Source organism: Cricetulus griseus, assembly GCF_003668045.3.
Source record: "Cricetulus griseus strain 17A/GY chromosome 1 unlocalized genomic scaffold, alternate assembly CriGri-PICRH-1.0 chr1_1, whole genome shotgun sequence".
Classification (NCBI taxonomy): Eukaryota; Metazoa; Chordata; class Mammalia; order Rodentia; family Cricetidae; genus Cricetulus; species Cricetulus griseus.
This window is the reverse complement of record NW_023276807.1, coordinates 152,219,852-152,291,940: the sequence shown is the minus strand read 5'-3', so window position 1 is coordinate 152,291,940 and position 72,089 is coordinate 152,219,852. Positions and strand designations below refer to the sequence as shown.

Genomic DNA, 72,089 nt, shown 5'->3' with positions numbered 1-72,089 from the left:
AGGCAGGGTCCACATTTAGCTGGCTGAAGTAGATCATGGAATTCTGTGGCAAATGTGGGACAAGAAAAAGAAGGGCCTTGGCAAGAGAAAGAGGTAGGGCCAGGGGGTTGAGTGTATTTTTGAGCTGGGGAGTGGTCTGTGTGCTATGGTTGCTTGCCATTATCTCAGTATTTATTTTGTAATAAACAGTAAATAAAATTTCTATATCTGGTGCCCACCGAGGACATTATTAAATCATGCAAAGTTGGTGTGATTACACCAAACCACCCTCTGTGGCCAACACTGTGGTTGCAGCAGAGAGCACAGTCCCTCTTTGCCCCTCCTCGACTGCTTTCTTACCTTTTATTGTTTTCCATTGCTGCCTTCCGAGGCCCAAACTTCAAGCTCCTCTCTGTTCATCTCTGTGTGTCCCCCACTACCTTCCCAGCACCATGGCAGCAGCTACTCTCGCTGCCTTGGCCACCTCTGCCCCCTTATCCCAGTGCAGTCCACTGGTCATCACTGTCATGGCTGGAGCACATTCAGTCTTAGCTTGCTGAGTCAGACCTGCTGGCTTCTTCTTTGTTTTTTCCCTCTCTTTTCCACCTGGATTTCTCAGTGTCAGCTCCCCTCCTGCCTTGGCCATGTCTACCTACTACTGGCCAAATATTATCATTACATCTGATTACCTTTGCACAAGCCCACTCTTTGAGCATTGTTGTCAGAGCTGGGAATTTTTAAGCAGCAAATTAGGTTATTAAATAAACAAATAAAATAATAATGTAATTAATTAAATATAAATAAATAAATGAAAATAAGTGGGGAAGGACAATCTCAAAACATTTTCCAAGTTAAAAGCTTGTCACAGACAGAGCCTGACCCCTACTGAGGTGAGTGTACCGTCTGCTCCTGCTTTACTCCTGCCCAAAGTCCATATCACCTCATCCATATCACCCTAGATATCTCTGGGCTCGTGTCTGAATAGAGTGGACCTACCCACACAGGGAGGAGCTCCCTGAACCTGGAAACATCTCATTCTTAATTCCCCCTCTGTTGGCCAGACCCCTACTGAGGAGAGTGTACCTTCTGCTACTGCCCTACTCCTGCCCAATGTCCCCTTCACCTCCAGAACTCTCTGGGCCTGTGCCTGTGCCTGCATAGAATGGACCTGCTCAGACCGGGAGAAACTCCCTGAGTCTAGAAACACCTTACTCTTCCTTCCCTCTCCGCTGGCCTGACCTCTACTGAGTGAGGAGACTACCAGGAGATATAAGAACATCCAGAGATGCAGGCATTGAAGTCTTGGCCCACACACAACACCAGGTGACAACAGGAGATAGAGAGACCCCACCTGCACCCACTGGAAGAAGAGATGGGAAGAAGACAGAAAAAGAACATACTCAAACAGAAAGACCAACATGACACCATCAGAATCTAGGGACTCCACACCAGCAAGATCTGAAAAGCACAACACAGAGAATGAAGAAGAAATGGACCTTAAAATTTTTCTTATGAAGATGATAGAGAACTTTAAAGAGGAAATAAGAAAATCCCTTAAAGAAATAGAAGAAAAAACAAGAAAAAATTACATGAAATGGAGGAAAAGACAAACCAAAAAATCAAGAAATAAACAAATCTCTTAAAGAATCTAAAGAAAGCCAAGAAAAAAACAACCAAACAAGTGAAGGAAGCACTGGAAACAATTCAAGGCATGAAACCTGAAAGAGAAACAATAAAGAAAACACGGAATGAGGGGATGCTGGAAATAGAAAGGCTGGATGAATGATCAGGAACTAAAGATGTGAGTATATCCAATATAACACAAGAGATGGAAGAGAGAATCTCAGTTGTTGAAGACTCTCTAGCCAAAGAAAATCTCAAGTCCAAGAAATCCCTAACACAAAATATCCAGGAAATATGGGACACTATGAAAAGACTAAACCTAAGAATAATAGGTATAGAAGAAGGTGAAGAAATACAGCTCAAAGGTACAGAAAACTTAATCAATAAAATCATAGAAGCAAACTTCCCCAACCTACAGAAGGATATGCCTATGAAAGTATGAGAAGCTTACAGAACACCAAATAGAATGGACCACAAAAGGAAGTATCCGTGCCACATAATTATCAAAACACCAAACTTACATAATAAAGAGAAAATATTAAGAGGAGCAAAGGAAAAAGGTCAAATAACATATAAAGGCAACCTATCAGAATCACACCAGACTTCTTAATGGAAACTGTAAAAGCCAGAAGGTCCTGGATAGATATCCTACAAACACTAAGGGAACATAGATGCCAACCCAGACTACTGTACACAGCAAAGCTTTCAATCACTATAGATGGAGAAAACAAGATATTCCATGACTTAAACAACACATATCCACAAATACAGCACTACAGAAAGTTCTGGAAGGACTCAAACCCAACGAAGATAACTACACTAAAAAAACCATAGGTAATAGATAATCCTACTTTACCAAACACAAAAAGAAACAGGAGGGCAAAAACCACATACAGTGACACCACCAACAATAAATCCAAAACAAACAAGAACCAATAATCAATGGACATTAATATCCCTCAATGTCCATGGTCTTAACCTGCCTATAAAAAGATACAGGCTAACAGAATGGATACGAAGACAGAATCCATCCTTCTGCTGTATATAAGAAACACACTTCAACCTCAAAGACAGGATTTCCCTCAGAGTAAAAGGATGGGAAAAGATTTTCCAATCAAATGGACCCAAGAAACAAGCTGGTGTAGCAATCCTAATATCTAACAAATTAGACTGAAAACTAAAATCAATCAAAAGAGATGAAGAAGGGCATTTCATATTCATCACAGGAAAAGTCCATCAAGTTGAAGTCTCAATCCTGAACATCTATGCCCCAAATATGAAGGCATCCACATTTGTAAAAGAAACATTACTAAAGCTCAAACCACACATAAAACCCCACATACTTATAGTAGGAGAGTTCAAAACCATGCTTTCACCACTAGACAAGACCACCAGACAGAAACTTAACAAAGCATCTAACAGAAGTTATGACCCAACAGGGTTTAACAGATATCTATAGAACATTCCATCCAAACACAAAAGAATATACCTTCTTCTCAGCAGCATATGGAACCTTCTCTAAAATTCACCACATAGTTGGCAACAAAGCAAACATCCACAGATACAAAAAATTGAAATAACCCCTGTATCTTATCAGATCACTATGCTTTAAAGCTAGAATTCAACAGCAGTACAAATTGCAGATAACCTACAAACTCATGGAAATTGAATAACACCCAATTGCACCATTTCTGGGTTGAGGAGGAAATAAAAAAGAAATTAAAGACTTCCTAGAGTTTAATGAGAATATACACACAACATACCCAAACTTATGGAACACTCTGGAAGCAATGCCAAGAGGAAAGTTCACAACACTAAGTGCCCACATGAAGAAACTGGAGAATAGTCACACTAGAGAACCAACAGGACAACTGAAAGCTTTAGAGCAAAAAGATGCAAACTCACCACAGAGGAGTAGGCTCCAGGAAATAATCAAACTGAGGACTGAAAATATTAAAGTAGAAACTAGGAAAATATTACAAAGAAACAATGAAACAAACAGTTGGCTATTTGAGAAGGTCAACAAGATAGTCAAACCTCCATCCAAACTAACAGAAAGGCAAAGATAGAGATATCACACTAATTAACAAAATCAGAAATGAAAAGGGGGACATAACAACAGACACGAAGGAAATCCAGAGAATCATCAGGTCATACTTTGAAAACCTGAACTCCACAAAATTTGAAAACCTAAAGGAAATGGACAATTTTCTGGATAGATATCACTTACCAAAATTAAAACAAGAACAGATAAGCAGTTTAAATCAACCTATAACCCTTAATGAAATAGAATCAGTCATCAAAAGCCTCCCAACCAATAAAAGCCCAGGGTCAGATGGCTTCACTGCAGAATTCTAACAGAAATTCAAACAAGAGATAATGCCAGTACTCCTCAAACTGTTCCACCCAATAGAAGCAGAAGGGACATTGTCAAACTCTTTTTATGAGGCTCCAATTACTTTGATACCCAAGCCACACAAAGATACAAGTAAAAAATAGAACTACAGACCAATATCCTTCATGAATATCGATGCAAAAATACTCAACAAAATATTGGCAAAACAACTTTGGAAATCAGTATGGGGATTCCTCAAGAAAATGGGAATGAGTCTATCACAAGATCCAGCAATTCCACTCTTAGGCATATACCCAAAATAAGCACATTCATACAACAAGGACACCTGTTCAATGGTGTTCATAGCAGCACTATTTGTAATAGCCAGAAACTGGAAGCAGCCTAGATGGCTCTCAACCAAAGAATGGATACAGAAAATGTGGTACATTTACACAATGGAGTACTACTCAGCAGAAAATAAACAATGGAATCTTGAAATTTGCATGAAAATGGATGGAACTAGAAGAAAGGCAACCCAATCACAAAAAGGCAAACATGGTATGTGCTCACTCATATGTGGATTTTACACATAGAGTAAGGATTACCAGCCTAAAATCCAAACTGCCAGAGAAACTAGTAAACAAGGAGGACCCCAAGAGAGACCTACATGGTCCCCTAGAGAAGGGGAGAGGTTCATGATCCCCTGAGCAAATTGGGAGCACAGAAAGATGGGGGAGCAAGCTTGGAAAATAAGAAGGGGTGAAGAGGATGGATGCAGAGGACATGAGAGAGCAGAAAGATTGAATCAGAGGAAGAATAGAAGATAACAAGAATGGAGATACCATAATAGAGGGAGACATTTTCAGGCACAAGGGAAATGTATGGAGAGCTACAAAGATGATACCAGCTAGCAATCTAAGCAACAGAGGAGAGGCTACCTTAAATGCCCTCCCCTGATAATGAAATTGATGACTGACTTATATGCCACCCAATAGCCCTCATCCAGCAGTTGGTGGAAGTAGAAGCAGACACCCACAACTAATCACTGAACTGAACTAGAACCCAGATGCATAGAAGGCCAAGTGAAGAGCAAAGGGGCCCAGATCAGGCTGGTGAAACCTACAGAAACAGCTGATTGAACATTGGGGAACTCTTGCTCCGTAGACTGATCACTGGGATACCAGCATGGGACTGATCCAGACCCCAGGAACATGGGTTTCATTGAGGAAAGCTCGGAAATCTACGGGACCTCCTGTAGTAGTTCAGTACTTATCCCTAGCATAGGTGTGGACTTTGGGAGCCAATTCCACATAGAGAAATACACCCTGAGCCAAGACACAAGGGGATGGAGCTAGACTGTATTCCAAAGGATATGATAGACTCTGAAGACACCGTTTGGAAGGCCTCACCATCCAGGGGGATCAGAAAGGATATATGATAGGTAGGGTTTTAGTTGGGGGGTAAGGGAGGACAGGAGGAAGAAGGGAACTGGGATTGCCATGTAAAACGATCCTGTTTCTACTTCAAATAAAAAAATCAAAAAAATATTGGTAATTTGAATCCAAGAACACATCAGAAAAATCATCCACTGTGATCAAGTAGGCTTCAGCCCTGGCATGCAAGGATGGTTCAACATGCAAAAATCCATTAATGTAATACACCATATAAACAAACTGAAAAAGAAAAACCACATGATCATCTCACTAGATGCTGAAAAAGCCTTTGACAAAATCAAGTATCCTTTCATGACAAAGATCTTGGAGAGCACAGGAATAACAGGAACCTATCTAAACATGATAAAAGCAATATACACCTAACCAACAGCCAACATTAAACTAAATGGACATAAAGTCAATTTATCCCTCTAAAATGAGGAACACAACAAGGCTGTCCATTCTCTCCATATCTCTTTAATAACTTGATGTTCTAGCTAGAGCAATAAGACAAGAAAAGGAGATCAAGGGGATAAAAATTGCAAAGAAAGAAGTCAAACTTTTACCATTTGCAGATGATGTGATAGTCTACAAAAGTGATCCAAAATCTCTACCAGGGAACTCCTATAGCTGAGAAACACCTTCAGCAAAGTGGCAGGATACAAGATTACCCCTACTATAGCCCTACTATATACGGAAGACACATTGGTGGAGAAAGAAATCAGAGAAACATCACCCTTTACAATTGCCACAAACAACATAAAATACCTTGGGGTAACACTAACCAAAAAAGTGAAAGACCTGTACCATAAGAACTTTGAGTCTCTAAAAAAAGAAATTGAAGAAGATACCAGAAAATGGAAAGATCTCCCATGGTCTTGGATAGGTAGGATCAACATAGTAAAAATGGCAATCTTGCCAAAAGCAATCTACAGATTCAATGCAATCCCCATTAAAATCCCAACGCAATTCTTCACTGATCTTGAAAGAACAATTCCCAACTTTATATGGAGAAACAAAAGACCCAGGATAGCCAAAACAACCCTGTACAATAGAGGAACTTCTGGAGGCATCGCAGTCTCTGACTTCAAGCTCTATTACAGAGCTATAGTCCTGAAAACATCTTGGCATTGGCACAAAAATAGACAGGTAGACCAATGGAGTAGAGTTGAAAATCCTGATATTAACCCACAAACCTATGAACACCTGGTTTTTAAAAAACAATCCGAATATATATTGTGGAACAGAAAACGTCTTCAACAAATGGTGCTGGCATAACTGGTTGCAGACATGTAGAAGATTGCAGTTAGACCCAAGCCTATCGCATTGCACAAATCTTAAGTCAAAATGGATCAAAGATCTCAGCATAAATCCAGCTAAACTGAACCTATTAGAAGACAAAGTGGGAAATACACTTGAATTAATTGGTACAGGAGATTGCTTCCTGATCATTACACCAGTAGCACAGACACTGAGGTCAACAATTGATAAATGGGACCTCCTGAAACTGAGAAGCTTCTGTAAAGCAAAGGATACAGTGAGCAACACAAAATGGCACCCGACACTGGGAAAAGATATTCACCAACCTCACATCTGACAGAGGGCTGATCTCCAAAATATACAAAGAACTCAAGAAGCTAGTCCCCGAAATACCAAACAACCCAATTAAATAGTGGGGTACAGAACTAAATAGACAATTCTCAATAGAGGAATCTAAAATGGCTGAAAAACACATAAGAAAGTGTTCAACATCCTTAGCCATCAGGGAAATGCAAATCAAAACAACTTTGAGATACCATCTTACTCCTGTCTGAATGGCTAAAATCAAAAGCGCCAATGACAGTTCATGTTGGAGAGCATGTGGAGAAAGGGGAACACTTCTCCACTGCTGGTGGGAGTGACAACTTGTACAGCCACTTTGGAAAATAGTATGGTGACTCCTAAAAAAAATGGGAATCAGTCTACCACAAGATCCAGCAATTCCACTCTTAGGCATATACCCAAAAGAAGCACATTCATACAACAAGGACATCTGTTCAACGATGTTCATAGCAGCACTCTTTGTAATAGCCAGAAACTGGAAGCAGCCTAGATGCTCCTAAACTGAAGAATGGATAGAGAAAATGTGGTACAATTACACAATAGAGTACTACTCACCGGAAAAAAACAATGGAAACTTGAAATTTGTAGGAAAATGGATGGATCTAGAAGAAACCATTCTGAGGAAGGTAACCCAACCACAAAAAGACAAACATGTTATGTACTCACTCATATGCGGGTTTTAGACATAGAGTAAGGATTACCAGCATACAATCCACATTGCCAAAGAAGCTGATGAACAAGGAGGTACCTAAGAGAGACATACATGGTCCCCTGGAGAAGGGGATAGGTTCAAGATCTGCTGAGCAAATTGGGAGCACGGGAAGAGGGAGGAGGGAGCTAGGAGAATGAGAAGCAGAGAAGAAGAGGGATGCCGAAGACATGAGGGAGTAGAAAGAGTGAGTCAGGGGAAGAATACTGTAAGGTAAAGGGCACAGTTAGTAATACAAAATGATAACCCACAGACTGGGGAAAGTTCTTCACCACCCCACATCTGACAGAGGGCTGATTTCCAAAATATACAATGAACTCAAGAGCTAGACACCAAAATATTAATCAATGAAATTAAAAAGTGGGGTACAGAACTAAATAGAAAATTCTCAATGGAGGAATCTGAAATGGCTGAAAGACACTTAAGAAAGTGCCTAAAATCCTTGGCAATCAGAGAAATGCAACTCAAAACAACTCTGAGATACCATCTTCACTGGCCAGAATGGCTAAAATCAAAAACACCAATGACAATCTATGCTGGAGAGGATGTGGAGAAAAAGGAACACTCCTCCACTGCTGGTAGGAGTGCAAGCTTATAAGACCACTTTGGAAATCAATATGGCAGCTGCTCATAGAAATGTGAATCAGTCTATCACAAGATGCAGAAATTTCTCTCTTGGGCCTGTACCCAAATAATGCATGTCCATACAACAAAGACATATGTTCAACCATGTTCATAGCAGCATTGTTTGTATATCTAGAACCTGGAAGCAATATAGATGCCCCTCAATTGAAGAATGGGTAGAGAAAATATGTTACATTTATACAATGGAGTAGTACTCAATGGAAAAAGCAATAGGATCTTGAAATTCACTGGCAAATGGATGGAACAAAACCATCCTGTGTGAGGTAGCCCAGTCACAAAAAGACAAACATGGTATGCACTCACTCATATATGAATTTTAGACATAGAGCAAAGGATTATCAGCCTACAATCCTCTTCACCAAAGAAACTAGGAAGCCAGAAGGACTCTAAGAGAAAATTGCATGGACCCCGGAGAATGGGAAGGGGCAGCAATTCCTGAGCTAACTGGGAGCATGGAGATAGGGGAGAGGGAGCTGACAGAATGAGGGGAGGAGAGGAAGAGGGTACAGGAGGAATTGGAGGAGCAGAAATGTTGAGTTGGTAGATGAATGGATGGGAGCTGGATGACAGATACCATGACAGAGGGAACCATTATGGGTCGGAGGAGAGATCTGGCACTAGGGAGATTTCCAGAGACCTACAAGCATGGCATGAACTGACAACCTAGGCAATGGTGGAGAGGATAATCTAAGTGCCGTTCCCCTATAATGAGACTGATGACTACTTTTTTTGCCATCCTAGAGCCCTCATCCAGTGTCTGATGGAAGCGGAGGCAGATACCCACTGATACACACTGAATGGAACTCTGGAACCCAGATGCAGAGAGGGAGGAATGAAGATCAAAGCGGTAGGGCCTAGGCTGGTGAATCCCACAGAATCTACCAACTCAACATTTCTGCTCCTCCAATTCCTCCTGTACCCTCTTCCTCTCCTCCCCTCATTCTGCCAGCTCCCTCTCCCCTATCTCCATGCTCCCAGTTAGCTCAGGAACAGCTAGCATGAACAAGATGGAGCATATGGACCCCAGACTGCTGTCTGAGAGGCCAGCAGGGGACTGATGCAGACTCTTGAACATGGATATCAATGAGGAGGCCTTGGCACTCTAGGGGGCCCCTGATACTGGATCAGTATTTTTCCCTGGTGTAAGAAGGGATTTTGAGAGCCCATCCCACGTGAAGGGATGCTTTCTAGGCCTGGACACATGGGGGAGGGCCTAGCTTGGCCCGGCCCAGGATGATGTGGTAGACTTTGGTGAGACCCCATGGAGGGCCTTACCCTCCCTGGGTAGTGGAGGGTCAATGGGGTGTGGGGTAGGTGGAGGATTGGGGGGAGGGGAGGGAGAGGGAGAAGGTATTGACATGTGAAGCAAGCTTGTTCCTAATTTGAACTAACAACCACAAAAAAGCTTGTCACAATACTGGAAATTAGGACCCTGTTTACTGTTACTATGATTGTGATGCAAACAAAAAAGATAAATGAGGAGGTAACCAAGTTCGCGGGGATCAACTTAATGTTGGTTATAATTTTTATCAGTTTGGTAATACATATTTTATTATTAAAAGTGGTTTGATAATTGTGCCAAATATGAGAAATTGATTGGTAAGATACAAACCTTAGAAAAACTTACTATTCATAGATAGAAGCCTTAGAAAAGGTTACTACTAATAAAATACAAGTCTTACACGTACTTACTAATGAAAACAATAAAAATTTGAGTAATAAGATACAAGCCTTGGAAAAGCCTACTAATGAAAATAATAAAAATATTTAGACATAGAGGAAGTTAGAGCAGAACCCACCTCACCATTACATTATGAAACTGAAGAGGAATGGCCCAAGATTATGTAATACGCCATACATGATTTCAGACTTGAGACTGAAATGGGTATTTTGGAATTAAGCCTGTGTATCCTGGGTATATTTAATAGATTATGTGTTCTGCTGCATATGACGTATAAAATGTTCAAGTTTTCTTTAATAAACCCAACAGTGATCTTTGAGGTCTCCAAAAGACAATGGGCCCCACAATGTGCAGCTCTTGCAGAGGTTGGAGTTTGATTCCCAGCACTCACACTGAGCTGTTCATAACTGACTGTAACTCTGGCTTCAGGGTTCCTGATGTCTCTGGCATCTGTGAGCTCCTGTACTCATGCACACTTACAAACCCCAAATACATACTTAAAAATAAAATAAATCTTAAAGGAAAAAAATACCGACTATCATAGTAGGAAGTACTAACTTTCTATCTCACTGTACCTCAATTGCAGTAGCTCTCCACAGTCAGTTAAGTGCCCCGAAATTCTTAGTAAAAAGATTCAAGGGATTGTTACCACCTCAACTCTGGCCCATCTTCATCCCTGATTTACACCCCAACCCCCTTGTTTCTCATTATTTTCTCAGTCACAATCACCCATCATGTTTCATTTAAACTTTTGTGATTCACCATTTTTATGTCTATTTTGATTTTATTATGCCATTACTCTTGCAAAATGCATGTAGTTAGGATTGACTTTTGTCTTATAAATCTCTCTTTTTATACCTATAATTTCTAGTCAATTATTGTCTTTTTATTTCATTGATTCAATCAATTTCTTTGTCAGTTTCTCTAAGCTGTTTTCTCTTCTCTGAAATGGACATTAGCACAAACTGTCCACAAGAGGTCAGTTTAGCTTGTGAACAAATGAAAAGAAAGCATGCATCTTATACTTAAAAGATGGCTAATAACAGGGCCTCTCTTTGCAGCTCTGGCTGGCCAGCAACTCAGTATGTAAGCCAGACTGGACTCAAACGGGGAACCTACCTCTGCCTCCCAAATGCTGGTATTAAAGGCATGTGTCACTATCAGCATGACTTTTTTTTAAAAAAATTAAAGGCTTGTACATATCACCAGTGAAATAAGAGTCCCCAGGTGGCTCAAACCTTTTCTCAACTCCTGGTAGTCAGAAACCAATGTGATACACTTGTTTCTCTAATGTTAATTATTACAACATAATAAAAGTCTTGTATTGAAATTCACAATTTGCCCCTATTTGGTTTTTAAGGGCAACTTGCAAAGGATAATTTGAAACACAATTAGAAGCTAATTGAAACATAGAGGTTGATTGTGTCTTTTTGTAAACGTGTGTACACACATGCCTGATAGCAATATCTTTTTTGGCCAGCATCTTCTTTCTTAGGGAGCTAGAAGTGATGGGTACTTGGGGCCACAAATACCACTCTTCCCATGATGACTGTGAAACAAAGTGGAGTAAGAGGTTCAGTTTGCGCTTGTGACTTGTCCTTTCCTGATGACATGGGTAGTCTCTAAGAACAGCCAGCAAGAAAATAAGGTCTTGGAATCCACAGCCATGGGAGAAACTGAACTTTTGCTGCAGCCAGAATGAACATGGAAAACACAAGCTCTGTTCAGTCTCAGAATCAGCTGGTTTTGGTGGCTCACAAGAGCAACCTCAGGATTTAGGAGATGGTGGCAGTTGAGATTTCAAGGCCAGACATAACTACAAAATAAGTATGAGACCGGCCTGGGCTACATGAGACCCAGTTTTAAAAGAAAAAGAGAAGAAAAAGAAGAAGGAGGAGGAGGAGGAGGAGGGGGGGGAAGAGGAGGAGGAGGAAGGAGGAGGAGGAGGAGGAGGAGGAGGAGGAGGAGGAGGAGGAGGAGGAGAAGAAGAAGAAGAAGAAGAAGAAGAAGAAGAAGAAGAAGAAGAAGAAGAAGAAGAAGAAGAAGAAGAAGAAGAAGAAGAAGGGGGAACTTAGCCTCATTGATTTCAGCCTGTGATAGCCAAAACAAACCTTGTCAGAACCTGTGAGGCAACACATGAGATGTTACATTATATGCCTAACCTCCCATGGTATTTCCATTGGTACAGAATCTGGTTTTGTCTCTAACTTCTTTTCTGTTTTTTGTTTGTTTATTTTGTGATTTTCTGATGATATTATTCCAACAGCTATCACGACTGGCCACTCTTCCCTCTCTCAATAAAGTGCCACAATTATCTCCTGCTTATTTCTGTTTCTTCTTGAAATTTGATGTGTCCTTAGGTCACCTCAGGATCCCTTCCATGCCCTGACAGCCCGCATCACCCAGTGGTGGTGGCTTTCTGGAGCTCTAGCTGCTGGTCTGTGCTTGTTTTAGCCTTAACCCCCACAACAGCCTCTAAGGCTATACAACAAACCACGGTACCTCTCATCTCATCCCTAGGAAACTCTGAACAGCTTTCCCAGAGACCCATTGAGTCAAAGCTCATACCTAGGCAAGTAGTGGGTAGGGGCAGGTGACTGTTTTGTTTTTTTTTCAGAATCTGAGATGGTTTATTTTATCATGGAATGAAGTGCATACAAAAGATCCTGGTGCTAGGAGTACATGGTAGTGATTTCTTACAGCTCCGCAGCTGGGAAATAGAGAAATAAGGGCTGGAAATAGGGCCAAGCTATAACCCATCAATTGGTCTTACCTCTATGGATGTAAATCTGCCAGAGGCATTTCATGTAATAAAGGTGTCACAGTGTGACAGAACAGCACCACCAACTGTGAAACAAATAGTGAGCCAGCAGGGTCATTACACTTCCAAATCCTGACAACGCCCTTTGGCACAAACTCCTGCCTTTCTCTACACTAAATGCTCATTAATAAGAAAACCTCAGTCAGTTTTGTGTTCATAAGAGTTAAGCTCAGTTTATACTGGTCTACCTACACTTGAATGTCTTGCCATAATTTACAAAGATGTGGCTCTGGAGTACATTAGAGAAAAGTACAAAACAATCAGTTCACTTGATTGCATTTTATTCGAATAGATTGTTTTTGAAAATGAACAATAGTCACTTTTGTCTTCTTGAACTTCTCAAACCTCCAAGTTGGTGTTTTAGTAAGTCTAATGTTCAGTAATTAATGATAATGTGACTGTGTCAGTACTATATAAAGTATTTGAGTAAATCTTTAATTAGAACTGCACATTTTTTAATGTTTGACTGTGAGTAAAGTACACAGGTAAATCAGGAATTCAAAGTCTTGTAAAACATGAAGATGGTCTTGATACACCTAGATCATACCACTACATATCAAATGGCTTTACCTCCATTTTTTTCTTCCTTGTCTTCACAATCTTCTGATAAATAAATGGTGTTTTATGGCAAGCAAAGTAATGGTTTCCACAGAGGCCCATGCCACACAGTCACACAGAGACACTGAGAATGAATTTGTGGGCAAACATCTGTAGGTAGCTTTATAGAGGTGCTTCACAGGCTGTTTTTCATGGATTGCAAGGTAATACACATGGAGCTTTGTCTTAATAGCTAAAGGAAACTAGGTATTAACTTATGAAATTAAGGAGAAAGGACAGCTTTATAATTCTCACAAAAATTGCAAAACTGACAATAAATATGGAATAAAATGTTGTTACAGACAACTTTTCAACTCAAGATTTAGAAACACAAAGAAAAGAGTCAGAGTTAGAAACTGTAACTAGTTAGGCACAAAGAATAACATGAAGAACAGAGATTGTCAAGTCCTGGATGTAGGTTGAGTTATTAAGAAAGCAATGTTAAAGGCCATTATGTCCAAAGTTGGCCATAATGCATACAGTTCAAGATAATACCACAACTTTTAGACACAAAAGTATATAGTAATATTGAGGTATATGCTTGCCCAAAGTAGATAAAGATCTGAAATTTACAATAAACTGCTACTCAAAAGCTTTCACATTGATTTGTCATTAAGACTATTCCAGTGACACTCCACCCTTTGTTCTGTGGCAGGCACATGAACCTCAGAGCCTCAGGTGAGTCTGGGTGCTGCTGTGCCCCCCCCAACCTCCCCAATCAGCCCCTGCTCCATTCTGCCTGAATCCCCCCCATAAGAGCAGAACTGCCCAGATCAATTTCACTGACAGGTGATACCTCAGAGTAAAGGGTTGGGAAAAGATTTTCCAATCAAATGGACCCAAGAAACAAGCTGGTGTAGCAATTCTAATATCTAACAAATTAGACTGAAAACTAAAATCAATCAAAAGAGATGAAGAAGGGCCTCTCATATTCATCACAGGAAAAGTCCATATAGATGAAGTCTCAATCCTGAACATCTATGCCCCAAATACCAAAGTACCCACATTTGTAAAAGGAACATTACTAAAGCTCAAACCCTACACACTTATAGTAGGAGACTTCAACACCATGCTTTCACCACTAGACAGGACCACCAGACATAAACTTAATAAAGAAACAAAGGATCTAACAGAAGTTATGACCCAACAGGTTTTAACAGATATCTATAGGACATTCCATCCAAACACAAAAGAATATACCTTCTTTTCAGCACTACATGGAACCTTCTCTAAAATTGACCACTTGGTTGACAACAAAGCAAACCTCCACAGATACAAAAGAATTGAAATAACCCCCTGTATCTTGTCAGATCACCATGCTTTAAAGCTAGAATTCAACAGCAATACAAATTGCAGATAACCTACAAACTCATGGAAATTGAATAACATCCAATTGAACCATTGCTGGGATGAAGAGAAATAAAAAAAGAAATTAAAGACTTCTTAGAATTTAATGAGAATATAGACACAGCATACCCAAACTTATGGTACATTCTGAAAGCAGTGCTAAGAGGAAATGTCATAGCACTAAATGCCTACATGAAGAAAGTGGAGAAAAGTCACACTAGAGAATTGACAGAACAACTGAAAGCTTTAGAGAAAAAAGCTGCAACCTCACCATGGAAGAGTAGATGCCAGGAAATAATCAAACTGAGGGCTGAAATCAATAAAGTAGAAACTAGGAAAACATTAGAAAGAATCAATGAAACAAAGAGTTGGTTTTTTGAGAAGATCAACAAGTTAGACAAACCTCTATCCAAAGTAACCAAAAGGCAGAGAGAGAACATGCTAATTAACAAAATCAGAAACGAAAGGGGGATATAACAAGGAAACTGAGGAAATTCAGAGAATCATCAGGTCATACTTTGGAAACCTGAACTCCACAAAATTTGAAAATCTAAAGGAAATGGACAATTTTCTGGATAGATATCACTTACCAAAATTAAAACAAGAACAGATAAGCAGTATAAATCGACCTATAATCCCTAATGAAATAGAAGCAGCATCAAAAGCCTCCCAACCAAAAAAGCCCAGGGCCAGATGGTTTCACTGCAGAACTCTACCAGAAATTCAAACAAGAGCTAATACTAGTACTCCTCAAATTGTTCCACCCAATAGAAGCAGAATGGATATTGCCAAACTCTTTTTACAAGGCTACAATCACCTTGATACCCAAGCCACACAAAGATACAACTAAAAAAGAGAACTAGACACCAATATCCCTCATGCAATGATACTCAACAAAATACTGGTGAAACGAATCCAAGAACAAAACATCAGAAAAATCATCCACTTTGATCAAGTAGGCTTCACCCCAGGGATGCAAGGATGATTCAACATATAAAAATCCATCAATGTAATCCACCATATAAACAAACTGAAAAAGAAAAACCACACGATCTTCTCACTAGAAGCTGAAAAATCTTTTGACAAAAGCCAACATCCCTTCATGATTTGATCTTGGAGAGAATAGGAATAACAGGAACATATCTAAACATGAAAAAGGCATTATACACCAAACCAACAGCCAACATCGAACTAAATGGTGAGAAACTCAAAGCGATTCCTCTAAAATCAGGAACAATGTCTACTCTCTCCATATCTCTTCAATATCGTACTTGAAGTTCCAGCTAGAGCAATAACACATGAAAAGGAGATCAAAAGGACACAAATTGGAAAGGAAGAAGTCAAACATTCACTATTGGCAGATGATATGATAGTCTACAAAAGTGACCCGAAGAACTCTACCAGGGAACTCCTACAGCTGATAAACCCCTTCAGCAATGTAGCAGGATACAAAATTAACTCAAAAAGTCAGTAGCCCTACTATATACAGATGATAAATGCAATGAGAAAGAAATCAGAAAAACATCATCCTTCACAATATCCACAAGCAACATAAAATATCTTGGGGTAACACTAACCAAAAAAGTGAAAAACCTGTACAGTAAGAACGTTCAGCCTTTAAACAAAGAAATTAAAGAAGATACCAGAAAATGGAAAGATCTCCCAGGCTCTTGCATAGGTAGAATCAACATAGTAAAAATGGCAATTCTGCCAAAAGTAATCTACAGATTCAACGCAATCCCCATCAAAATCCCAATACAGTTCTTCACAGACCTTGAAAGAACAATACTCAACTTTATATGGAAAAAACAAAAAACCAAAGATAGCTAAACATCTCTGTACAATAAAGGATCTTCTGGAGGCATCACCATCCCTGATTTCAAGCTCTACTATAGAGCCATAGTTCTGAAAACAGCTTGGTATTGGCACAAAAATAGACAGATAGACCAATGGAATCGAATTGAAAACCCTGATATTAACCCATTAACCTATAAACACCTTATTTTTGACAAAGGTGCTAAATCTATACAATGGAAGAAAGATAACATCTTCAACAAATGGTGCTGACACAGCTGGATTCGGACATGCAGAAGATTGCAGCTAGATCCATATCTGTCACCATGCACAAAACTTAAGAGCAAATGGATCAAAGATCTCAACATAAATCCAGCCACACTGAATCTTCTAGAAGAGAAAGAGGAAGATACCCTTGAACAAATTGGCACAGGAGACTGCTTCCTGAGCATTACACTAGTAGCACAGACATTGAGATCTGCAATTAATAAATGGGACCTCCTGAAACTGATATGCTTCTGTAAGGCAAAGGACACAGTAAGACAAAACAACAGCCAACAGAATGGGAAAAGAGCTTCACCACCCCACATCTGACAGAGTGCTGATTTCCAAAATATACAGGAGCTCAAGTATATATTCAATATACTTGAACTCAAGAGCTAGCCACCAAAATGTCAATCAATGAAATTAAAAATTGGGGTGCAGAACCAAATAGAGAATTCTCAACAAAGGAATATGAAATGGCTGAAAGACACTTAAGAAAGTGCCTAAAATCCTTAGCAATCAGATAAATGCAACTCAAAACAACTCTTAGATAACCATCTTACATCAGCCAGAATGGCTAAAATCAAAGACACCAATGACAATCTATGCTGGAGAGGACTGTGGACAAAAAGGAACACTCCTCCATTGCTGGTGGGTGTGTAAACTTATAAGACCACCTTGGAAATCAGTCTAGAAGTTGCTCAGAAAAATGGGAATCAGTCTACCACAACATCCAGCAATTCCTCTCTTGGGCTTATACCCAAATAATGCATGCCCATAAAACAAGGACATATGTTCAACCATGTTCATAGCAGCATTGTTTGTAATAGCCAGAACCTGGAAGCAACCTAGATGCCTCTCAACTGAAGAATGGGTAGAGAAAATGTGGTACATTTATACAATGGAGTACTACTCAGCCAAAAAAAAAAAAGCAATGGAATCTTGAAATTCACAGGCAAATGGATGGAACTAGAAGAAACCTTCCCCAGTGAGGTAACCCAGTCACAAACAGACAAACATGGTATGTACTCACTCATATATTAATTTTAGACATAGAGCAAAGGATTATCAGCCTACAATCCTCTTCACCAAAGAAAATGAGAAACAAGACATACTCTAAGGGATAAATGCATGGACCCCAGGAATGGGAAGGGGCAGCAATTCCTGAGCTAATTGGGAGCATGAGGGTCAGGGAGAGGGAGATGCCAGAATGAGAGGATGAGAAGAGGAGAGGAGAGGAGGAAATGGAGGAGCAGAAATATTGAGTTGGGGGAAGAATAGAGGAGTACAGTATGAGAGATACCATATTAGAGGGAGCCCTTATAGGTCCCAGGAGAGATCTGGCACTAGGGAGATTTCCAGAGATCTACAAGGATGGCAAGAACTGACAACCTAGGCAATGGTGGAGAGGATACCCTAAATGTCCTTCCCCTATAATGAGACTGATGACTACTTTTTTGCCATCCTAGAGCCCTCATCCAGTGTCTAATGGAAGCAGAGGCAGATACCCACTGATATGCACTGAATGGAACTCTGGAACCCAGATGCAGAGAGGGAGGTATGAAGATCAAAGCGGTAGGGCCTAGGCTGGTGAATCAGCTGGCTTGTACAAGGGGAGCATATAGACCCCAGACTGCTGTCTGGGAACACAGTACAGGACTGATCCAGACCCATGAACATGGATGTCAATGAGGAGGCCTTGGCACTCTAGGGGGCCCCTGGTACTGGATTAGTATATTTCCCTGGTGTAAGAAGGGACTTTGAGAGCCCATCCCACGTGAAGGGATGCACTCTTGGTCTGGACACATAGGGGCTGTCCTAGGCCCTGCCTAGGATGATGTGGTAGACTTTGGGCAGCCACCTTCGCACATGCCCTACCCTGCCTGGGGAGTGGAGGGTGCATGGGGTGGGGAGTAGGTCAGGGGTAGGGGATTGGGGGAGGGGAGGAAGAGGGAGAAGGGATTGAGATGGGAAGCATGCTTGTTCCTAATTTGAACTAATAAAAAATACAAAAAAGGCTGTTTGAGCGTATTACCTTTGTGAAATGATAGCAGGTCCCTGGAGTTACAGCCTCTGTATTACTATTACTAATATACCCCTGTTACTGTTTGGATTATGGTGTCTCGTGGTCCATGTTTAGAGTTTTTGGCATGCTACTGGTAACCTACTGGAAGCTTTGGGAGCTTTAGGAAATGGTTTAAGGGAGCAGAAATGGATCCACGCCCTGTTTGTTTGTTTGTTTCTGATAGCCTGTATTTTTTCTTGCCTTACTTTATGTATCTTCCTGTACTGACAGAAGAACTGTGGTCTACCAGGCTTTTACCATGGCAATCTGTCACATTGATGAGTCAAAGCTACAAGCAAGCCAAGATTAAACTTTAAAAATTCTGGGTCATGAAAGTGTCAGATACGCACATTTGAGGAAAAGCCAACAATGTCTTCAACAAATCTCAGTAAGATGATTAATTAGAAGTTTTGTAACATAATATGAGTCACAGCAAGGCAGTATTTTCTGCATAAATATTTTTTAAAAGCAAAGACATTCATTCAAATTTCTGTTACTTTATAGCAAGAAGCACCTACAGTCACTAGAAGTAAGTGAAGGCTATGTGGCAAAAGTGTGTGACTTGGAAATAATAACAAATGCCAATTACAAAGAGAGATACCATGTATGTTTGAACTGCTACAACTGTTAATCTTAAAAAAAAGAAAGAAGAAAAGACAACCAACTTAAAAGTTTCAGTCTGAAGTGATGGCTGATTAATGTGTTTGGAGAGACATATAACAACCACAAAGAGTGAATTGTCAGTTCATGAGAAGTTTATATCTTTCAGTAACAATAATTACTGATAATAGAGCAAAGATATTATTTCCCAGTGCATTTAGAGACTTGTACTTTAGAATGTAAATGTAAGGAATGAATTATGGATCAGAGAATTAATTTGGGTAATTAGAGAAGTTTTCAATCACAGCTAAACTTAAATATTGTTTCAATGGATGTGAGGTATAGTAAAAATTCCAAATGGTATAATTAATTTCTCTAAAGGCTGTAAAAATAGGATAAAATTTCATTTTATTTCCAAAACTTCAATGTCAAATGCTCGATTCATATATTGTATTATTATTGAATTATAAGTTTCATTGATTACTACTCATATTTTCATCACTTATTATGTAGAGTCTTACCACAAATGTCCTTTTGGAGCCTTGCATACACATTATGTCTGGTTTTCTGATCTCAAGCTTCCAAAGAACTGCCGGATGTCAAATTATAGTACATTAAAATTCTGTAGAGATTCAGAATTCATAAAATTTATGAAGAAATACAGATAATTAGCTAATGACATAATGAGAACTATTTAAATACCAAACAGTTACAAACTCAGCATCTATAACATCTACAGCACTATTTCAGACCTTCTGAAGTAACCTTTCTTCACTGTCCTCCCATTTCCAAGGAGACTAAATAAGCAGATGCTAGATGACCTGCTCTTCCCCATTCTGTGAAACCTCTCAAGACTTCTAGCCTGTTTTCTTTCCTAAGCATCAGTCCTAATACACAGAATTGCATATTACTTGGAACCTCCATAGGTGACTAAACCGATCATGATCACAGAAAATTTCCAACCAGACAGCACACAGTCATCACACTCTCCTAAAATCCAGAGAAGACACAGAAAACAGAGAACAAATCAGGCACTAAACAAAGACAAAACCAGAATTCAGCACCTAGACTTTATATCCCAGATGATTAGATGCTAGCATAAAAACACAGTAAATAAAAGCAAGGATAATATGTCTCCACTAAATGCCAGCTATTCTACCACAGAGGGCCCTGAGAAGTCTAACATAACTGAAACACAAGAAAAAGACCCTAACATAGTCTGTATTAAAATAGTAGGAGTCATTAAAGAGGATTAAATCCCATAAAGAAATCAAGGAAAACACAAACACACAGTGGAAGGATATAAACAAACTATTTAAGACCTGAAAGTGGAGATAGAATCAATAAAGAAAACCCCAACAGGGGAAATGAAAAATTTAGGAATTTCAGCAAAAACTACAGAGGCAAAGTTCACCAACATATAAAAGAGATGGAAGTGAGAATCTCAGGCATTGAAGATACAATAGATGAAATGAAGGATACATAAGTGAAAGACAATGATAAATATTAAAAAAAACACATGAAATATAAGAATAATACCAATGAAGGAAGGTTTAGAAATGCAGTCCAGAGGCCAGAAAATATTTTCAACAAAACATAGAAGAATACTTCCCTAATCTAAAGAAAGGAATATCTGTCAAAGCACAGGGAACATACACAACACCAAATATCAGATCAGATAGTGAACAATCTCTAAATGCACAGAACAAAGAAAGGCTAGTAAAAGCTGCAAAAGAAAAATACCAAGTAACATATAAAGCAGACCTATCAGAATCACACCTGACTTCTCAATGGAGACTCTAAAAGTCAGAAAGGCTGGGACAGATGTACTGCAGACTCTAAGAGAAGTAGATGCAGTCCAGACTTCTAAATCTACCATTCAATAACATAAAAACAGACACAACATAACAACAGACACCAAGGAAATCCAAAGAATCATAAGGACATACTTCTAAAACAGCTGGAAGGAGCAGAGAGAGGAGAAACTGTGCTTGGGTAAATAAATAAATAAATAAATAAATAAATAAATAAATAAATAAATGGATAAAATACTTGCCCCACCCATACCAAAACAAAACAAAACAAAACAAAACAAGTAATCAGGCAAGAAAGCAAAACCTTATTATTCACCATATTGGAAAACCTGAAAGAAATGGATAATTTTCTTGATAGGGACCACTTACCAAACTTACATCTTAATCAGATAAGCAATTTAAATAGACCTACCATACCTAGTGAAATATAAGCTGTCATTAAAAATGTCCTAGCAAAAAAATTAAATTTGTATGCAAATGGATGAAACTAGAAAAACTGTCCTGAGTTAGAGCTCTGGGAACTCCCAGGGAGAGGAGGAAAGAGTGTAAGAGCCAGCATGGATGGAGGACATCAGGAGAACATGGTTCTCTGAGTCAACAGAGCAAGGTTCATATGAACTTATGGAGACTGAAGCTGCAAATACAGGACCTGAAGATATCTGCACCAATTCCTCTGCATGCATGGATTATAGCTTTCAGATTAGTGTTTTTGTAGGACTCATGGTTGTGTGAAAAAGTAGGCTTTTGATTCTTGTGGTTGTAGACTGAGTTACAGACTATGATGCAGTCCCAAATGTGTAAAATGATTCTAATATGTATTTTTCAGTCTCATTGGTATAATTGAGTGAGATGATCAATATGGATTCCACTCTTTGCCTTTTCTGCGACCATATATACATCCTAAAGAAAAATCAACAATGAACAACACACTCAGCCAACTCTATGAAGAACAGATGATATCTACTGGTTTAGAGAATACTAGAGTATTCCATGATTGTATTCTTTAAAAAGTGGGTTTTGTTTGGAGTCCAAATGATTGGTGGATGTTAAGGGTAGAAGAATAAATGTACTTATTCATACAGTACAGTGGTTTTCTGCTTTCAACAGGGACCAGAAAGAACAAAGCATAATAGCACTTTGGCGTCTTTTTTTCCCCTGATTTTTTTTATTTGAGTTAGAAACAAGATTATTTTACATGACAATCCCAGTTCCATCTCCCTCCCCTGCTCAGCTACCACACCCCCCAACTAAAACACTACCCGTCATATCTTTCTGCTCCCCAGGGAGAGTGAGGCCTACCCTAGGCCTCATCAGTGTCTATCATATCCTTTGGGAACCTGCCTAGGCCCACCCCTGTGTGTCTTGGCTCAGGGAGTATCTCTCTATGTGGATTGGGCTCCCAAAGTCCACACCTATGCTAGGTATAAGTACTGAACTACTACAGGAGACCCTGTAGATTTCTGAGATCTCCTCACTGAAACCCACGTTCCTGGGGTCTGGATCAGTCCCATCCTGGCATCCCAGCTATCAGTCTGGGGACCAGGAGCTCCCGGTTGCTCAAGTCAGCTGTTCCTGTGGGTTTCACCAGCCTGGTCTGTATCCCTTGGCTCATTACTCATCCTTCTCTGCAACTGATTCAAGATCATTTCAGTGATTAGTTGTGCATGTCTGCTTCTACTTCCACCAGCTGCTGGATGAAGGCTATAGGATGGCATACAAGTCAGTCATCAATGTCATCATCAGGGGAGGACATTTATTTGTTGCTTTGATTGTTAGCTGGTGTCATCTTTGTAGATCTCCAGACATTTCCCTGTGCCTGATATCTCTTTAAACCTAAAACATCTCCGCCCCCTATTATGGTATCTCCTTTCTTGTTTTCTTCCATTCCTCCCCCAACTCAGCCTTCTGCTCCCCCATGTTCTCCTCACCCCTCCTCTTCTCCCCTTCTAAATCTCCTTGCTCCATCCCCCCTCCTCCTGTGCTCCCAATTTGCTCAGGATATCTTGTCCCTTCCCCCTTCTCCAGGGGACCATGTATATCTCTCTTAGGGTTCTCCTTGTTTACTAGCTTCACTGGCAGTGAGGATTTTAGGCTGGTAATCCTTTATTCTATGTCTAAAATCCACATATGAGTGAGTACATACCATGTTTGTCTTTTTTGTGATTGGGTTACCTCATTCAGAATGGTTTCTTCTAGTTCCATCCATTTTCCTTCAAATTTCAAGATTCCATTTTCCCTGCTTAGTAGTACTCAATTTTGTAAATGTACCACATTTTCTCTATCCATTCTTCAGTTGAGGGGCATCTAGGTTGCTTCCAGGTTCTGGCTATTACAAATAGTGCATCTTCGAACATTGTGGAACAGATGTCCTTTTTGTGTGAATGTACTTCTTTTGGGTATATGCCTAAGAGTGGAATTGCTGGATCTTGTGGTACATTGATTCCCATTTTCCTGAGGAGTAGGCAGAGTGAACACTCCTCTGCTGCTGGTGGGAGTGCCAACTAGTACACTCACTTTGGAAATCAGTAAGGTGACTAATCAGGAAAATGGGAATCAGTATAGCACTTTGGCTTCTTATGGCCAATAACAATGGAGTAAAAAACAAGTCTCTGTGTACACTCTGTGTGCACTTTGGTGGCCAACTATCAGTTACCTTCACTATGGTATTTATGTTTCTAAATATAAGACTTATGAAAATCTTTCAGAGATTCAAGTAGAATATCTCTGCCTAATGATCTGAATATCATCTTCCAAAGATTATGATACCTTCATGTACTTTTGTTTACATCCTGAACTTATATTCTGTGGGATTTCTTCCATTGGATTTGTTTTATTGAAGTTGGAATTACTTTGTTTTTTCTTCAAGTTGCTGAATCACGATGACACTATTCATAGCCACACTCTGAGAAATAAGGTCAACTGAAGTTTGGTAAATGGATAATAGTTAACCAGAAATACTCGGTTAGATTAGGTGAGACCTGGGAATGATTAACTAATAACAGTGAGCACTGTCTGAAAGCCAGAGGAAACTGGATACATGTGCTACAGACTCTAAGAGATCAAATATGTCAGCCCAGTCTGTGTTACCTACCAACTCTCTCTCTCAATAATATAACAACAGAAACTGAGGGAATCCAGAGAATCATAAGGACATACTTTAAAAATGAAATGGAAGGAGTGGAGGGAGTAGAAAGTGTGCATGGTATTTCTTGTATGAGAGAAGAATAAATCAATACATAAAAAACAAACAAATAAGTGCAATGCTTGCCATACACCCAAAACAAAACCAACCAACCAAAGAAACACACCCCGCCCTGTACTCTACCAAATTGGAAAATGTAAAAAAATTGGCTACTTTTCTTGATAGGTACCACTGACCAAACTTTCATCAAGATCAGATAATATATGATCAGATAATATATATATATATATATATATATATATATATATATATATATATATCCCCTTGTGAAACAGAAACTCTCATTAACAGTCTCCCAGCCTGCCTCCACCCAAATGACTTCATTAAATTTGCAGGCAAAAGAATTCAACTAGAAAAAAATCATCCTGAGTTACATAACCCAGTTTGAGAAAGAGAAATATGATATGTATTTGCTTTTATATAGATATTAGCCATTAAATAAATGGCAACCAACCTACAATCCATAGATACAGAAAGGTGAGGTATTGAATAAGGGATGGGGGGCCCTTGGATCTCTCTGAAATGGGGAAATAGAATAAATGTGTGGGTAGACTGAAGATGGGGGCAGGGGGCAGGGAGGATCAGGTGAGGAGGGGAGGGAAGTTAGGGTTGAGCTAGGGAAGGCAGGGAGTGACAGCTAATATTGAGGGCTATTTGAGGAATGGTATAGAAAACTACCACAGTGGAAATTCCCTAAAATATATGAAGGTAGTCCTAATGAAGTCTCCTAACAATGGAAGTGACTGAGTCCAAACTGGCCATCTCTTTTCACTAAAGGAGGCTTCTAGTGTCTGAACTGGGTTGCATTAAAATTAGTTGTTGTCCATGAGTGTCCTATTGAAATGCCAAGACAACCCAGACCATTGTTTAGATAATGGGTTGTTCTCTACAAACTGACTGCAGGGTTCTAGTGCTGAGGTCAACACCCATGCAGCTCATTGATCTGGAGTACTGGAGCTGGACTAACATGGAGCCTTCATCCCTATGTGCTAATATCTTTGGTGTAATAAATATTGTGCAGCCTACCAGAAGAGAAATATGAATACCAACCTAGTCACAAAACCTAAGACCTACTGCTAACTGTTCTGCCTGCAAGATATGCTAGGGAAATGGTGGTTCAGAACCTATGGGAGTAGCCAATCAAGATCTGATTTAAGGTCCATTCCACAAGGTATAATTTGATTGAAGGTCATTCCTCAAGATAGTTTGGTGATCAAGAGTCAGAGACTTGATAGCCTAGAGACCAAACAGTATTGTCTAAAGAAAAAAAGTATCAATAAAGTGACTCTTAATAATATTGTGCTATACTCATAGGTCAGCGCCTATTTAGTCACTATCAGAGATGCTTCCTTCTGAAGCAGACTGGAACAGATGCAGTGACCCACAGCCAGACATTATGCAGAGAGAAGGGGTGAAGGTGGGAGCAAGGGAGAGTGAGACAGTGAGAAAGAGAACAAGTCTTGAAATAGAGAGTTCTAACTAGGATGTTTTTATTAAATCCTTCTACTTAGAACTCAGAGAACTCCAAGGGAGAGGAGGAGGAAAGAGTGTAAGAGCCAGAGAGGATGGCCACACCTGGAGAACAAGGCCCTCTGAGTCAACTGAGCAAGGTTCATATGAACTCACAGAGGTTGAAGTTCCAGGGTTGGGGCCAACACAGACCTGCACCACTTTCTCTGCATATATATTATAGCTTTCAGGTTAGTATTTTTATAGGACTTGTGGTTGTGTGAACAAATAGGTCTTTTCTTGTGTCTGTAGAATGAGTTACAGACTGAGATACAGTCCCAAAATATGTAAAATGGTTTTCAAAGGCCATGGGCAAAAGGAAAACCACTCAGTGGAAACAAAGAATTTTCATAATAGCTCAATGCAATATCAAGATCAAAGTGACTGTAATTCTAGTTTCATATACCTTCCACTAGATAACCCTGAGTGGATTAAAATAAATGAGGGAGTAAATTGTCATTTTATGCTATTTAGGCAAAAGGGGGTAATATGAATTTTGTATATACTGCCAATTAGCATAATTTATCTATCAAAGATACAGAGGAATGTATGAAAATAAATGCACAGTTTTCAGAGGTGCATGATCATGATATGTTTTTCATAATTAGCCTCTTGAGAAAGATCATAGAAGAAACCTTTGCAAATTTTGACATGCTTACATGGTATCAATCTGTAGGGAAGTAAAATCAAGTGATTGATGAGAAGAAAGACTTTGACTATCACTTATTCTAAATGCATATTTTTCAGTCTCATTGGCACAACAGTGAGGTGATCAGTATGCATGCTACCTTTTGAAACTTCTGTGAACATATATACATCCTTAAGAAAAATCAACAATGGATAAGACACTTAGCCAACTCCATAAAGAACAGATGATATCTACTGGTTCTTAGCAAACTAGAGTATTCCATGAATGTATTATCTAAAAAGTGGATTTTGTATGGAATTCAAATGATTGATCTACATTAAGGGTAGAAGTGTAAATGTACTTAATCATATAGTACAGTGGTCTTCTTCTTTTAACAAGGACCAGAAAGAACCAAGCACAATAGCACTTTGGCTTCTTATTGCCAATAGCAGTGAAGGAAAAATATGTGTATTTTTTAATACTTGTAACCAATGTTTTCACTTTTATAAATTTATTCCCAGCTCTCTTCTTATCTAAGAACATGTGGTTAAGTATTACCCTTTTATCAAACCTTAATTGATCCTATTTCTCAGCATGTGACTATGTATGAGAAATGTCATGGTAATTCAGCAGCTTGAGAAAAGCCAAAGTCATTCTAACTTCACCAAAACAGATCTAACCGAAAAATCCTGCAGAATATGAGTGCAGTATGTAAACAAAAGCACAAGAAGGTATCATACCCCTAGGACAATGATTATTCAGATCATTAATTGGAGATTTTCTCCTTAAATCACTGAAGATTTTCATGTCTTATATTTAGAAAAATAATTACCATAGTGGAGGTAACTTATTCTTGGCCACCAAAGCGATGGCTTGTGAGTATGCACAGTGAATTGCTGTGTATGAAGGATATAAATGAGCTCATCTTCAATGGCCTTTCTAACCAGAATGGGGGTAATTTACTACTGGAGATATAACTTGATGATCAACATTAAATCTGATTCCATATCAGGGCACCAGATGAAGACATCAGTATCTACTACAAGAAATGCAGTACTAATGGCTGACTAAACTCACCTCACCTCTTCCAGAATCTCTGTTTGATCATTTGTTCAATGACTTCATATTCCAAGAGCACAATGACACACTTATAATCGTGTGTGTGTGTGTGTGTGTGTGTGTGTGTGTGTGTGTGTGTGTGTGTGTAAAACACATACATCCCCAAATACCCAAGGGGACAACAATACTTAGGATGCTATCAGATGAGATATTGGTATTTTATATATCATATTCTGCCTTGGTTTCATATTGTTGAATTGAATGTGGCATTCAAACATTTATCTTTTTTTTTTCTAACAACTGAGTGTTTCATCATTAGAAGACTTCCAGCGACTCTTGGGAAGACTTTTTTGTTCTAACAGCAAATCCTTATTGCTCTGCTGCAACATTTCTAGTTCTTGTTGGTTTTAAGAATATGTTTTCTGTGGTATATGCTCACTGCTGGATTTTTTGCTTAAGCAGATTAAGAAGCAGATTTCTAGTTAGCACATTTGTATTATCCATTTTTAATTCCCATTGTATTAGTGCAGGAAAGTCTCACTTAACAGTTATATACACTCAACTTCAGGTGCCATCTTCAAAAATGAACTCATGATTGGCAGGAGCCAAGTGGCTTTTGGGGGGAACAATGCCCAAGAATAGCATGAATGATTCTCTTCGTGGCAAGACTCTGAAGACCCTGACCCACTTGGCAAAAATCTGTGGACAGTTCACTGCATGATTCTGTGCATGACCCCAGGAATGTGTGTGCTATGTACTGTTCTTGCTTTTACTAAGCTAGCCATACTGCTGGCCTGAATGAGACATAGTAGGTCATGAAGTTTAATATTACATACATGCATAACTGTTCTGGAAAGAATATTTTTAACCACAAGAGTCTTTGAGAAATGTTATTAAATAAATCATATTAGGAGTTAATGGGAATAGTCAAGGGACAGGGAAGGAAGCAAAATCAGAGAAATCCACAGTTCACTGATTTCTAGTAACTGTGGCAATGGCCCAAGAAGTTAAGGAAGATAAATAAGAACAAGGGACAAACAGTGCCAACTATAAGTTTCAAACTTATGTTGCCTATAAGGCTAAATGGAAAAACCTGGTCTGCCCCCAAAACAGATAGAGTAGGCCAAAATGTAGAATGGATGGATCCTGCTTTGGCTGGTGAGTGGATCTTGAGAACCCACACTCTATCAGATACAAATATTAACCACAAGAGACAAAACTATATCTCACCCTCTATGACACAGTAACTTCATATGCTACAATTGGGCACACTGTTATGCCAGTAGGTGTGCCTAGTTAGAAAATTTCTTTTGTAGCTTGTAAAACTGCTCATACTTCTAACAGTAGAGATACAGTTCAAAAAGGTAATGGTGGGAGAGTTGGGAGACAGAAGAGGAAAGAGACAAAGAACAAACTGGTAATTATTGTAACCATTTTTAGAAACTTAGGAAGCAAAATAAATTGTAAAAGTGTTCATGTAACCCATTGAAACTGCATAAATAAAGGCAGCCAAGGCTACCCAGGCCACTTGTTTGAACAACAACAGATGATCATAGTCTCTTCTTGTTGCCAACTTCACACATCCATCCCAAGTCATCAAACTCATCTGGAGCAAGGCTTCCAGCTCATGATTATTTTAATTTTGTTTTGAGTCTGTAGTTACTGGCACATTCCTGTCTTTAATCATTGCTGTTAAAAAGAAATATAATGCTGCCCAGAAATTTGAAAAATGAATAAGGTCACACCATTTCTTGTCTTATATATGACAATTTACAGTTTTCTATACTAAAACAATTTTGTTTGTGTTTTTTACTGATTCTTTAGTTTTTTTGTTTTTTATTAGTATTTTTTATTTTAGAGGCACTCATATTTACTAAAACACTTTTAATAGATGACACACTTGGTGTATTTTACAATCAGTTTTGAAGCAATTTTGGATAATATTTAAACTCAAACCATTTAATACATAATTGAATTTTCCAGACTGTGTAAAATTTATCCTCATGTGCATATATATATATATATATATTATATATATATATATATATATATATATGTCTTTCTGTGTAAAGACTTCAAAATTATAATAAATGAAAGAATTATTTTATCATATATGATGTAATATCTGTGTCTACCCTAATGTTATCTTGTGAATACATCCCTGTGTCTGCCCTGGTATGTGTGTCTGTGTATACCGAACAAAGGGCTTTTTCTCCATATTTATTAAATATCATAGAATACATCACATGGAAAAAGGAATGATGGACACTTTATAGAAATATTTTTTCTTTCATTTTAAATTTAGAAACAATCATTTTACATATCAATTCACAGCATTCCTTCTACCTTCTATCCTCCCATGTCCCCTTCCAACCCTCCTAATCCCCCTACCTGCTCTTCAAAGTTGATGAGGCTTCCATGGGGATCATCAAAGTCTGTCACATCATTTGGGGGAGGGTCTAGGCCCTCCTCTATGTATGTGGGCTGCAATAGTATCCCTACATAGGGAATGGCCTCCCGAAGTTCATTTGTGCAGTAAGGATAAATACTGGTTCCACTGTTAGAGGACCCACAGTTTAATGGAATCCTCAATCTCATTATCAGAGAAGGGCATTTAAGGTAGCCTCTCAACTATATCTTAAATTGTTAGTTGGGATCCACCTTGTAGATCTCTGGACATTTCCCTAGTGCCAGATTTTTCTTTAAACCTATAATGACTCCCTCTATTATAGTATCTCTTTTCTTGCACTCCTCTATTCTTCCCTTGACTCGATCTTCCTGCTCTCTCATGTCCTCTTCTCCCCTTCTCTTTCTCCTAACTCCCTCTCCCCTCCCCATGCTCCCAATGAGCTTCAAGAGATCTATCCCCTTTCCCTTCTCTGGGGGGCCATGTGTGTATTTCTTAGGATCCTCCTTGTTTCCTAGTTTCTCTGGTGGTATGGATTGTAGGCTGGTAATTCTTTGCTCTATGTCTAATATCCATATATGAGTGTATACATAGCATGCTTGTCTTTCTGTGACTGAGTTACCTCACTCAGGATGATTTCTTCCAGTTCCATCCATTTGCCAGCAAATTTTAAGATTTCATTTTTTTTTCTGCTTAGTAATACTCCATTGTGTAAATGTACCACATTTTCTCCATCCATTCTTCAGTTGAGGGGCATCTAGAATGCTTCCATGTTTTGGCACAGAAATCTTTAACAGAGATTTATTTACAAGGGATTAAGTCATTGACTCCAACTGATCCCACATGACCAACATAACAATCAAACACTGTTGAATATTATCTGAATGCTGCATTCCAGGATTTAGGGTGGATATTTCTTTCATATGGTTTCTTTCAAACTACTTGCTGTTTCCAGCATTTCCTGGCATGGCACACATATATACATGCATTACTTTTGGATCAGGCCATGGAAAAGTATATAATACAAAATCACAGCTATATTTACCTTAGGTTGTATGTCATGGCGGGCATGTCTCAGCCCCAAACCAAGGAAGCCACAAGGTTCAGCCTGAATGGGGGAGCATGGACTTGGAAATTCTTTGCAACCCAATGGCAATAAAGACCAGACACAGGCATCTTGTCATCTTTAGAGAGCTCTCAGTTCCATGCTGTAAACCGGGGTCTCTTCTTTATTCAGCATTTTCCTGGCTGTAATCTAACTGTGCTTCCCTGACCACAGGGACATTTATCTCTCATCCTCTTAGACCCTAACAACAGATCTCTCTCAACTGTCTCTCCTCCGGTAGACCCCTTCATCAGATACCTCCTAACCCTCTGTCCTAGCTTTTCATGTACACCTGGCCCTCTGCCCTGGTGCAGGCCTATTCAAATACTTAGTTCTGTAGAGATGCAAACTAGGAGGCATTCTCCACTGAGGGTATGCTATTCAATAGCAAATCAGATAGCATCCACAAATAGAATGTAGACTGGAGCCCCCGGTTACTGGAACTGGAGGTTTGGACCCTGAGAAATCCTCTAATTGAATTTTCCTAGGCTCCCAACTGCTGTAAAAGCAGATTTCATGGGAAATCGAAGACAGTTAAGATTGGTTGGTGTATCATTCTTATAAAGGCAGGTGCATACAGTTCTATTAGCCTCTGCCCTACCTGCCCAGTCTATCTGGGAGTACTTATGATATTTAGGTATATACACGGCAATAAATAAGCATCCAAATGGAGTCTTCCAATGGAGTGGGCTAGCTCCTCTTTGATCATTGTCTCACTGGCTCTAATCACTTTTATTAGTTCATATGAAAACCTGCCAGAGCTCTGTGAAGTTTCTTCCCAAGAGAAAAGTTTGCCCACTAGCTCCCCCAGGGACTCAGTCCTTTCTTTCTTCCAGTATGAGTTTTCCAGGAGACCAATTTTCTTGGAGTCTATTGTTTGAAGAGTCTTAATAGCTAAAAGAAGGAGCATGAGAGCATGTCTTTAGAATTACTTCCCTATCATCAGAATAGTTGAAATATTATCTCTTTAATTTTTTAAAATTTTATTTTAGAAACAATCTTATTTTACAGATCAATCCTCCCATTCCCTTGCCCTCCCATCATCCCATACTCCCCTCCCACTCCCCAAAGATAATGAGGCCTTCCACAGGGGATCATCAAGGTCTGTCACATCATTTCGGGGAGGACCTAGGTCCTCCTTGCTGTATCTGGGCTGCAATAGTATCCCTCCCATAGGGAATGGGCTCCCAAAGCTCATTTGTGTACTAGGCATAAAAACTGGCTCCACTGTTAGATGTCCCATAGACCGCCCAGGCTTCCTTGCTAGCACCCACATTCACAGGGCTTGGTTCAGTCCAATGTTGATTCCCAAGCTTTACGACTGGGGTTCCTGTGTTCTCACTAGGTCAGGTCAACTGTTTCTGTGTGTTTCTCTAGCATGGTCTTGGCTCCTTTGCTCCTCCCTCCTCCCTCTCTACAATGGGATTCTGGGAGTATGGTTCACTGCTTAGCTGTGGGTGTCTGCTTCTGCTTCATTTGTTTAATAACACACATGAGGTAATGATAACATGAAATTAAATAAGTGTTAATAACAAATTGATAACAACTAAGTAAGACTACTAGGAAACCCATGAGTAAAATTTTCAACATAACTTTAGAGCATTACTCATATTGTTATGATGAGAAATGTTTATGCTTTTGAAAACTGTGCAAAATTCAGAGCTGTGAAAGTTTTTTGAACTTGTTTACTTGTCTACAGCAGCAATGTGTTTGGTAGGGTCCACTGACCCTTTCACAGGGATCACATATCAGATATCCTGATTATCAGATATTTACATTATGATTCATAATAGTAGCAAAATTACAGTTATGAAGTAGCAACAAATTATGGTTGGGGGTCACCACATCATGAGGAATTGTATTAAAGGATTGAAGCATTGGCAAGGAATTAAGCATGAGGTATTTGGCTATTGTTCTGAGCTAAGCAGGGCATCTTCCAGGGTACAATTTTGTACTGTCTAATTGTACAAAGCTATTCAATGAAAAAAATATTCAAGGCAACATGTGATAAAAAGGATTCCACTTTTTTAACCAAAAGTTTATCCAGTGACCTATTGTTTTTTCCAATGTAAAACTTTCATTGGTTATTTGGGAATTTCACTAAAGGCACCCCTATCACACTGGGCTCCCACTTCCCCTAGGTCCACCCACCCACCCCAGCATATATCCCCTCCCAAATACACCAAGTCCAATCTGTGGTATCCACACACTCATCAGGGAATGATGAAACTCCCAATGACAAGCAACCTAAAGGTAACTGAATCCTTCCCCACACCCTTGTCTGATGTGTGAGGTTCTTCTGTATGATGCACATATGTGTTGCTTTTATTGGTTAAATGAATAAGGCTGTTTTAGCCAATGGGCAGGCAGAATTTGGTTAGGCAAGAATTCTGAACAAAGAGTCAGGGAAAGGAAGACAAAGGATAGTTGCCATGTAGCCACCAGGGAGATAGGATTGTAGGGCATCACCTAGATAAGCCACAGCCATGTGGAGACACACAGATTAATAATAATGGGCTAATGATTAAGAGAAAGCTAGCCAGAAAGAAGCCTAAGTCAATGGCCAAACAATTACAAATGTATATTAAGTTTCTGAGTGGTTATTTCTTAAGCAGCTGTGGGACCTGGTGGGAAGAGAAAAAACAGTCCAGTGGAACCAAAATAGATAGGAAAAACTCCTTTCTACATGTGTCAGAAGCCATCAAATGTGAAAAGAAGAGGAAAATGCTTTAGGAAAAATCTTGAGTTGGTGTAATAAAAAAAATTTGGCAAAGTATTTTGTATATTTTTTCCTTTCTCCATTTTTTATTTGAATTAGAAATAAGATTGTTTCACATGTCAATCCCAGTTCCCTCTCCCTCCCTTCCTCCACTACTCCCCTCAACTAAAACCCTACCTATCACATACCCTTTCTGCTCCCTAGCGAGGGTGAGGCCTTCCATAGGGGGTCTTAAGAGTCTGTCATATCCTTTGGGATAAGGCCTAGACCCACCCCTGTGTATCTAGGCTCAGGGAGTATCCCTCTGTGTGGAATGGGCTCCCAAAGTCCATTCCTATGCTAGGGATAAGGTCTGGATCAGTCCCATGCTGGTTTCCCAACTATCAGTTTGGGGAGCAAGAGCTCTCCCTTGTTCAGGTCAGCTGTTTTATGGGTTTCACCAGCCTGGTATGGACCTCTTTGCTCATCACTCCTCCTTCTCTGCAACTGCATTCTAGTTGAGTTCAGTGTTTAGCTGTGGGTGTCTGCTTCTACTTCCACCAGCTGCTGGATGAAGGCATAGGATGGCATATAAGTTAGTCATCAATCTCATTATCAGGGGAGGTCATTTAAGGTAGTCTCTTCCTCTGTTGCTTAGATTGTTAGTTGGTGTCATCTTTAAGATCTCCAGACATTTTCCTAGTGCCTAATTTCTCTTTAAACCTATATCTCCCTCTATTATGGTATCTATTATCTTTTTCTCCTCTATTCTTCTCCAACTCTACCTTCCAATTCCCTCATGTCCTCCTCACCCCTCTTCTTCTCGCCTTCTTCTCCTAGATCCCTCTCCCCTCCATCCATGCACCCAATTTGCTCAGGAGATCTTGTACCTTTCCACTTCTCTGGGGTACCATGTATGCCTCTCTTAGAATTCTTGTTGTTTCCTAACTTCTCTGGTCATGTGGATTGTAGGATGGTACTACTTTTTTCTATGTCTAAAATCCATATATGAGTGACTACAAACCATGTTTGTCTTTTTGTGACTGGGTTACCTCATTCAGAATGGTTTCTTCTAGTTCCATCCATTTTCCTGCAAATTTCAAGATTCAATTGTTTTTTTTCCCTGCTGAGTAGTACTCCATGTGTAAATGTACCACATTTTATCTATATATTCTTCAGTTGAGTGGCATGCAGGATGCTTCCAGGTTCAGGCTATTACAAATAATGCTGCTATGAACACACGTCCTTGTTGTATGAATGTGTTTCTTTTGGGCATATGCCTAAGAGTGGAATTGCTGGATCTTGTGGTAGACTGATTCCCATTTACCTGGGGAGTCACTATATTGATTTCCAACGTGGCTGTACAAATTGGCACTCCCACCAGCAGTGAAGGAGTGTTCCCATTTCTCCACATCCTCTGCAGCATGAAATGTCATTGGTATTTTTGATTTTAGCCATTCTTACAGGTGTAAGAGGGTATCTCAGACTTGTTTTGATTTGCATTTCCCTGAGGAATGCTAAGGATGTTGAACTCTTTCTATGTGTCTTTCAGCCATTTTAGATTCCTCTATTGGGAATTGCCTACTTCGTTCTGTACCCCACTTTTTAATTGGATTGTTTGGTCTTTTGGAGACCAAACTAGATTCTTGAGTTCTTTGTATATTTTGGAGATCAGCCTTCTGTAAGTTGTGGCCTTGGTGAATAACTTTTCCTATTCTGTGGGCGGCTGTTTTGTCTTGCTGTGTCCTTTGCATTACAGAAGATTCTTAGTTTCAGGAGGTTCCACTTATTAATTGCCAATCTCAATGTCTGTGCTTCTGGTGTAAATTTCAGGAAGCAGTCCTCTGTACCAATTAATTCAAGGGTATTTCCTGCGTTTTCTTCTAAGAGTTTCAGTGTGCCTTGATTTATGTTGGGGTTTTGATCAATTGGGCTTAAGTATTGTGCATTGAAATAGACATGGGTCTATATGCAGTTTTCCACATGCTAGCATCCAGTTATGCCAGCACCATTTGTTGAAGATGTTCCTTTATTCCATTGTATAACTTTATCTTCTTTGTCAAAAATGAGGTGTTTGTAGGTGTGTGGGATAATATCAGTATTTCAACTCTTTCAATTGTTCTACCTGTCTATTTTTGTGCCAATACCAAACTGTTTTCAGGACTATAACTCTATAAACAGAGCTTGAAGTCAGGGATGTTGATGCCTCTGGGTGTTCCTTTATTGGACAGGGCAAGTTTTATTTATCCTGGGTCTTTTTTTTTCCATATAATGTTGAGGATTGTTCTTTCAAAGTCTGTGAAGAATTGTTCTGACATTTTGATGGGGATTGCACTGAATCTGTTGATTGCTTTTGGCATGATTGGCATATTTACTATGTTGTTCCTACCCATCCAAGAACATGGGAGTTGCTAACAAAAGTTATGGCCCAATTGGGCTAACACACATTCATAGAACATTGCATCCAAACACAAAAGAATATACCTTCTTCTCAGTGCAACATGGGACCTTCTCTAAAATTGACCACATGCTTGGAAACATAGAAAACCTCAACAGGTACAAAAAATTAAAATAACCCCCTGTATCTTATCAGACCATCATGCTTTAAAGTTAGAATTCAACAAGAACACAAATTGCAGAAAATCTACAAACTCATGGAAACTGAATAATGCCCAGTTGCACCATTTCTGGGATGATGATGAAGAAGAAGAAATAAAAAAAATTAAAGATTTCCTAGAATTCAATGAGGATGGGGACACAATCTTCCCACACTTATGTGGCACTTTGAAAGCCGTGCTAAGAGGAAAGTTCATAGTACTAAGGGCCCACATAAAGAAACTGGAGAATAGTCATACTAGAGAGTTAACAGCACAACTGAAAGGTCTAGAACACAAAGTATTTTGTATTTAAGAAAGATATATTTCTATGCTCATGTAGCACATAGGACTTGGTTAACAATTCACCTAGATCAAATTATCCTGGATTCCAGTTATATTCTATCTTTAAAGATGATTTAACTTTCAACTTTTATATCCATGCATCTGTGTTTATGTGAAACTGTGAATTATACATTGCTTTTCCCTCTTGCCAGGGCATTCAGGTAATTTTTCCATGTACTTTTGTAATTCTCTAACTATAGGACTCCTTTTTAATTACTATTTCCTTATTCCCCTCTTTTCATGTTTTAGTGTTTTTTTTTTAAATTTCACTTTGTATTTGTTATATTATTGTTGTTGTTGGTTGTTGTTGTTGTTGTGGTGTATGAGTGTGTATGTGTATGTTTATGGGTGTATGGATATGTGTGTGTAGAGACGCAGGCTCAAGGCACAGGACAATTCTGTGATAATTTATTTTCTCCTTCCACAATCTGTTGTTCTGGGTCTTGAGCTCAGGCAGTCAGGCTTGTGCAACCCATGCCTGTACCAGTTTATCCATCCAACTACTCGATATATTTGTGTCTATAAAAGCTCCATCTTTTTTTTGATAGAGTTGGGTTTATTGTACCCTGAAGCCTCTTTCCTCTACTTTGGTATTTTGAATAAAATCTGCCTTGTCACTTTTTAAGTAGATAATTTTTTGACAGACACTGATAGTTCATTTCATTCCATTTTATTTTAAAAATTATAGCTCTGAAAAATTCATAATAAAAACTTCAGTCTTCCTATTGTTTTTCCATAAATGAGATGGTGTTTCAATGATTATCATTGTTCTCAGGATTATTGTATTGATACATCAGCACAAAATTAGTTATATGAGGAAATATATATTAATGGTTAATTTTTCAATTTTAAGGAGTAAAAAATATAGACAAGTCAAGTAGACCTATATCTTTTAAAACAAGATGCACTTGATACACAGTGCTAGATTTGAATAGGATAGACTTCTTCGTTCTTTAAGAGCCCTATTCTGTTTTATTCTTTCCCTTTTTTTACAAAGAATCGGTAAACAAACAAGCAGCATTTTATAGTGAAGAAAGCTATGGCTGCCACACAAGCCAGTAGGAATCCAATCACATCCAGAGAGTGATACTGGTACCAGGTGAGGTTATAGGCAAGTGGCTTCAGGTGCTTAGCCCCTTTGTGGCGCATGACAAACTCAATCCAGAAGGCGGCTCTGTCCAGGGGCTTCATGGGCTGGTCATGGTGAATGGTTGATAACCACATCACATTCTTTTTATAACTAAAGGAAGATACAATGGGAATTAACTTACAGAACGAAGGTGAAATGGGTATAAATTTCTGTGTATCATAAACATGGCTACATGAAAGTATAAAGAAAATTATGTGTTCACAGTAAAAATCTCATTAGATAATATACCAGTTAAAACTTCTTCAACACATAGTATTTAAATATATAAGAGAAATGCTATGAAAAGACAAGTATTCAAAACAAGAGTTTTGACCCACAGATAACATCCCAAAGCATAATAAATGAAATCAAAATGAGGTAACCTTTGAGATTTTGAAAAACCTCACTGAAAAAGCAATTACAAGTATAGGTGGTATTAAAATATCAGAATAGTAGAATATTTTGGAGATGCAACCAATGCATGCTATGTTTACTGTGGTCCATATCTGGCCATAGGTGATAATGAGTTGGGATTGATAAGAAATTTATATTATCAGTACTTATTGATTATAAACATAGGTGTCCAGTGATTGTTCATTTACTGGCTTCATAGACTTTTCATAAATTTCTCCTTCTAGTTGTTAACTGTTAAATGGAAATAAAAGCTATATTTTTCTCTATTTGTGTGAAAATGTTGTTGACTCTTGGAATACTGTGAATTATTCTTACTGTAACCTAGAATTAGAGTAAATTCTTGCAAATTATTTTTCATGCTTTTCTTTTACATGCTTTGATTTTTCAATGTTGAGACTACTCAATATTTTATACTGAAGCATTGAAGTGATATTTGATTGTAGTGATGAAATGATTATAGACCAGGATATAGGGGAAGAGGTCTAGTTATGACATTGCTCCTCAAGTGTAAAGCTTAACATGCTGCATCATAACAGGGTACCGGTGGCAATAGAGGCAACTTCCTTTCTTGTTATTTATAATATACTTGAGAAAGACAGCCATAAAATACACAGAGAGAAGATAGTGCTTTTTAGACAAAGGCAGAAATAGTAATATATTTTTGCTATACAGATGATGAGGCCTATAATAAGGATATTGTACAGTTTACTAAAGATTAATTAGTGTGTGCTGTAAGCCTTCAAAATGTATTGTCTATTTAAGAAATCAGTTTCATCTAATACCATCATTATGTCTATCAAGGATTAGAAATGTAGACAAGTATTCATACAAGGAGCTTTATATCTAATCATCAAGAAAAATATATTTCAAAAACTGTAAAAAGATAATGTGTTACACAAAGTGCTTATTAGAATAACTAAAATCTATTTAAATTGACTTAACTTTCTTTAACATGTTTCTGTTGTTCTTTGACCACCAATATACTTTATCTCTTTTTAATGGGGAGCTTCAAGATTGTGTTTCTCTGTGTAGCAAGCGTAGCTGTCCTGAAACAAGCTCTGTAGATCAGGCTGGCTTCGAACTCACAGAGCTCCACCTACTTCTGCATCTTGAGTGCTGGGATTAAAGGGGTGTGCCACCACCTACAATTTTTATTCTTTCTTTCTTCCTTTCTTCTTTCTTTCTCTCTTCCTTTCTCTCTTTCTCTCTTTCTTTTTTTCCCAATACAATTTTAAACAAAGTTTTATGTATGGAATACATGTGTAATATTGTTGATAAAATAAATACTATATTGATGAGGCATAATTTTATCTAATGCTCTCAAATATTTTGGAAAGTACATCATTACTGTGTAAGTTATTTGGCAATTAAATTCAAAGCAATTTTTAAAAATTACATAATTCTTCGAAATAAGGCAATGACAACTTAAAATCTAAAGATATTCACTATTTATAACTATATTTTGCTTTTTTGTTTTGTTTTTTGAGATAGGGTTTCTCTGTGTAGCTTTGGATCCTATCCTGGGACTTTCTCTGTAGACCAGGCTGGCCTCGAATTCACAGAGATCCACCTGCCTCTGCCTCCCAAGTACTGGGATTAAAGGTGTGCACCACCAATGCCCCGCTAGAATCCTCTTTTTCTGATGCTATTAATTGGATAAAGATCAAAAGCTCCATGTTTTTATCCATAGATCAGCAATAGAATCAAAATATTGGCAAATACTAATTTGTAAGATTACATGGAATTGGAATTAGAGATTATTTTTATCTACTGCTTAACAAAAAGCTATATTGAAGAGATCTTTTTAAAGTAAGAGAAAAATGGTAGCTATGTTCATTTGCATCACTATATTACAATTTCAACTAGCAGTAGGTATTTTAGCAAATAAACTGCATTTACTGTAAAATTAAACCTATGATTTTTTAGTAAAACAACTGCAAAGTACTTTAATCTAGGGTGTTGGCAAATATTTTTTTTATTCCAGAGCTTTTTATGATGAAATAGGAGTATCAAGTTAAACTCAGACTCTGTTAAAACAAAATAATGAGAAAACACATTGACATTTGCTCACTGTCTAATGCAGCTCTTTGTAACTATATTATTTCTCTATTTAGGTTAATGGCTGTTCCCTGGAACTTCCACTGAGAAATTATCTATAATAAATAAGCTAGTGACATAGCTCAGTGATAGCATATTTGCTCAATATGCATGTGCATAATCCTGGTTTCTAATACAAGACAAATAAATGTGTATATGTTTATACTCACAAAGGATTGTTAATGACTTCCTTCAGTGCGTTAAGCAAATCTGAACTTGTCATTGTATGAAAGTCTAGTGAAACAGCTGCTCCTTTGGCTACCATGTGAGCAACGTTATCATGCTGTTCTGCAAATAAAGGGATGCCAACCATGGGGATCCCATGATGGATTGCTTCATAGATGCCATTGGCTCCGCCATGAGTTACAAAAACCTTAGTTTTTGGATGACCTAGGATCAGAAGAACAACAGAACATATACTAATCACAACTCTTAGACAAAAGTATAAATCTGTAATCAAGTGATCAAAGTGGTAGGTTATTTTAATATCAAAGTTAAATTAAATTATTTAAATTTCTTTAATATCTCACAGCAAGAATCATCCAAGTGCACATTTAAGAGCTGCACCTTCTGCTTTCTTTAAAATGTGATGGCAGGAGTTAAAGAAAAATTAGATGAATAACAGATGTGGCATGTGATGACACCGGAACAATGGGAAGTGATTATCAATGGAACACATAGGATACATACAGGATGGAAAAATGAATATGTAAGAACACCATGTGTTTGTTATAACTTATTGAGTTAGAGTCCATATGTCCTTAGTGCCATGCACTTCTTTCTTGTTTCTTCCTTACATTATGCTCTTAGCCAGGGTAACAAATGAAACCAAATGTACCTGAGGAATTAATATGGAAACATTGTTCTGTAGGCTTGCTTATTAGTACATACATACTCATATGTACAGGGGAGAAGCCAGGAGACACAGAGAAGAAACAGGAAGTACAAGTTGGGAGAAGCGTAACACCAAGTGAAAAACATAAATTAATATAAATGCATTAATTTAAGTTCTAAGAGTTACTTGAGACAAGCCTAAGCTAAAGGCCAAGCTTTCATAATTAACAAGTTTCTGTAATGTTATTTCAGGATGGCTGCTGACAAAAAAGCTTACTACATAGGAATGAAGCTCAAATTTATCACTTAGCATATATCAAGCTCCACAAGAGAAGAAAAAACTTACTCCTCTTCATGCCCCCCATTCTGCTCCTTATAGCAAACAATGCCCGCTTCCTGCTCTCAAAGATTATACCCATGGACAAATGTTTCTCTCGGCCTTAGTCAGAGAAGCCCCTCTTTTCAATGAACAGCTATGAGTGCAGAGAAGCATTAGTGCCCAATATACTGAGAATGAGTGGCAGCTGAATGCTTGGCTCAAGACACGGCATTTGTATAACCATATCTATGGGTGAAGGAACAGCACAGAAGAGGAAATACAAATATTGTGACCATATACATAGGGAGGAAGGCTATGGAGTTGCTTCACAGCCTAGGTAGCCATTACCTCCCAGTAGCTATAACTGCCTGCAATAAGCCCATACAAGAATTGGTCTGTGAACAAAAACAAAATTTTATATTAATTTCTATTTAAATTTAAAAATTCTTAGTTTGGTATGTAAAAAATCTTTTAAGAGACAAAGTTAAGCAACAGTCTTCCTACCTCAATTATTCTAATCTAGGAAGTGTCTAGAAGCTTGAGTACTAAGTTACTTTAGATCCTGCCAAATAGTCAGTATTTTCTATTGTATGTGTGTCTTCTTCCCACTAACTTGAAATTCTAACATGTTACTTCCAAGAAAAGAGTTTACTCCTTTATTTGGTACCATAGGTTCATGATCAATTTAGAAACTAAAATGCACTCATTCAGACTTTGAATATCTGCCATGTTTAACAGTTCCAGCAATGTTTAAAAGACCATAGTCCAAAATGTCTCCTGATATTTGAAACAATCATTTTACTGTGAGCTTGTATAAAATCAAAGCCACGTTACAAAGTCCAGCCAAACAATGCCACATAAAAACCATTATCATTTTCTTCTTTTTTTATAAAGAAAGAATTTTTTATTTAAATTAAAACAATCTTATTTTACATACCAACACCAGTTCCTTCTCCTTCCCATCCTCCCATGCCCCCCACCAACCCCTTATCCCACCTCCCGTCTACTCCCCAGGAAAGGTGAGGCCTCTCATGGGGGTTCATCAAAGTCTGTCACATCATTTGGGGCAGGGCCTAGGTCCTCTCCTGTGTATCTAGGCTGAGAGAGAACCCCTCCGTAGGGAATGGGCTCCCAAAGTCCGTGTACTAGAGATAAATACTGGTTCCACTGCCAGAGGCCCCATAGAGTACCCTGGCCTCCTAACTGACACCCATGTTTAGGGAGCCTGATTCAGTCCCAAGCTGTCTTACCAGCTGTCTGACTGGGGTCCATATGCTCCCACTTGCTCAGGTCAGCTGTTTCTGTGGATTTTCTCAGATTGTCTTGACCCTTTGCTCGCCATGTCTTCCTTTCTACAACTGGATTCTAGGGGTTTGACTCAGTACTTAGCTGTGGATCTCTGCTTCTGCTAACAGCCTCTCTACTACTGATTAGAATCTCAGTTGGTATCATTCTTGTGGATCCCTTGACATTTCCCTTTATAAACCAGAAATGGTTTAATGCCAGATTTCTCTTTAAACCAATAATGGCTCTCTCTATTAAGGCTTCTCTTTTCTTGCTCTCCTTCTGTATTCTTCCCTTGAATCTTTCTTCCTGATCCTTCATGTTCTCCTCCTCCCTTCCCTTTCTTTCACCTCCCTCCTCTATCATCCCATGCTCCCAATTTGCTCAGGAGATCTTGACCCTTCTCTAGGGGACCATGTGTGTCTCTCTTAGGGTAGTCATTGTTTCCTGGATTCTCTGGGGTTGTGGATTATAGGCTGGTAATCCTTTGCTCCATGTATACAATCCATATATGAGTGAGTACATACCATTAAACATCACCATTTCAAAGGGGAAAAATGGGAGTATGGCAAGGAATGATCAGGCCCAAGCAAGATTTACACTTAGCAAGGAAAACAGCATTTCTGTAGCATCATGTCTTGCAATTTGGCTTGTGTTGTAGTCATATGGGCTCTGACAAGACTGGGTAGAGTCTCCCCTATCTGATCATCTGCAACATACAAACCCTCTCCAATAGCACTGATATATTCTTAGTTTTACTTTTCAAAATTAAAATATAATTAAAACATTTCTCCTTTCTTTTCTTTCAACACATTCTCTCTCTCTCTCACACAAAAGACATTATATATATATATATATTATATATATATATATATATATATTCATATACACATATAACCTGCCGATTCCATATAATGTTGCTTTTATGTAGATGCTTTCAGGTCATTTTACTTGGAATTGGAAAACCAATATGGGCACTGTTCCTTAGGGAAGAATATTCCTCTTACTCTGAGTATTTCTTAGTTGTCTGTGTCTTCTCTAGGGTTGAGGTCCTATGTAATTTTCTTCCTTTAGTGCTAACTACTACTTGTAGTTATCTACTATCTACTCCTTGTTCAGGTCATGTTTAGTCAGCCTTGTTGATGAGACATCATGCATGTAGCTTCATTAACATTTCTAGAAGACACAATCTCCCAGAAGACTTCCTGTTTCTCTGACTCTTACAATTTTCTTCTCCCTTTCCATTATTTTCCCTGAGCCTTAGGAGTAGATGTTATGTTGTAGATTTGTCAGTTTGAGCTGGGCAACAGACAGTCATGTGTGCTCCATATTTTGTTTGGTTGTGGTTTTCTGTATGGCTTCTGTCTGTTGCAAATAGAAGCTTCTTTTTTTCTTTTTAATGAGAGGTGAACACTAAGCTTATATGTGGGAATAAGAATAAATATTTAGAATGCAGCTATGAATTATGATGATTTAGCAAAGCTCACTGTAAGTTTTTCTCAAAGATCAATGAAGTCATCAGCTCCAGACAGTTAACTAGGTTTCCAGTACCAGGCATGATTTCCCTCTTTTTGAGTGGTTCTTAAGTTCAATTAGAGAGCTTTTGGTTACTACTAGTATAGGAGTGTCATTATTGCACTCTTGGGTTTATTATGCCATGGTGGTTATTGTTATAGTTGATAGACATCATAGGTACACAAGGCTGCTGGTGTCTTCCCTCTCCCTTGCACAACATATACTGCTTCCAGGAAATCTAGTCTTCAGGAAGGAGACTTTCAGGTCATATTTAGCTCAGCATCTATGGGTCTTTTGTCTGAAGTGCATGGTGTCATGGGCAATAGGAACTTATCTTCCAACTCAAAAGGTAATTTCTCATGCATATTATTAGGGTTTTTTTGTCTATGGCCCTTTTAAAAGTCTTTTCAATCCAGGCTGGAAAATTTCATTTAAACTGTGTATGTATATTTATATACATAGTCTTATATGAATTATGTATGACTTTAGGTAAAGAGATTCTTACTTTTTTAACCCTCTTCTCTCCCTATCTTTCAGATAAGATACAAAGAATTATTATTCTTTCTGAATTTGATAATATTTGTTTTGTGTCTCAATGTGTATTTTGGAGAAGCTTCCAAGAGGTGTAGTTGAATGTATGTTCTTTTGTGGTTGGGAAATATTCTGTAGATAGATCAGAGTCCCAGATAATGTGTGATGTCATTTAGTTCTAATGTTCTTCTGATGAATTTTTGTCCAGGTATATTTTTTAATAAAATTGGCACCAGAATTTGGTGAATGTATGTTTATAGCAGTAATGTTTTCATGGTTAATTGTGGAATTTTTTTTTTGTATTTCAGCTTCCAGTACTTCTGTATAACTAGATACTAATTGTTTTATGTGCAATACTGTGAGCAGCTTTTTTCTCCCTGATCTTACCTATTTGGTGCTCTGTGTTCTTTTTGGATCTATATGGTTTTGCCTTTTTTTAGGGGAAATTTTCTTCTATCACTTTGTTGAAAATTTTATCTGTGTCATTACTCGGGGATTCTTCTCCATTAGCTATTCCTATAAATCAAAATGTTGATCTTTTTATAGCATCCCACATTTCCTACATGTACCTTTCCTGTGATTTTTATACATTCATATTCTCTGCTTATTTTGTCTAGAACCTCTAATTTATATTTAAGTAAATATTTTTTGCCTGAATCAGTATACTTGCCAGCATTTTTCCTTTCAATTTTCTAATTAGGTTATTAAACTTCTCAATTTCAACTTCATTTTGGTTTGAGTTCTTTTTACTGTTTATATCTTTTTATTTAATTCTGATTTCAAATCCTACATTGTATTCATGGCATCCCTAAGCCTTCTGTTTGTGATTTCTTGGGTACCATAAGAAGTTTCTTCTATTTAATTTCATTGAGCTGATCATTGAGTTATTTCTTTGGTTTCCATTAAACTCCTTGAATTCTTTCATGCTGGTTGTGAAGGTTATTTTAAATTCTGTATGGTATCTATATAAGTCTCATGGGAGAACATTTCTATATTTCTATAGGAGTCGCCGGTTTTTTTGAGGGAATACAGCCTTGGCCTTTCATATTGTTTGTATTTTATTATATGAGCTGGGCATATGGACTTTTGTAAGTTCTGTGTTTAATTTGGCCACAGAGGCTTTGATAGACTACAGTATGTAAGTCTGAGTTGGGCATGAGTATTGGAAATAGCTCATACATAGAATGAAGTCCCGTGGACATAGAAGGTTTAGTGCTGTTTAAAATTTGTCTTCAGATCCATGTCTGGAGTTTTAGGGTAGATCTGGATTTTTAGGAGGGATCGGGTTGAAAGAATAGTCAGGCATACTCACCCAGATATACTGCAAGAGAAAGTGTGTGGACACAGACTGGGCTAAGGGGTTGGAAGTGGCAGTTGGATGTTGGAGATGGGTCATGTGGGTCTGGGGTGGAGGCTGGAGAATGAGAATATGGCAAGCAGGGCTGTCTAGACATGTCCAGAGCACTGGATGTGGAACCCAGGTTAGATTCGTAGTGCATTAAGGAAGGATTTAGTAGAGTCTAGAGATAGATTACAGCACAAGATATGCATGACCTGGCTGGGTGGAGAGATTGAATATGGTGAATAAGGGATCTTTCTGTTATTTGTACTATAGTCTTTACATATAAGTCTTATTAGTGGATGACCCATGGTCCTGGTATTTCCAAGAGCCTATTTTCTCCATTCTCACTTAGGCTTCACCTTAATAGCATTATGCAATAGCCAACAGGACATCCTAGCATAGGCTCATATGCTACTACTCACATCCTGTCTGAGACCAGTAAATCCAGAAGAGGCCTTTATGATCATCTTGGTGTTGCATCTTTCATGTCTGTAAAACCACCACTATGTGAAAAATGCTTCCAATTTTTGAGGCAAGATAAATATGGTTGTATCAGGAGATGTGTTAACCCTAACTGAATCAATTTCTGGGATTTAGTTTCTGAGAATGAATGCCTTGTGTAGTAGTCTTAATTTGGGCTCTTTCTTTTCTAATTGCTTTGAGATTTCATGAGATAGAGCTTTCAATGGGTGAGTTAAGCCTTCAAAGCACTTTTTCAAGTTGGACTAGTACAAGGCACATGGTTTCTTTCTAATGGTGCTAACTTCTTCGGCAATTATAGTTGCCTTTTCAGTATCCTTCTCGTTGGCAACTTAAATATTTTCATATTCCTTTTCTTGACAATTTTCCCAATTATCATAACTATCTGCTATATCTCAGTGCAGATCTGAATTAAAGCAGTGAGCAGGAGTCATACCACATCCTAGGTGCAGTTTGTTTTAAATTTCTCCTGCCAAAAAATCAACCTTAAACTTTTTAATTTGTCTCAATCAGCTTCCCAGGACAGCACAGAATGCAGCCAGATTCTTTTCCAAAACATAACTTAAATGACCTATAATCCAGCTACCCATAGAGTCTTCCTTCCTTTCTGATTTTTCATGAGTCAAACCTCAGTTGTTTACATTTTCCATATGTTACATTCTTCCTGATTCCTTCTACAACAGCCCTGTAGCGTATTAAGCTCTACTTCTGGCATTCAGATCTAATCCCTCCATATTCCTGATGAAAATCAGTTCCTACACACCTATTCTGAGACTTATTACAAGACTAGTTTTACTTCCGGGTGCAATTTTTGCATTAGATACATTTCTTGGTGCTGTGATATTCTCATGTCAATAACACACATTCACTCAGGATTTCATTTTATCCCCACAAATAATAATGTCATTGTCTCTTCTGAATAAGCTGTGTGTGTGTGTTGCGATTGTATGCTTATAAAACCTATTACTGTATTAACCCAAGTCTGTATACAAGGAAAGCAGTGAAAATTTGAAGATATGAATAATTCTCCCAGTATTAGTCATTATTTAAATTTTGCTTAAAATTTTTCATTTTTTATAGACAAAGCACTAATATAAATCTACCCAAAGAAATACCCTTCCTGGGTTCTTTCTACATCATACCTAAAATCTTTTAACAAAGCAATAAAACTTCTTCCTATTAAGGAAGAAGATGAGTATTAATTCTAGTTAGCCAACAGTTTTTTGGATTACAGTTTTGCTAATGATATTGGAGAGATGGTTCAAAAATTTGCCATATATTTTAGGCAATATTTTGTCCTGGCCCATGTTTCCTGATAATTCATAATATGTCATGGTAAGTAGACGATCTGTTAGCAGAGCATGACTATATATGCCAATAGTCTGAGACATAACCATAGCTATTTTCCATGAGTTCCAATCTGTATATATAACTCACCAGTCCAAATCCCAAGTAATGAGAATATGGCCATCAGATATGGAAGGCTATAAGAAGTCCTATGTATTAGACATTTCCTTAACTTCAAAAGAGTCACTTCTACTCTTTTGATTTTTGGTCAATGTCCCCCAAATTTTGGTTGAGCTGATTTTATGTAAATTACATAAAATCATCTCCAATGTCAATAATATTTATGGTACACCTGTCAAAACTGATCAGATGTTAGACTCAGAAGATGCCCCAATAGAGGTATAGCATTAGACTGGGAATTTTGGGTCATATTTTATTTGGTGTAAAGAAAGAAAGACATACAGGAAGACATATAAAGAAAACAATATATATACATATATATATATATATATATATGTTTAAAGAACAATATATATATATTTAAAGAAAAAGAGGCACTATTTTAAAATTAAATTCCTCATTTTAATAATGAATAAGTTTGTAGAATTTTCTCTTAACTCAAAGAGGGCAGCAGTCTTAACCATTTATTTACACTAGTAATAGAGATGACATGATATAAACTCTCAGAAATCACAAAATTTACATATGGATAACCTTATGTAAAAAAAGGAAACCAGTCCTGGCATATGTCAAGAAGTTAGCTCTTGACATAGCAGCCTAATACTTTGTTTAGTTTCAAAATCTATGTTAAAATGTAATGTCCAATGTTAAAGGAAAACACTTTCATCATTTATAACATACTTAACTTCATTATAATGGTCAGAGTTTGTAGTTATATGACACACTATCTTATGGTTTTCTAACCATACTAATCTGTACTTTGGTACTGTAATAGACTTTGTGGCTTGCTTTGATTTTACCTTTTGCTTTTACTCTTAATTTCTCCACCACATATTTGCTCATCATGGTGGTGCCTGCCCTACCCAGGTCCAGGGCCCTCCTTTGTTTGAGTTTTTCAAAAATTTTCACTGTTAATTGATGAAGGTGAGGGTTTATTTTACATCATGGCTCTCTGCACTTCACTGAGGAAAAGTAGGTGAGGAGTTAAAGGCAGGAATCAGGAGACAGCCCTGAGGCAGATACTGCGGAGGAACTCTGCTTACTAAATTATTCCTTACAGTTTGCTCATCCCTTTTCTTTCTATCATGTTTTTTATTTGGGATTATAATATAATTCCATTATCTCTCTTCCCTTTCCTCTATCCAAGGAAGGTGTTCCTTGATCAAGTAATCAGTGAATATTTAGAAGGCAGATCATTAATTAAAATGATGCTGAAATTTAGTTCATGTAGTACATTGTCAAAGAGCTCTACTCATTCTTCATTTTCTTTCCTGTCTTTACAAACTTTTGATAAATGAATAAGCAGGATTTTATGACAAGAAAAGTTATGACTGCCACCCAGGCCAGTAGGAATCCAATCACATCCAGAGAGTAGTACTGGTACCAGGTGAGGTTGTATGCAAGTGGCCTCAGGTGCTTGGCCCCTTTGTGTCTCATGACAAACTCAATCCAGAAGACGGCTCTGTCCAGAGGCTTCATGGGCTGGTCATTGTGAATGGTTGATAACCACATTGCATTCTCTTTATAGCTGAAAGAAGTAAAATGGGATATCAGCTTATATAATGAATAAATATGCACATGTGTAATTTTCTTGTGTAGATAGTAAAGAAAATTACACAAACATATGAGGAAAATGAATTATATTTTATGTTCATGAATATGAAGATCTTCAGAGGTATATCTGAGCTCCTATAGCATGCAAGAATAATGTACTCACTCATATGTGGACCTGCTTTATAATACATAGTAGTGACTGTGCTTTATCAGAGCTGTTTTTAATGATGTTGCTCAGAATGGTTTCCTTCCAGATGATGACTGAGATGCTAATTTAAAAAAAATGGTGGCAAGTACCACAAGAGTAACAGAACTGTGCTGTTTTCTGGGATTTTGTTTTTTACATTTTTTGTTTGTTTTTTTTTTTAAATGGAGTGTGCTGGATGTGTCTACAATTTTGTTCAAATGACTGCAGAACCTGGAAAGCTGTTGCTGCTATTGATGCAGAACATACTGCTATTATTATTGGTATATATATATATATATATATATATATATATATATATATAATTTGAATTTTTGGAAACTTTAGCTGTGCTGTCAACTTTGGAAAAAAGTATCCCAGTTTACCATGTTGAGTTGCCATTGTACAGAAATTAACAGCCGTATTGGTCTAGAAATGTTGAACTTAATTTTTTCCATTTGTACAGGGGTAATGCACTGTATTAAATATGTTAGGTCTTATCTATGTGGGTTTGATTACAAAAACTAATAAAGTATTCTCTAAAAAAAGAATAAGCATCTAAAAAGAAAAATGAGAAGACCAAAAATTCCTAAAGTAGAATTTGGAGACAGCTAATCCTAAATACAAAATATCAAAATGAGATATTATTTGAGTAGATAAAACTTCATTTACCCATAAGCAATTATTAATAAACTTTGTTGTCAAAGCATATACTAGTGTCAGGATGTATAAGTAGAAAGAAAATCCCTCTCTAGTCTCCATTGTGATACATATCTGTGTAAAGCTTATAAACATTGAAATGATATTTCTAAAGAATGCTATCAATGAGTAGTGGTTATAATTACAAAACTGTCCTGGTTCTTGTTAATTAGCTATAATAGCTGTTTCCCATTGCTTTCATACATTTTCATGTAAGTTATCACCTAGTCAATGAAATTGATAGGAAATGTAACTTTCTTCTCTATGACTGTACTGGGAATTTTTATTGCTTATTCTTATTGTAAAGTAGATTCACAATAAAATTTGGGTACATATATATATATATATATATATATATATATATATATATATGTGTGTGTGTGTGTGTGTGTGTGTGTGTGTGTGTGTGTGTGTGTGTGTGTGTGTCCGTCTGTCTGTCTGTCTGTATTATGAGATCTGCTGGAGTTAAAGTTACAGATGTTGGTAATCACTTGACATGGGTGTTGTCCTCTGCTAGAGTAGACCTTAACTTACCCACTGAGTCATCTTTCAAGCTTAACTTTTGCTGTGATTGTTGATATTCACTTTTTGATATCATTGTAATTTTAGAAGTGAGAGCTGTAAAATTCCACACTGAAGTGTTGTAGCTGCCTTTGATTCTAATACTAAAATAATTATTGATGAGTATATAAAGAAGAAGGGTAACATAGAGAAATGAGTCATCAACCCTCTTGTCAGTTTGATGTAGCAGAAGTAGCAATTGTAGCCTGGCATTGGTGGTGTACAACTTTAATCCCAGCACTCAGGAGGCAGAGGCAGGCAGATCTCTGTGAGATCGAGCCCAGGCTGGTCTCCAGGGCGAGTGCTAGAATAGGCTCCAAAGCTACACAGAGAAACACTGTCTCGAAAGACCAAAAAAAAAAAAAAAAAGAAATAGCAACTTTAATAATGGTAATTTACTGTCTGACTATTTAAAAGCAAAATGAGAGATATTTCTTCTCATTAAATAATCTCCATCTCTTAGTATGCATATTACATTTTCTTAAAATTTGGCATGAAACGTATCTGATGGGGAAATGGGAAGAGGGAAGGCTCCATAGGGAAGGGAGAGGAGGTTATTAGCAAAGGACAGAAAATAATAAAGTAACAATATGGATGTCAGAAAAAGCCATAAATATTGTAATATTAACAATTTATCCAAATCCCCCATAACACATGTAATTCCAAATATAAATATACATATATAGTTAATTATCTTTTCTCATCTGGACTGATGGTGCTCCATCTAAAAGACAAAGATGACCTAACATAAACCCCAACACAAGACATGAGAAACCCTCTTTTAAGATGTTGGCCATGGCTGTCAAACAGACTCCCAAAATGCATAGCCTATTGATGCTGCTTATTCTCCATCGATAGAAGGTAACTTTCTATTGCTGAAAGAGAATGCAATTAAGAAACAGAACCTAGGGACCTTTGAGCTGGAACTCATTTGAAAACCCCTTACTAGAAAAATAACCTTCATAGAACATCACAGAAGAGAGGATTGAAAGATTTTTAAAAGCCAGAGAGGGTCAACATATTTGCTGTGAATTTGCATCTTTGATAAGCTCTAATCATGAAATGTCAGCAATATAGATATCTAAACAAGATCTTAATAATGGCGACACCAATAGTTATTCTCAACAACATAGTTCCCTAAACAAGATCTGAAAAAGGATGACAGCAATAGCCATGCTAACATGGAAAGAGATCAATCTCACACTGGTCAGAACTCTATACAAAATTATTACAGGAACTTAAGTAATGCTGAGAGTAGGAGAGAAATAGTCTTTTCTACAAAACAGCTTCCACATGGATTTTTTTAAATCAAAGAAAAATAATGATGGGCATATCCATTTTTCCTTCATTCTAATAGGTTTTCACTATATTAATTTGTCCTAAAACAGACTGCATATATAAACATTAATTCAAACACTTCGTTTTATATTAGTATCTATGTTATTTCAATGCAGAATATTACAACTCCTATAAAAGTTACATATCTCTTTTATAACATTCAAGTTTCTCTGTTGTAATGTTTTCCTAAAGCTTCTACATGTAATACATCTGGTACCACATATAACATTTTATTTTACTTCACTTATGAATACAAAGTTTTGTATTAACCTTAAATCTCTGATCAGTTACTTCACTAAAAGAATTGAAAAGAAAAATTGGCAAAAGCTGTTGACATATGTCTGTTGGCCAAGCAGTTTGGAGGATGAAGTAGTTACGTATTTAGGACGTGTCTGATTTACATAAGAAAGAAACATAAAGTGTAACATGCAAATAAAAAACAATAACAAAAGAGAGAAAAACCTATGACACAGAATCATGTCCTAAATTGTCTCTGTATCATTTTTGCCTTTAGGATAATTCTTGCCCTTTTGGCCTTCAGTAAAAAGCACAACGAATAATGAATAAATAAATAATGAATACACATTTTTAAAAGATTATACTCACGTAGGATTCTCTATGACTGCCTCCAGTGCATTGAGCAAATCGGACCTTGTTATTGTTCTGAAATTTAATGCAACAGCTGCTCCTTTGGCCACCATGTAGGCAATGTTATCATGTTGTTCTCCAAACAAAGGAATGCCAATCATAGGGATTCCAAAATGAATTGCCTCATAGATGCCATTAGCTCCACCATGAGTTACAAAGGCTTTGGTTTTTGGATGACCTTGAATAAGAGGAATTCAGATTAGCATTAATTAGCAGTCTCTTTTTTTAACCTTTATATTTTCTTTAAATTATAAAAAAGCTTGTTTTACATGTCAATCCCAGTTCCCTTTCCCTGCTCTCCTCCCCTGCCCCTCACTGACCCCCCTATCCCATTCTCTTTCTGTTCCCCAAGGAGGGTTAGGCCTTCCATGGGTATATCTTCAAAATCTGTCATATCAGTTGGAGCAGGGCCTAAGCCCTCCCTTGTGAGTCTAGGCTGAGAGAGTATCCCTCTATGTGGAATGGGCTCCCAAAGCCCATTCGTATACTAGGGATACTGATCAACTACCAGAGGCCTCATAGTAGTATTAGACATGAAGTGAGAAATGTGTACTATGAGGAATTGAAAGGATATTTTTCTACATGAAGATTTTTTTTAATAATTGGATTTATTAATTTAGTTTACATCATGACTGCAGTTTACCTTCCCTTCTCATCACAAGAAAATCTAAAGAAGATTCTTATACTCATAATCTCAGTATTAATGTTTTCCTATTCAGAGTCAGAATAAACTAAATGTAACGACAGATATCTTGCAAATTTACTTGTGAATTGAGACTTAAACTATGAAATACTGATTTCCAGTTGAACACCTGGATTACATGGTAGATAAGGAAAATTGAGTGTTAAAAAAAGACCAAGTGCATGTCAGATATTGTTATCTTAAATAAATAATATATTCACTAAATGTAATATAAAGGGTTTTGAAGTCAACTTGGATAGGATTGCTTTCCAGAGTCTTACCTAGAAGGTCATTCTGGGGGAGCCATTTGAAGATTCTTGTATTGGGTCCTAAGGTGTCTGGTGTTTTGCCATCAAATCTCCAAAGAACCTGTTAAAGGTTGGATAATCTTTATTTCTAGAGCCCAATTCAACATTATACAGGCTGAACAGGTTACATTTTGGAATTTAAATGTATATGCATTGTGTATATAACAACATTAATGAAAAAATAGATGCTATGAATTTGAAAAACAGCATGGATATGCGGAGATTTGGTGAGAGGAATAAAAAAAAATACGGCAAATTACTAATAATTTATATGTTATATAAATATATATTGATAGCTCTCCTAGTCTAGTTTCTATATTATATTTTAAATGCTTTACAGTTTACTTTTATTTTATTGTCCTATGCTATTTTTAATGAGTTTCAAGTTTCTGTCTTTATTAATTCATAACAAATATTCCTGATCTACAGTATTCTCTGGTCTGGAGTTCTTTGAAACAATGCCATAATATTGGTCAATGGGAATATGGAGTCAGTCATCTGACCCAACACAGGAGTAACCTTGCATAGTGTACTTTTGGAGCATGGTCCAGGAAAGGAGTCACATGAGGAGAATTCTGAGTGTTTGAGAGAACACTCTAAGAAAACAGGACGATAGTCTTGTGACCTCAATTTCTTCAAAACACAAGAATTTTTTGGAATGTATTTTCATCTTCCTTTCAGGTGTAGCAGACAGGGGAGTGTCTACTCCAGGTATAGCAGACAGTGGTGTGTGCTTTGTGTGCCTCTGTGGTGGTTGGAAAGAAAATGGCCTCCTAAGGAAGTGGCACTATTAGGAGGTGTGGCCTAGCTGGAGAAAGTGTGACACAGTGGGGGTGGGCCTTGAGGTCTCTTCTGCTCAAGCTTCCCTCTGTGTGTCTTTCAGTAGACTTCCTGTTGCCTGAAACTCTCAGCTCCAGCATCACATTTGCCTGTATGCTGCCGCATTCCCCTTCATGATGGTAATGGACCGAACATCCTGGAAATGTAAGTGGGCCACCACAATTAAATGTTTTCATTGAGTTGCCATGGTCATTATCTTTCTTCACAGCAATAAAAACCTACCTCAGACAGCTTCTATGGAAAAATATGTGTTCGTTTGTTTGTTTGTCATACATAGACTGTCCTTGTGATTGTATATGGTTTCAATTCAAGTTATCTTCACTCATATGCCCCTTCCTAATCCTCAGAGTATACATTGTCTGATAATAAAGTTGACTATCACATGAGCCTCATTTGTTGGCTCCATTCTCCCAAGATACACTCCCAAGATACACTTTGACTGGAGCTGTGACAAGTGGCTCCTGCACAGAGAACTGAACTTGGCTACATGATAGGAGAGTGGGGATCCTCACAGAAGGAGGTTATTGACTATAATGAGGCAGAAACCAGGGAAGACTTTGCCTATGTCAAGGCTTGTGCATCTTTATTATTATTTTTTTTGAAGAGAGGAGGACTGACTAGTATCAAAATCACAACTATTAGACTGCCTACAAATGGCTTGTGATCATAATCCCTAGTTTCCAGAAGAAGGCACTTTAGATGAAGTATGGGACAGAGTGTGAGTGAATATTGAAATGGCATATAAATAAGAGGAGAGGATTCCCATTCATTGTTGGGTCAATTAGGCATTGATTTGGACTGTGAATAAAATATGTAAGGAAGATACAAAGGTTATTAATCATGAGGAAGATTGGATAATTCCTTACATGAATATAAACTAGATGATCACATCTTAAAATGGGTAAAAGAGGCAAAAAAAGAGAAAGAGATGACTTTCCAGTGTAGGTAAAATCAAAGGTAAAAACAGCACCTGTGGCAACTACACAGGCGATAGCTCCCTTAGCTACCTTACTGGAAACCCCCTTAAATGTGTTTCCTGAGTTGTCTAAAGACAATCATGTAGCATGGGTTGAGAAATCTGATAATCAATCTAATCTAATCTTGAGTTCTCTCTACTTTTTGATGAGGAATTAGGAGAGCCTAAGAAAAAGCCAACTTTACAACTTAGACAAGCTAAGGCAGGGCAGGGAAAGGAATTAATTTACCAATTCCTCCATGGCCTACTGAACTGAACTTAGTATTTCCAGTGAAATTTTAATAAAATCAAAATATTCATCAGGGACTAGAAGTGGATGTAATGAAAGATTTTAAGAAGGCTTGTGCTTCATATGTACCTACTGCTCCATGTAGTTATTAACATCTTTTGACTTGAACAAAAATGTACAATAGTTTCCATATGATATTCATATAATTGTTAAAATAGTTCTTAGCTCTATCCAATTCCTTAAGTGTAAGATGCATCTTTCTGATAAAGTGCATAGAATATTTCTACAGCTAAGACTAGAAATGTCACATATAAAATGCTGATAACGACTGGTACTTGGGCATCAATAGATTGTCAGCTGCGTAATATGCCTCCTTCAGATCTCCCACACATTAGAGATGTAGCTGTCTATCATTGCTTGGATGAAAATTGATGTGGAGTATGACTTTGTGTCTTGTTACATAAAACATATACAAAATCCCACTGGACCTTATACTAATTTCATAGAAAGATTCAAACTAGCTATTGAATAACAAGTAAACGGGAAACAAATTCATGAGTTTTTAAAAACACTTAGCTTTTGACAACACAAGTCAAGAGTCATATGAATTGCCGGGTGTTGGTGGCACACACCTTTAGTTCCAGTGCTCGGGAGAGAGAGGCAGGTGGATTTCTGTGAGTATGAGACAAACCTGGTCTACAAGAGCTAGTTCCAGTACAGGCTCCAAAGCCACAGAGAAACCCTGTCTTGGGAAACCAAAAAAAATTAAAAAAGATTGCTATGAATTATTCAAGCCACAAAGAGAGATAAAAAGTGTTATGGACTTTCCAAATTTATGTAGAAAATAGAGATCTATAAACATAGAGCAAAATTAGCTGCTATAGAAATCTATGCTGTACAAAAACAGATGTTACAAAGTAGCCCCTTGAAGAAACATTATAAATTGTCCTTGTAATGACTGAATGCTCAGAATCAATGAGCTCCTGCCTTATGACCTCTATGCAAGAAAGGGTTAAGAAATGCTGGTCTAAATATGATAAGGATGGCAAAACATTGCCTGGCAACAATAACAGTGCCAATCAACATATAGGGAAACATATTAAGGGCCTGCCTAAAATTTCCACAAAATTTAAGGGTTTAAATCTAAAATGATAAAATTTATGCCAGCTTCATATATAATCAATCTATTCTTTTGTTACAGACTGTTACTCAAGGAAGTGCTGCTATTGATATTCCTTTCTCTAAAGTGTTGCTGTTTCCTCTCTTCACGATACTTTTAAGTTACATGATCCTTTTAAGTATTGGAGACCTATACTGCCTCAAACAGATTATTCATGAAAGGAATCATAGTTCATACAGGAATCATTGATGATGTTTATACTGGGGAAATTGCAGTCATGATCACAGTGCCTACTAAAGTGAGAGAAAAAATTGCAGTCATTGTTATTGCCTATATAGTCCTTTCACAAAGAAATGTGCATCATAAGGGAGACTTGAGTAGTACAAATAAGATTGCGGCCTTAAGCCCTTTACTAAAGGAAAATGATAAACCATTATTGGTTTTAAAAATAAGAAGAAAAATGTTTGTAGGATTTATTGGTTATGGAACTTATATTTCTATTATAACCATGGAAGAATGGCCACCCGAATGGTCTTGTTATGGGTGGTAAATTCCACCCTGTTATGAGCTCTAACAAGATTAAGCAGAATGTACAGGATTGCGATGTATGAGCCCAGACAGCATAATGGAAGTCCTCCAGCCAAATGTTACTCATGCTCTGATTAATCTTTGGGAAGAGACTTTTTAAAACAAGCTCATGCAGAAATCTATATTCCCACCACTAATGCTACCCATTCTTCACAATTACAATTGCTAATGGTAAGATTGGCTTATCAATAGGCAAAGGACTAGAAAAAGAGTTACAAGTGATTATGGGACCTAAATTTCCATGTGGACAAGAACATTAGCATGGCTTCGGTCTTTCAATGGGGCCAAAAACAACATAAAATCCAGCATCCCTATCGGGATACCTCAATAGCCTATTTCTAAAGAAAGGTATGGACTCTTCACAAGGTAGTCGGAAAACTGTGGAGAATGGGCACATAGAGCCTTCTTTTTCTCCCTTGAACCCTCCTGGTTTTATGATTAAAAAAGAATCTGGCAAACAGAGATCGTTGATTTATTTATGAAGTGTTTTGCCCCCTTATGACCAATGGGGGCTTTACAGCCTTGGTAAAAATTGGCCTTTAATAGTTTTGCATTTATGAAAGTTTGGTTTTATACTACACATATTCATCCAGATAGCAAGGTAATTTTTGGTGTTTCTGTTCCTTCATTCAATCATAAAGAATTTCATCTCTTATATCAGTGGACCGTGTTACCTCAAGGCATGACAAAATTCCCTATTATTTGTCAGTACAATGCAGGAAAAGGTTTTAGAGCCTCTGAGGGAGGCCTGCAGTAGAGCTTGTGTGTATTTAGGTTTCAAACCTGGAACAAATGGCTGAGGTGCCTATTTAACAATTCAAAGCTGAGCTATATGCCAGGGTTTCCCTGTATCTCTCAGGTCCTACTTGTTACAGGGCAATCCTAGCTGGAATACCTTGCACTGTGTCCTGAACTCTCCAGCCCAGGGGGCTGGGCTGCCCTTCCCAATATAATCCAACAATTTTGGTTACCCATTCCTTTTTGTATTTTTGACCTGGCTGCTTCAGTTGGGGCCCATCTCTCCTCTCTCCCTTCCCCTCTGTTCTGTCCTCACAAGGCATAGCTCAGTCTGGTCATGTCCACTCTGGACTCTCCCACATGTCCTTGTCCCTGCCTCTGGCTATCCTCTCTCATATATCTATAATAAACTTTCTCCTTCACCATGCCTAGAGGCAGACATGTCCTTTCCTTTCCTTTCCATTTATTTCTTCTTTTTTCAATACTATTAATTATATGGGTGATATCCTCTTAGTCACCCCCAAATAGAAAGAGCTACAATCCTTATATGGCATGACTCAGGATGTGTTATATAAAAAATGGGCTTATTATTACACTCGAAAACGTACAATGATAAGACACTGTATAATATCTGATGCAACTGGTTACTAGACCAATTACTAAGCCCACCCCCCCAAACGCAAATGCCCATAAGACAATACAATTTTAAAATACACAGTGACTTTCAAAAATTATTAAGGAATGTTAAGTATCTACTCACCACTTTAGAAATACCTAGTTATGCCCTAACCAATCTATTTAAAATGCCGAAAGAAGAGACAGCATTGGATAGCCCTTAATTTATCTTGAGAGGCAAAGGTAGAATTACAGGTATTTGAATCAAAACTAAAAGAGGTTTTTGAATATTGGCAGGATCCCTTGCTGCCTTGAAATTTACTTATTTTCCCGACTAAATTGTCTCCAAAGGTAGTGTAGCACTAAAAGATAAATGTGGATTAGAGTGGATTATTTACAGCAGAAGGGCCATAAAATACTAACTGCTTACCTTACTCTTATTGATCAGCAAGTATTCCAGGGCAGGACCCAATATCAACAATTATATGGATTTGATCCTTGCTGTATGACATTACCTCTTACTAATTATCAGTTTAAAAGGGAGTTACAGAACCCTATGGAATTTTACATTTCATTTATACATTACTTTGGAAGGACAGAAAACTGTTTTAATTTCCTTGTCAAATTCTCTTATTTCTTGGAGTGTGTTTTTACCCTCCTCCCAGGTGGAGCAGATAGGAATGTGTCTACTTCAGGTTAAGCACTACCACTTTGTATTGCTATCCTGACAATGTTTACACTGTCCTTTTTTGTTTTTGAATACAAGTCATACTGTATTTATTGATAATTGAGAAAATGGGAATAAACATTAGGTCCAAAACATTCGATATCATATTCTGTAAAAATTCAAACACTAGTAACACTGGTAGTTAAATGAAAGTAATTATAAATAAAATTTCAATATTCTGTCCCATAAAACATACAGAAAATTATGCAGCAATGTTGAATTGGATGGCTACCAGTAAACTTACCCTGGCACAAGTATTCACACTTTCAATATTTATGCCTTCTATTATTGTCAAATTTATCCTATATCCTTTTAATCCATGATTTCAGTGTCATCCTGATAGATATACTGCTGCAGCTGAAGATTGTTTCCAACAGTCTTTTTGGGAATAACTATTTTATTTCTTGGTAGAATGGCTTTAACATGACAATGATCATAAGGCTGAGTAATGCCACTCATCTAACTATGAATAGCTTCAACATATGTTAAAAGTTTCCTTCCACTACTCACATTATAAAGCATCTTATCTTTGTATGAGTATAGGGACAGTAATTCCCATTGAGTTGGTCTCTTTCATGAATTTTCAGATGTGCTCTAAGTTTTGAGCTTCTTTTTTTCTCCATTTTTATTTAAATTAGAAACAAAATGGAAAAAACAAGATATTCTACAGCAAAACCAGATTTAAACTATAGGTAACCACGAATCCAACCCTACAGAAAGTACTAGATGGGATAGCTCCAACCTAAGGAAGTTAGCTACACTCACAAAAACATAGGCAACAGATAATCCCACTTTACCAAAAGCCAAAAGAACAAGCAGAGTAAATCCACACACAATAACACTACCAAAAACAAAACAAAACAAACAAGAATAAGCACTAAATGGTCCTTAATTTCCCTCAATATTGATGGTCTTAATTGGCCTATAAAAAGACACAGGCTAACAGAATGGTTATGAGGACAAATCCATCCTTCTGCTGCATACAAGAAACACATCTCAACTCAAAGACAGACATTACCTCAGAGTAAAGAGTTGGGATAAGACATTTCAATCAAATGGACCAAAGAAACAAGCTGGGGTAGCTATCTTAGTATCTACCAAATTAGACTTCAAACTAAAATCAACCAAAAGAGATGAAGAAGGTCATTTCCCATATTCATCACAGGAAAAAAATCCATCAGGAAGAAGTCTCAATTCTAAACATCTATGCACCAATGTTCATGAAAGAAACATAATTAAAACTCAAATTGCAAATAAGACCTCACACAGTTATAGTGGGAGACTTTAACACCCCACTCTCACCACTGGACAGGACCACCAGGCAGAAACTTAACAAAGAGACAAAGGAACTAACAGAAATTATGATCCAATTGGGATTAACAGACATCTATAGAACATTCCATCCAAACACATGAGAATATGCATTCTTTTCCATACCACATGGAACCTTCTCTAAAATCAGCCACAAACTCGGCAACATAGCAAACCTCCACAGATACCAAAAAATTTGAATAATCCCCTGTGTCTTATCAGACCACCACGCTTTAAAGTTACAATTCAAGAACAATACAAATTGCAGAAAACCTACCAACTTATGGAAATTGAACAACTTGCAGTTGCACCATTCCTGGGTTAATGAAGAAATAAATAAAGAAATTAAACTGTTATTTTCACGCCTCTGTGGGAAAGCATGTTTTTGCCACATACACACAGCTTGTCATTATGATAGCATATAGCTTGAATTTGTATGATCTTTATTCATGACCTTTCTTAACCCTCAGAGTGTACATTGTCTGATTCTCTGAATAAACTTGGCTATTGCATGAGACTTAATCTGCCTCATTTATCAGCTCCATTCTCCCAAGTCCCACTGTCTCCAGAGCTGTGACAGTTTAGGCTTTAAAACAGGAGAGTAAACCTGCTGTATCAAGTTCACCCCAAAAGACGTATGTTGTTTGTAGATCAATGCTGTGGACAAAAAGTCTCAGAACATGCCTGAATTATCTGCACATTGGAATTCCAACTGCTGTCAATTATGACTATGACCACACTGAGTGAAATTGACATTACTTTTTTTTCTGATTCTTTGGGCATTTCATATAATGTGCTTTTATCACATTCACTACCTACCAGTCTTTCTTAAATCACCACCTTCATTTTCCACAGCTTGGTGTCCGTAAAAAAGAACACTGATGGGCTGGAGTGGGCACTGGGGACAGGGCAACTGTAACTTCGGTAGGCTGGCCGGAGTTTCTCATACAGCAGATCCTGTTGACTGAAGTTCAATCCCTGAGGATGACCTGAGGTAGAGTGTCCAAGGGAGTTCATGCACACCCAGAGCAGTATTTTCAGTTTAGAAAATTTGACAGATGACATCTTCTATTGGCCTGTTTGGAGCTGCCTGAGGCCTGAGGACTGTGCATTGGGGATCCCATCCAGGTGGTTTGGCTCACCCAGGACTGTCAAGGCCCGGTACTAGTGCCACCTGCACCCATAAGTGGAGAAGAGCCATTTTGAGTATTGGACCTGCTTGCACCCACCAGAAGGGAACCTTGGACCATACCTTCCAGGAGATGAAGAAACTCCTCCTGCACCCACTTGAAGAAGGGATGGAAGAAGACAATATAAAAACACATTCAAAAACAGAAAAACCAAAATGATACCACCAGAATCCAGGGACTCTACACTAAGAACACACTAACATCCTAACACAGATGAAGCAGACACTTAAAAACATGTTCATGAAAATGATAGAGGCCCTCAGAAAGGATATGAGAAAATCCCTTAAAGAAATGGAAGAAAAAATAAACCCAAAAGCACAAGAAATCAACCAATCTCTTAAGAAAGCAAGGAAAGGCAAGAAAACGCAATCAGACAGATGAAGGAAATAATTCAAACAGTTCAAGACATGAAAACTGAAATAGAGACAATAAAGAAAACACAAACTGAGGGGATGCTTGAAACAGAAAAGCTGGGTAAACATTCAGGAACTACAGATGTAATCATAACCAACAAAATATAACAGATGAAATAGAGAATCTCAGGTGCTGAAGATACACTAGGAGAAATAGATTTTTCGACCACAGAAAATCTTAAGTCATACAAATCCCTAACACAAAATATCCAGGAAATATGGGACACTGTGAAGAGGTCAAACCTAGAAATAATAGTTATAGAAGAAGGTGAAAAAACCCACCTCAAAGGTGCAGAAAACATGTTTAACAAAATCATGGAAGAAAACTTTCCCAACCTAAAGAGAGACATGGCAATGAAAGTACAAGAAGCTTGCAGAACACCAAATAGAGTGGACCACAAAAAATATCCTCACCACATAATAATCAAAAACCCCAAACATACAGAATAAAGGAAGAATATTAAGACCAGCTAAGGAAAAAGGCCAAGTAACATAAAGGCAAACCTATCAGAATCAGATCTGACTTCTCCATGGAGACTCTGAAAGCCAGAAGGTCCTGAATAGATAATCTACCAACACTAAGAGACCATGGATGCCATCCCAGACAACTATACCCAGAAAAGCTTTCAATCACTATAGATGGAGAAAACAAGATATTCCATGACAAAATCAGATATAATCAATACATATTCACTAATCCAGCCCTACAGAAAGATCTGGAAGGAAAACTCCAACCCAATGAAGATAACTACACTCAAAAAACATAGGCAATAGATAAGCAAACTTTACCAAACACAAAAAAGTGGGGAAGTCCACACACAATTCCACCACCACCAACAAATCCAAAACAAAGAAGAATGAACAATCAATGGCCATTAATACCCCTCAATATTAGTGGTCTTAAATTGCTTATAAAAAGACACAGGATAGCTTCTGTTGGTTCCTTGCAATGAGGCAGGCATCTGAAGTTAGCCTATGTGTTTTTGATTGTTCATTCTTCTTTGTATTGGATTTGTTGTTGGTGGTGGATTTGTGTGTGGATTTCCACCCCTTTTTACTTTTGGCTATTGGTAAAGCTAGTTGGACTGTGCTTTATGGCTCTGGATGTGCTTTACAGATAAGTACACAACAATGAAGTGCAGAACATAGCAACTGCCCTGGGAGGGCCTATAGGCCATAACAACTAGAAGACCAATCAACACAAGGCAGGTCCTCCAAGACTGGAGATGCACCAATCCTGAGCCTGTGCATACCCCTGGACACTCCCCTTATGCTATAAGATCTCTGTCCTGTGGTTTCTCAGGGTCTTTTCCCAGCCATCCACTGTGGTGGATAGATGAAAGGTTGAGCTAATGGAGTTAGCTCATTAAACAACTGCGATAAAAGTCTCATTGCTTTTGCATCAGAAAAAAGGCACAGGCTAACAGAATGGATATGGAGACAGAATCCACTCTTCTGCTGCATATAAAAAACACACCTGAACTTCAGAGAACGGTGGTACCTCAGAGTTAAGGATTAGTAAAAGATTTTCCAATGTAATGGACCCAAGAAACAAATGAGGTAGCAATCCTAATAACTAACAAATTAGACATTAAACTGAAATCAATCAAAAGAGATGAAGGAGTTCATTTCATATTAATCACACGAGAAATCCATCAGGATGAAGTCTCAATTCTGAAATCTATACCCCAAATCCAAAGGCATCCACTTTCATAAAAGAAACATTACTAAAACTCAAATCACACATCAAACCTCACAGACTTAGAGTTGCAGACTTCAACACCCCACTCTCCCTACTATACAGGATCACCAGACAGAAACTTAACAAAGAAACAAAGGAACTAATAGAATTTATGACCCAGTTGGGTTTAATGGATATCTATAGACCATTCCATCCAAACACAAAAGAATATACCTTGTATTCAGTGCCACAAGGAACCTTCTTTAAAATTGACCACATTCTTGGCAACATAGCAAACCTCAACAGGTATAAAAAATGGAATTGCACCCTGTATCTTATCAGAACACCATGCTTTAAAGTTAGAATTCAACAACACAAATTGCAGAAAACCTACAAACTCATGGAAATTGAACAATGCATAATTGCACCATTTCTGGGTCAAGGAAGAAATAAAGTAATTAAAGATTTCAGACAATTCAATGAGAATGAAGACACAACATACCCAAACTTATGGGGCATATTGAATTCAGTGCTAACAGGATAGTTCATGGCACTAAGTGCCAACATGAAGAAACTGGAGAATAGTCATACTAGAGAATTGACAGCACAACAGAAAGCTTTAGAACAAAAAGAAGCAAACTCACCCAGGAGGGGTAGACAGCAAAAAATAGTGAAATTGAGACCTGAGATCAATAAAATAAAATCAAGGAAAACAATGCAAAGAATCAATGAAACAAAGATTTGGTTCTTTGAGAACATCAACAAGATAAACAAAACCTTTATCCAAACTAACCAAAAGACACAGAGAGAGAGCATGCCAATTAGCAAAATCAGAAATGAAAAGGGGGAATAACAATGAACACTGAGCAAATCCAGAGAATCATTAGGCCATCCTTTGAAAACATGTTCTCCACAAAATCAAGAACTTAAGGAAATGAACAATTTTCTGGATATGTATCATTTACCAAAATTATATCAAGAACAGATAAGCAATTTAAATAGAGATATAACCCCTACTAAAATAGAAGCAGTCATCAAAAGTCTCCCAACCAAAAAAAAGGCAAGGGCTAGATGGCTTTAATGCAGATTTCTATTAGAAATTCAAAGAACAGCTAATACCAATGCTTCTCAAATTATTCCATACAATAGAAGCTGAAGGGTGATTCCTAACTCTGTCCGAGGCTACTATAACCTTGGTACCCAAGCCACATAAAGACACCATTAAGAAAGAGAACTACAGACCAATATCCCTCATGAATATTGATACTCAATAAAATACTGACAAATCAAATCCAAGAACACATCAGAAAAATCCATCCACCATCATCAAGTAGGCTTCACTGCAGGGATGAAGGGATGTTTCAACATAGGAAATGTAATCTATCATATAAACAAACTGAGAAAGAAAAACCACATGATCATCTCACTAGATAGTGAAAAAGCTTTTGAGAAAATACAACACCCCTTCATGATAAAGGTCTTGGAGACAACAGGAATAATAAGAACATACCTAAACATAATAAACACAATATATAACAAACTAACAGCCAACATCAAACCTAATTAAATGAAACTGACGCGATTCCTCTAAAATCAAGAACAAGACAAGGGTGTCCACTCTCTCCATATCTCTTTAATATTTTACTTGAAGTTTTAGATAGAGCAATAAGACAACAAAAGGAGATCAAGGAAATACAAATTGGAAAAGAAGAGTCAAACATTTGCTATTTGCATTTGGTATGATAGTTTACACAAGTGACCAGAAAAACCCTACCAGGGAACTCCCACAGCTAATAAACCCCTTCAGCAAAGTGGCAGGATACAAGATTAACTAAAAAATCAGTAGCCCTACTGACAAATATTTTTCTGATATCTCTCCTGTTGGAGACAGAATCATATTGTTTGTTCAGTTTTTTTTCTGCTTCTGGCCCACAGGAATTCTCCCTTTTCTGCCTTCCATCTCTGAAGGGAGTATTGGCATTACAGACACTATACCTGACTTAATACCTGAGCTGATCACACTGCACTGAAAACATATAACATACTAAGCCATTTCTGTAGCTCAGAATTTCCTTGAATGTGGCAAATGATGTTCGCATGTAGTAGATGCTCCATTTTATGAGGTTTGTCAGTGAGTTCTAAAATTATAACCATATCTGGGGTCTGGATTGGAACTGACTTAATGAGTATATTAATCCCAGCAAGGATTCTTTGAGAATGTTGTAAATAATTTGCTGTCCACAAATGGTTTTTGAAAAATATCCCCAAATCTAATGACACTACTTTACATCCTACTGATTGGTATGTAGTCCTTATGACAAAATGCAATGGTTTTACTGCAGAGGTCAGAATGGTCTGAGACAGAAAAACCAGTTCCAAGTCCAGGCCAATTATGGGTGCTAGTGGTAGAATTCTCAGACAAATTTCATTAAATGAACCATTATCCACATGGCTACCATGGATTTGCTATATGATTGACAAAATTAACTATAGCATCAGAAAATTAATTGAGGTGATTAAAGAGAGACTGTTCCACTACAAAATTATAAAATGTTCACAAGCATTCCAATCTAATCCATAGAAAATTAATTTGTAGTATGCTATATGAAGTGAGTCACCTGATACTTTTTAAACTTTAGATTCCTTTGGACTGTTTCTTTTTTCACTTTTCTTCCTTGAGTGGTAGGACTTTCACTCTGACTGATTCCAAGCAAGCTCTGTGTTTCTTCATTTAGAGGCACAGACGTAACAATGAGGGTAGCACCCATCTCTGTATTTTCTTTATACATTTCCAATACAAATATTGGCAAGGCAGTTCAGAACATAGTTTTTTCTTTTAATTCTCTTTTTCTCAATTAGCCAAAAGTGTGATTTGATTGAGAGTGGTGAGCCTTGGACTCCCTTCCTTTAAAAGATTCTCTCACTGCACTCTGAACAGGCCTACTCTAAAATTAGGATGCAGAGTCATGGTACATTTGAAACCTTTTCAATACTTGCTTACTGTTATTCTGTAGAAATAGTAAATAACCCCCTGAAAAATCTAATGTATGCAGTGACTTTAAATAATTAACAAATAGAAAAAGTGTCACTGAAGAATTTGGCTATGTCTATATACTCTTGATAGGAATGCCATTATCATGCCAGCATTTCAGAATGTGTGCACAGTGATCACAGTACTTATATCCAAGTTACTCTCAGTCAAAGGCACCTTCTGCGGTATTGTAGCATCTGCTATGAATATCTGTTTCTAAGGCAAATTAGAGCATACTTAAAACTTTACTTTCACAAGTCCTTTCTATAATCAGACCTTTCAAGGACTTTGACAGACTTAATATACAGTTACCTCCCATGGAGCACTTTACCTCACCTTTTGTGGAATCTGGGCAAGGGCCCATGCAATTGTGTTGGCCTTTTCTTCTGTCATGTTGCTGACCATTGACCCCAGAGAAAACACCACAACACCATGTTCTCCAGAACTCTGGACAAAGTCTTCCATTTCCTGTGAAGAGAATTTGCTTCATGACAAAATACCAATTGTTGAGAACTCACTTATGATACCTTTATGAAAAAACTAGGAGAATAGAAATTAAGGTGCTCCTAGGAATTTTTAGAGTAGTGTTTTTAAAACATACATACAGAAGACAAAACTGCCAGTGTCAAAGACTTTGTACTCACACATTGTGCAACGAACATTTTAATTACTTTCCTCTGGCAAAATTAAAACTCAGGAGTCCCAGCATACTTTATAAAGTATTCATAAAATTGTAGCTTCATTTACAAGTTTTCACCCTACAGGAAATGTGATATTTTTCCCTTGCTATTTTATTTTTCTCCTATAATGATTGGTTAAATATTACTAACTCATGTTTGATGAAATAATATCTATGCTGTAGTATTTATATATCTAGTAGTTAATATAAACTTCCTACTATGATTAATAAAATGCTTTGGTTCTTTTTGAAGTATTCATAACTGCATGGCAAACATATACCACATAATAATATTCTGAAATTGTGTTTAAATAAGGTATTTTCAGAGATGACCTTCACGATCACTGGTTGGACAGAAGCTATATCCTTGTTTCTCTGGATATCAAACAATTACCTCAGATACATGTTAGTCACATCTTTTGATGATTGATAGTTTCTGAAGTGATGAGTTTAACTGAATTAATTTCTTTGTTTTTTCGCATGTGTTTATATGTTTGCATGCATGTGTGCACAAGTGTGCTTCTGTGAGTGTGAGTGTGTGTGTGTGTGTGTGTGTGTGTGTGTGTGTGTGTGTATGTGATGTATTGGGGGTCCTGGGGAGGTTTTCTGCCTTAGTTTTAGCACATAGGTGCCAAAAGTTAAAATATGATGCCTTTCTCTATCAATCTTAAATATAGTTGTAGAGGCTCTCATCCTGAAGAGAAATGTTACAATTTTTACCAGATTGTGGCCAGCAAGCTCCCAGTATCAATCCTTTTCTGCATCCTAAGTACCAATGTCATAGTACTGTGTGGGACACCCAATTTTTTAATGGGTGTTGGGATTCAAACTTACATCCTCATAGTTGTTTGGTAAGGACTTTACCCAATGGCTAACCACCCAAGTACCATAACTGACTTCATTTAACTCACTGATGTGAATATTTCCCAGGTCTATCCTGTTCATTCCTGACTTTATTGACCCCATAGTTAGCAGGATGTTTAATTCCACTTCCTCTATATCTCTATCACTGGGATCAAAATGTAATGAAAGGTGTAGAATCATCTTTAACAAAGATTAAATTGAATGGAAAAGAGATTAAAAAAAATGTATTTACCTTAGGCAAGGGATTGGCAGGTTTGCAGTGGAGTCCTCCAACATATTCAACATTTGGTAAGGTTGGACGAGGAAACTCCAAATCCCAGTAGGAGCGAATGAGCCACATTTCTGCTTTGCCTATTGTCTCAGCTAAGGTAGTGTGCTTTCCTAGATGGAGAATAGGAGCAAATGAGAAACTGAAAAATTGCCAGGATTGTCATCAGAATACAAAATATATATTTTCTTAAAAATGATGGAAGAATTTATTTTTGGTGCAGAACAAGAGCATTTAAAAACCAATGTTCATTAATATGTAACATAATTTGCATGTGCAATTGATATATAAATGTCAACTTGGCCTTATTTTTAAAGTAAATGGTAAGAATTATCATTTCCTCAGTAATTTGAGATATTAAATAGTTATTGAAATAACCACTAATTTAATAGCACTTATAAAAATTATCACAACACTTTCAGAAATTATGATAGTAGAAATTTTTGCCCAATCTTAACTATGCATATTTTTAAGTGAAAAAAACCATGACTTCAGAATGTACAGACTGAGTGCACATGCACCCATACTTCTGTAGTGTTTAAATAATGGATGCTAGGAAAGTACACAATAAAGGAACTTGGTATTAATAGCAACTACAGTTCCATTTTTAAGCCTGTAAACTAACATAGTATCTTTCAAATGTAAGGTAACACTTAAGAATATACAGAGGAAATACTTTATGATTTATCCGTGTTTTTTTTTTTTTTGTGTGTGTGTGTGTGTGTGTGTGTGTGTGTGTGTGTGTGTGCTAAGTTTATCAGTCAATTTTGAGCCTCTGTACCTGGGTGGGTGTTACTAACAGAACTCAGGCACTCCACCAGAACGGAAAACACTCTTAACTATTTGGTCCTGTTTTCAGACACCACAATTTAATTTTAAATTAAGAAGGTTGCCTATGCAAGAGAAAACAATTTCTTCAGTATTATATACATATTAAAACTATAAAATATGCCATCCTTTTATCTACATTAGCCAGGATTTGATTAAGAGCTAGTGATTTATTAAAATAGATAAAAATTATAGTAAAATGAGTAAAAATCACTTAGGGAAAGTCTTCTGGCATCTCTTTGCAATGGTATACCTCACCAGAATGTCCTGTATCAGAACTGCTCTGCTTCTATTTGATCAATAATATGAGCTTTTACAGGTTTTTGAGTTTGGTAGCTAATATCAGATTATATTTGATCACCTATAAAAGACAACTCTCACTTTGTATTTCAAGGACATACAATATATTTAAATACTTGTGAAATTTTGTTCACTGAGATACAGATAAGAAACATAACTTACCCAAAGTTTCACTGTAAAACTGATCCCATTTCTTTTTATTAAATAACTGGAACCAAAAGTCAAAATAAAGCATACATATCATATTTCTTACCCTCTCCATGAATGTCATTTTACCCCCTAGTCCTGACAAAATTATAGGTACATAAGAGGGAGGGACTAGCAATCCTCCACTGTACTTTTCCATTGTATAGCCAGGAGAAAAGCGAAGACTGTATAGAAAAGGGATCTGGAGCAGTTCAGCTATCAACTCCCCACAGGGAGCAATGGCATCCGAGAAAAGGACATCAAACTTGGATTTCTGTAGTTTTTTCATCAGTTGTTTGTTTGAAACTGTGTCTTTACAAAGACTTAGATAACTGTCAGAATATCTCTCACACACATTCTGTAGCAAAGGAGAGTGTGATAAACCTGAATCTCTTGGTATCTCATAAATCCATTTATTCACAAACAATAGAAAAACCTCATCCAGATCATCTTTACTGAGAGATGTAGGAAAACTCTCAAACTTCAGGTCAGGTGACTTTTGGGGATCAAGAAAGATGGAAGCTGAAGGTCTCAGAACTGTTACTTCATGACCCCTCTGTGCAAGTTCATCCAGTATAATCTTTAGATTCAGCCAGTGACTGTATTCCATTGGCCACACCAACACCTTCCCACAATTCCCAGATCTGAAGCAGCAAGTCATCTGCAGCAGGAGCAGTAGAAGAGGCATCCACTTCACAGGCATCCTGGAAAATCAAAGTCCTCTGTTCACAGTGTGTTCCCTTCTGTCATGGCTTATCCTGATATCTAAGAAGAAAAAAAAGCATGAGTTAAAATATAACCTGAGTTAGTCAAAGCAAATACACTAAATGACCACATTGAACTTGTGAGCTGAATGGAGATAGTAAAAGCAAATATTAATTATTTCATATTGCATACAGGTGTTTAATGTCACATACTTTGTAATGAAGCAAATATAGGAGTCAATGTCTTGTTTGCATAACTCTTCTGTTTCTAAGATATTTGGATAGTAGCAAGAACACTGGTTAGCAAGAGGTTACTCTGAAATTTCTTCTCAACACAGAACCCAAAATGTAATAATTGCACAGCTTATAAGTCTTTTATGGATATCAATATCCAGAATTTTTGTGAGAATGTTGCCTAACATATCCACTTACATATGATTTCTAAAATAGTTTAACAGTGCCTAACTTACCTGACTGACAGAAACCTTGGGGGGCAGGTAGGCACATGTATACCTTACACATGTATCTTCGGAAACTGTTGAACACACTGGCCTGAATG

At 37.6% G+C, this 72,089-nt stretch overlaps 1 protein-coding gene across 4 annotated transcripts; it reads right to left on the bottom strand.

Moving 5' to 3' along the window:
- Positions 1 to 37,828: 37,828 nt before the first annotated feature.
- LOC100772229 (UDP-glucuronosyltransferase 2B17-like) lies at positions 37,829 to 71,529 on the bottom strand. Of its 4 annotated transcripts, none has more exons than XM_035453260.1 (6): positions 70,803 to 71,529; positions 69,477 to 69,625; positions 68,038 to 68,169; positions 54,216 to 54,303; positions 40,667 to 40,886; positions 37,829 to 38,096 (listed from the first exon to the last, which is right to left on the bottom strand). In XM_035453260.1, the coding sequence occupies exons 1-6, from the start codon at positions 71,527 to 71,529 to the stop codon at positions 37,829 to 37,831; spliced, it is 1,584 nt and encodes a 527-aa protein (XP_035309151.1). The 4 variants fall into 4 exon arrangements, with proteins under 4 accessions (XP_035309151.1, XP_035309153.1, XP_027247416.1 ...); XM_035453262.1 differs by having other exon boundaries at positions 69,477 to 69,617; positions 71,047 to 71,529; XM_027391615.2 differs by lacking the exons at positions 37,829 to 38,096; positions 40,667 to 40,886 and adding exons at positions 49,517 to 49,796; positions 53,211 to 53,430.
- Between the last annotated feature and the right edge of the window lie 560 nt (positions 71,530 to 72,089).

Excerpts from the sequence above, each read along its gene's own strand:
- LOC100772229 (XM_027391615.2), bottom strand. The coding sequence starts at position 71,529 with ATGCCTGTGAAGTGGATGCCTCTTCTACTGCTCCTGCTGCAGATGACT. Across the intron at positions 54,304-68,037 it reads TTGCCCAGATTCCACAAAAG|GTTCTTTGGAGATTTGATGG; the intron begins GTGAGGTAAAGT and ends AACCTTTAACAG. Across the intron at positions 53,431-54,215 it reads CCCCCAGAATGACCTTCTAG|GTCATCCAAAAACCAAAGCC; the intron begins GTAAGACTCTGG and ends CTCTTATTCAAG.